Here is a 69,316-nt window from a genome sequence, read left to right as displayed (position 1 = left end):
ACCCCCCACCTGCACTCTCCATTCCAACCATGCCCAGTATTCATACTCACCTCTATTCTCAGTTGCTTCCTCTTGTCCAAGTCCCTTCCTACAAATGTGTTTACTTCGTTTTTTATTCTTTAATCTTCCTACCCCTTCAAGTTTCTTCCTCAATTCTTAAAGAGCTACTATGGCCTGCATGTTTGTGTCCCTCCAAAAGTTGTATGTTGAAGTTCTAACCCCAAAGTGATAGTGTTTGGAGATGGGGCCTTTGGGAAGTAATAAAGTTTAAATGATGTCGTAAGGGTAGGGCCTTAGTCTGACATGGTGCTGTGCTTATAAAAGAGGAAGAGACACCGGGGCTCTCCTTCACTTGCTTCCCACCCATCCGTCCTTTAGTGTGAGCACACAGTGTAAAGCAGCCATGTACAAGCCAGAAAGAGAGCCCTCACCAGAAAACAACCATGCTGGCACCCTGATCTCAGACCTCCAGCCTCCGGAACTGGGACAAAATAAATTCCTACCACTTAGTCCATGGTATTTTGTTATGGCAGCCCTAGCAGACTAATATGAGAGCAATAAACACGCACTCCTTCTACACAATCTATCAGCCCCTTCTTGCTCCTTTACTCTGGCACTCTAGCTTTCACCCTGATTTCATTAGCAGAACTGCTGTGAGAATCAGCAAGAAGTTTTTGTGGCCTCATTTTAATCCCTACTCTCTGACTTTTCCCTCTACATTCAAATCTATTGGATTCCTCCTTCTTCTTCTTCTAAAAATAATAGCTTTATTGATGTATAATTGACATTCAATAAATGACACATATTTAAAGCGTTCAATTGGATTAGCTTTGGTATATGTACTCAACTGTGTAACCATCATCACAATCAAATTATGACCATAGCCACCCTTTCCACCTTACCTCTTCCTTAAGCAACCACTGCTTGGCTTTCTGCAACTATAGATGAGAATGCATTTCCTAGAATTTAATATGCATGCAATCATGCATTATGTGCTCTTTATTGTCTTCATATTATTGTGGATATAAATATTTTATTTCTTTGTATTGCTGAGTAGTACTATTCTGTTGTATGGATATACTACAATTTGTTTATCCATTCACTTGTTGATGGGCATTTGGATTCCTTCCAGTTCTTGGCTATTATGAATAAAACTGCTATAAACATATTGTGTAAAAATCTTTGTATAGATGTGTGCTTCATTTCTCTTGGTTAAATACCTAGGAGAGGAATGGCTGGATCATATGGTAAGTATATGTTCAATTTTTTAAAGAAACTGCCAAACTGTTTTCCAAGGTGGTTGCACCATTTTGCATTTCCACTAGCAGTGTGTGAGAGTACCAGGTCCTCCACAACCTTGCCAACACTCAGATAGTCAGTCTTTTACATTTTAACCATTCTAAAGGGCATGTAGATGTTTCTCAATGGGGTTTTAGTTTGCATTTTGCTAATGACTAACAGTGTTGAACATCTTTTCATACTTATTTGTCATCTGTACATCTTTGGTGACTTTTTCCTTCTTGAAATGTTCTCTTCCTTTGGTTTTGGTGGTAGTGCACAATTTGTTCTCTGTTTCTTTCCTTTCTTACTCCCTTCCCTTTCTTCCCCTGTACTCTTTCATTGTCTCCACCATTTATTCCTCCTTATGTCATCAGGCCTCTTGTTGTTTCACACTTGTAAGAGAAGCAATGTGTGTGTGTGTGTGTGTGTGTGTGTGTGTGTGTGTGTGTATCACAGTATACCATTTTATAATGAAGTAGTCACAAAATGCACTTTAGCCAAGTTAAAAGAGTCATTAACACATCCTAGAAGATACAATGACTGAGTTGAATCTTGGAGGCAAAAGAATAACATGGGAGGGTGGGATGTAGTCAAATAAGGTTAAAATTTTCTGGGAAATATGAGTAGAAGAAGAGAGACATGAAACAGCACAAAATGTTTAGGATACTTCAAATAGAGGGCAGGGGAAGTGGCAGAATAGAGGGCTGGGGTCAGGCAGTGAAGACCTTGCATGCCTAGCTAAGGAGGTTGAGTTTTGCTCTTTGGTCTACAAGAAGCCACTGAAGGGGTTTAATCAAGGAGGTATAGTTTCTCTGGTCACTGTGTGGAGGATAGATATGGTTGAAGGCAGAGGTAGTGGTGCAAGGCATGGACCCAGAGGGATGGAGGCCAGTTAGAAGGTCATTACAGTCACACAAGTGAGATCATGAGAGTTTGAACTAAGGCAGTGGGGATGGAGAAGAGTGGCCATATTCAATAAATATGTAGAGTGTGATATTGGCAAGAGGTAGTGCTTGATTGATCTAAGGTAAGAAAGTCAGAGGAGTTGAGGACAATACCCACATTTTAATCCTGTCTGACGGCTGGGCATGGTGGCTCATGCCTGTAATCCCAGCACTTTGGGAGGCCAAGGCAGGCGGATCACCTGAGGTCAGGGGTTCAAGACCAGCCTGGCTGACATGGTGAAACCCCATCTCTACTAAAAATACAAAAATTAGCCAGACATCGTGGCATGCATCTGTAATTCCAGCTACTTGGGAGGCTGAGGCAGGAGGATCACTTGCACCTGGGAGGCAGAGGTTGCAGTAAGCCGATATTGCACCATTGCACTCCATCCTGGGTGACACAAGTGAAACTCCATCTCAAAAAAAACAAAAAACAAAAAAAACCCTGTCTGACTACTCAGATGGTGCTACCTTAACCAAGAATAGAAATACTAGAGAATTAGATGGGAGAAGAATGAGTTGCCTTGTGATACTGAGTTGAGGTGTTTGTGGGATATCCAAACACTATCTGTGAAGCATTTAGATACTCTAGTTTGGGGCTTGGGAGAGAGGTTCCATGAAGAGACGTAGATTTGAAAGTTGACAGTATATTGGAGGTTTTAAACCTCAAGAGTCGATGAGATCACTAAGGGAGAATATGAAAGGAGAATAGGAGCTCTAAAAAGAGGATTCAGGAAAACACCATCATGTTAGAGATGGGTGGAGAAGAGGTTCACCACTCCAGGAAAATAAGAAGGAAGAATCAAAGACGTGGAAGAGATCCAGGAGAGAATGGAGTCACAGAAGCAGAGGAAGAAGAGTATCGAGGACAAGGGAGTGGTCAACAGCACTAAATGAAGGAAAGTAGTCAAATACAACCTCTGAATAATGTCCCCTGGATTTAACAATTGAGAGGTCACTGCTGACTCTAGTGAGAGCAGTTTCAAGGGTGTGGTGGAAGAGCAAGCTACATTACAATGAAAGGATATAGAGCTAGGGGGTTAAAGAACATCCTTTCGATGAGTTCGTGTCCTTGTAGGGACATGGATGCAGCTGGAAACCATCATTCTGAGCAAGCTATCACAAGAACAGAAAGCCAAACACCGCATGTTCTCACTCATAGGTGGGAATTGAACAATGAGATCACTTGGATACAGGAAGGGGAACATCACACATTAGGGCCTATTGTGGGGAGTGGGGGGGGAGGGATAGCATTAGGAGATATACCTAATGTAAATGACGAGTTAATGGGTGCAGCACACCAACATGGCACATGTATACATATGTAACAAACCTGCACATCATGCACATGTGCCCTAGAACTTAAAGTATAATTAAAAAAAAAAAAAAGAACATCCTTTCAATAAACCTGAATAAAAAAGAAAGGTCATAATTAGGGTACTGGCCAGAGAAGCACATAGGATTCAGTTAAGCTTTCTGGAAAGGATGAAAACAATCTAGCTTGCACATAAGTGGAATGTGGGAAGTACTTGTAAGTGGAAAGAGATAATGGAGGAAAAGCTTGAAAGTGCAGTAGGGAAAGAAGATAACCAATGAGTCAAGGCCTCAGAAAAGGAAATGGATCGAGAATGTTGGTGAGAGGCATTGAACTTGACTGGGAAGAGGAACACTTCACACTCTGAGGCTAGAGGGAAGCATGGTAGCAGGTGGAAGATAAGTGTGAAGGGTGTGCATTTGAGGGTGGCAACCTGGTAGGAATCTTCAATCTTGTCTGGGAGCTCACCCCAAGCCTGTGTGCTGCATGCATTCCAACACTCCTGCTCACACCCATCCCTCCCGCTCATCCCCACGGCTGCACCCATGGCTCAAGACTTCACATCTTCTTGCCTTTTGGTCTCCCTAACTTACCTTTCTCCCCTTCGACCTGCCAAACACAGTGAATATTCCTAATGAGAATCCCAGGTCAGGTCCTTCCTCAGCTCAAAAACTTTTAAGTGTGAATTCAGCAATCATTCAACAAATGGTACTTATTATTTGCCTTTGTGTCTGTCTACAGCATTTTAAATCTCTATTAAGTGTGAATTCAGCAATCATTCAATGAATGGTATTTCCTACTTGTCTTTGTGTCTGTCTACTAGGCAGACACAAAGACAAAAAAAATACACAACGGGTCGTCCTCACAGTCAGTATAATGTGGAAAACATAATTGAAGTACAAATGATTTTATATATAGAAAATAAAGTAACTAGTGATCTGAGAGACTAGGAAAAGGCTCTCTGGGGAGATGACACCCGGGCTGGGTCTTTCAGGGCACCCACATTACAGTCCTAGCCCACCTTCCCAGGCTGTTACCCTAATGCCTCCCTACCCTTCCCCATGCTGCAGGTCTTTCCAGGCTATCACTTTCCCGCCTCCCACCCCTGTCCTGTGCTCCTGTCCAGTATCTTTTAACATGTGCTCCTTGGATTTATCTCAGGAGGTGACTTATAAGCTCTCAACCTTCACTTCAACCAGAACAGCCCCACTTACATCTGTTTTATATACTGGTATTTGTTACAAGATCAAATTGACTGAGTAAAGGATTCTCTATGTCAACTGTGTATGAAAATCATAGGTGGTTATCAAGTTGGGCTTCTCATTTTTTCCTGGTCCCCATTTGCCCTTTCTGTCTCCCATGCCTGGGTATCTGAAGGGTCTTTCCTCTACTCAGAATGATCAGCTGGTCATCTCTGCCTGCCAAAAAACTCATCCTTCAGGGTTTTCCCAAATGCCCCCTCCCTGTGCTGCCCTTCCTGTTTCCCCAGATGTGTATTCTCGTTCCTTTAATCTCCTTCTGTATAGCTTGTTGAACCTCTCTGTGCCTTTGTCTTTGAGCCACTTGTGGGTCTACCCCCCTTAAACACACCAGCCTAGAGGTTCATCCAGGTCAGGAACTGTACCTCAGTATTATCTTTTGAGCCTAACTTACAATAGGCACTGAATTAAGATTTTGGGGGTTGTATTTTTAAAAATCTATGTAACTCACTCTATCCCTATTTTCTACTTCAGTTAATTTCTATGGGGCTGAGTATTTGGCAGTAGAAGTATTTGGCATTCAATATTGTTGCCATACCCTAAATTTGTACTTTCCTATTAATATGAAGAGTACAGGCCAGGTATGGTGGCTCATGCCTATAATCTCACTGCTTTGGGAAGCCAGGGAGGGAGGATTGCTCAAGGCCAGGAGTTTGAGACCAGACTGGGCAATGTAGCGAGATCCCATCTCTAGAAAAAATTTAAAAATTGGCAGGACATGGTGGCACACACCTGTGGTCCCAGCTACTTGAAAGACTGAGGTGGGAAGATCAATGAAGCCCAGGAATACGAGGCTGTAGTGAGCTATGGTCACACCACTACACTCTAGTCTGGGTGCCAGAGTGAGACCCTGTCTCTGAAAAAAAAAAAAAAAAAACAGAGAGAGTAGATATGGGTAAATAGAGGTAGATAAATGTGATAAGGGGTTAATGTGGTGAGCTGAGTAGAATCCACAAGGCTTAAAGAATGTTTAAAACTATCTGGAAAGTTGATTTCTTAAAACCATATTTAATTTTACATGTAAGTTACATTCACTAGTATATACATAAAAGAGAAGTATACAGTTGCAAAAAGGGGAAAATCTCTATGAACTGATTTGGAATGATATCCAAGATATATCGTTAAGTGAAAAAAACAAAATACAAAAAAGTATATATAGATAAAATCCAAAATCCCATTATAATAAAAATATTCAACAAACTTAGAATAGAAGGGAATGTCCTTAACCTGATAAAAGGTACCTATGAAAAACCAATGCTAATATCATACCTAATGGTGAAAGACCGAAGGTTTTCCCCCTCAGAGTAGGAATAATACGATAATATCTACTTTCACTACTTCTACTCAATCTTGTATTGGAGGGTCTAGCCAGAGCAATTAGGCAAGAAAAGAAACAAAAGGCATAAAGATTGAAAAGGAAGAAGCAAAACTATCTCTACTTGTAGATAACATAATCTTGTATATAGAAAATCCTAAGAAATACCACACACACACACACAAATACATACACACAAACATACACCTGTAAATTACTAGAACCAATAAACTGGTTTAGTAAGATTGCAGGATACGAGATCAATATACGAAAGTCAACTTTTGTATATATACTAATAGTGAACTAGTATATATATAAGAGAACACTCTGAAAATGAAGTTAAGAAAAACAACTCAATTTATAATCATGTTAAAAGGAATGAAATATTTTGGAATTAATATATAACAAAAAAGGATAAAAGTTGTATCCCGAAGACTATAAAATATTGTTGAAAGAAGTTGAAGAAGACCGAAATAAAGGCATACCTCATTTTCTTGCACTTAGCTTTATTATGCTTTGCAGATATTGTGTTTTTTACAAGTTGAACGTTTGTGGCAACCCTGCATTGAACAAATTATTGGCACCAATAGCATATGCTTACTTCATGTCTCTGTGTCACATTTTCGTAATTCATACAATATTTCAAACTTTTTCATTATTATGTCTATTTTGGTGATCCGACATCAGCGATCTTTGATGTTACTATTGTAAATGTTTTGGGGTGCCATGAACCACACCATATAAGAAGATGAACTTAATAAACGTGTGTGTTCTCACTGCTTCGCCGACTGGCCTTTCCCCTGTTTCCCTCCCTCTCCTCGGATCTCCCTATTCCCTGAGACATCCTATTGAAATTAGGCCAATTAATAACTCTACAATGGCCTCTAAGTGTTTAAGTGAGAACAAGAGTCACATGACTCTCACTTGCAATCAAAAGCTAAATATGATTAAGCTTAGCAAGGAAGGCATGTCAAAAGCTGGAAAAGGCCAAAAACTACGTCTCTGGTGCAAAACAGCCAAGTTGTGAAAGCAAAGGAAAAGTTTTTGAAGAAAATTAAAAGTGTTACTCTAATGCATACAAGAATGATAAGAAAGGAAAACAGCCTTATTATTGATATGGAGAAAGTTTTAGTGGTCTGGATAGAAGATCAAATCAACCACAAAATTCTCTGAAGCCGAAGACTAATCCAAAGCAAGGTCCTAACTTCTCTCCAGTTCCATGAAGGATGAGAGAAAAGTTTGAAACTAGAAGAGATTGTTTCATGAGGGTTAAGGAAAGAAGGCATCTCCATAACAAAAAAGTGCAAGGTGAAGTGTGATAAATGCTGATATAGAAGTTGCAGCAAGTTATCCAGAATATCTAGCTGAGATAATTGATAGAGGTAGCTACACTAAACAATAGATTTTCAACGTAGACAAACCAGTCTTCCATTGAAAGAAGATGCCATCTGGTATTCTTATAGCCAGAGAGGAGAAGTCAATGCCTGGCTTCAAAGTTTCGAAGGACAGGTTGACTCTTTTGTTAGAGATGAATGCTATTGGTGACTTGAAGTGGAAGCAAATGCTCATTTACCATTCCCCAAATCCTAGGACCCTTGAGAATTATGCTAAATCTATTCCGCTCGTGCTCTACAAATGGAGTAACAAAGCCTGGATGACAGCACCTTTCTTTGCAGCATAGTTTACTGAAGATCTTAAGCCCACTGTTGAGACACCCACTGTTCAGAAGAAGAGATTCCTTTCAAAACATTACTGTGCATTGACAGTGCCCAAGAGCTCTAATGGAAACGTACAAAGAGATTAATGTTGTTGTGCCTGCTAACACAACATCCATTCTACAGGCCATGGATCAAGGAGTATGTCTTGTGTCTCTGTGTCATATTGTGAAGTCATTATTAAGAAATACATTTCAGGCTGGGCATGGTGGCTCACGCCTGTAATTCCAGCACTTTGGGAGGCTGAGTGGGTGGATCATGAAGTCAGAAGATCAAGACCATCCTGACTAACATGGTGAAATCCCATCTCTACTAAAAATACAAAAAGTTAAGTGTGGTGGTGGGCGCCTGTAGTCCCAGCTACTCGGGAGGCTGAGGCAGGAGAATGGCATGAACCTGGGAGGCGGAGCTTGCAGTGAGCTGAGATCACAAAAACTGCACTCCAGCCTGGGTGACAGAGCAAGATTCCGTCTCAAAAAAAAAAAAAAAAAAAAAAAAGAAATACATTTCACAAGACTACAACTGCTATGGATAGTAATTACTCTAATGCAAGTTTGTCCAACCCATGGCCCATGGGCTGCATGAGGCCTAGAATGGCTTTGAATGCAGTCCAACACAAATTTGTAAGCTTTCTTAAAACATTATGAGTTTCTTGTGATTTTTTTTAAAGCTCATCAGCTATCGTTAGTGTTAGTGTATTTTATGTGTGGCCCATGACAATTTTTCTTCTTCCAATGTGGCCCAGAGAGGCCAAAGGCTTGGACACCCCTGCATAATGGATCTGGGTAAAGTAAACTGAAAACCTTCTGGAAGATTTATCATTCTAGATGCCATTAAAAACATTCATGATTCATGAGAGGAGGTCAAAATATCCATGTTAACAGGAGTTTGGAAGAAGTTAATTCCAACACTCATGGAGGACTTTGAGGAGTTCAAGACTTCAGTGGAGGGAGTCACTGCAGATGTGGCAGAAATAACAAGAGAACTAGAATTAGAAGTGGAACCTGAAGATGTAACTGAATTGCTGCATTCTTGTGATAAAACTTAAACAGATGAGGAGGTACTTCTTATGGATGAGCTAAGAAAGAAGGTGGTTTCTTGAGATGGAATCTACTCCTAGTGAAGATGCTGTGAACATTGTTGAAATGACAGCTAAGGATTTAGAATATTACATAAACTCAGTTGATAAAGCACAGTTTGAGAGAATTAAATTCAATTTTGAAAAAAGTTTTACTGTAGGTAAATACCATCCAACAGTATTACATGCCAAAGAGAAAATTTTCATGAAAAGTAGAGTCAATTAATGTGGAAAACTTTATTTTGTCTTATTTTAAGAAATTGCCAGAGACCCCTGACCCCCAACCTTCAGCAACCACCACTCTGATCAGTCAGCAGCCTTCCATATCAAGGTAAGACCCTCTACCAGCAAAAAGATTACAACTCACTGAAGGCTCAAATGATTATTAGCATTTTTTAGCAAAAATATATTTTCTCTTTCTTTTTTTTGTAACTTAATATTCTTTGGTCTGCAAGTGAATAATGTATTTTAAATTGAGGTATATGTACATTGGTTTTTTTAAAGACAAAATGGTGTTGCACACTTAATTGTCTACAGTGTAATATAAAAGTAACTTTTATATGCACTCAGAAACCAAAAAATTGGCATGGAACCATCTGGAATCAAACCTACAATATCTCCAAGGTGTGTCTATAAATAGAAAGACATGCCATGCTCAAGAACTGGAAGACATAATATTGTAAAAATGGCAATCCTACTAAAATAAAATAAAATGGCAATACTACTCAATCTATAGGTTTGATGCAATCCCTGTCAAAATTCTAATGTACTCTTTTTAAAGCCCCCAAAATTGACAAGCTGACACTAAAATTCATGTGAAATTGCAAGGGACTCAAAATAGCTAAAGCAAACTTGAAAAAGAAAAACAAATTTGGAGGGATAATGCTTCATAATTTCAAACTTACTACAAAGCTACAGTAATCAAAACATAGTAGTACTGGCATAAAAACAGGCATTTAGATTAATGGAATAGAATTGAGAGTCCAGTTATAAATTCTTACATTTATGGTCAAGTGTTTTTATGGCAAGGGTTCCAGGACAATTTATTGAGGAAAGATGAGTCTTTTCAACAAGTGGTTCTGAGAAAACTGATTAGCCACATGAAAAGAATAAAGTTGGACCCCTACTTCCCATTATATAGCACAATTAAGTATAAATGGACCCTAGACCTAAATGTAAGAATTAAAACCATAAATCTCTTAGAAGAAAACATATGAGTGTTTTCATAACTTTGGATTAGGCAATGGTTTCTTAAATATGACACCAAAAGAACAAGTAATGAAATAATAGTTAAATGGAGATCATAAGACAATCTGTAGAATATACTTGCAAATCACATACCTTATAAGGGACTTTTACTCAGAATATATAAAGAACTCTTACAACTCATCAATAAAAAACCAAAACATCTAATTTTATAGAAAGGCAAAGGATTTAAATAGACATTTCTCTAAAGAAGACATACAAATGGTCAAGTAAGCAAATGAAAAGATGCTCAAGGTCTTAGTAAATGGGGAAATCCAAGTCAAAACCAAAATGAGATACTACTTTACTCCTACTAGAACAGCTAAAATAAAAAGGCAATAACAAGTGCTGACAAAAATGTGGAGACATTGGAACCCTCACACATTGCTGATGGGAATGTAAAAAGTGCAGTCACTTTGAAAAACAGTTTGGCGGTTCCTCAAAATGTAAAATATAAAGTTACCATATAATCTGAGCAATCCAATTCCTAGGTATATACCCAAGAAAATTAAAAAATATATGTCCTCATAAAAATCTATACCTAGGCCAGGCCTGCTGGCTTACGCCTGTAATCCCAGCACTTTGGGAGGCCGAGGTGGGCGGATCACGAGGTCAGGACATGGAGATCATCCTGGCTAATACGGTGAAACCCTGTCTCTACTGAAAATACAAAAAATTAGCCAGGCGTGATGGTATGCACCTGTAGTCCCAGCTACTCGGGAGGCTAAGACAGGAGAATTGCTTGAACCCGGGAGGCGGAGGTTGCAATGAGCTGAGATCACGTCATTGCACTCCAAGACGGGTGACAGAGCAAGACTCCATCTCAAACAAAACAAAACAAAACAAAACCCTATACATAAATGTTCATAGTGGCACTATTCCTAATGCCAAAAAGTAGAAACAAATGTGATGTATCCATATAATAAAATATTATTTAGCAATGAAATAATGAAGTACTGATACATGCTACAGCACAGCTAAATTTTGAGAATATTATGCTAAGGGAAAAAAGCCAGACACAAAAGGTCACCTGTTGTATGATTCCATTTATATAAAATGTCCAGAATAAGCAAATCTATAGAAACAGAAAGTAGATTAGTGGTTGCCAGGGACTGAGGGGAGGGAGAAAAAGTAAGTAACTGCTAATGGGTACGTTTCTTTTGAGAGTGAGTGATAAAAATGTTTTGGAATTAGATAGTGATGATGGTTGCACAATCTTGTGAATATACTAAAAGCCACTGAATTATATACTATAATCTGGTTTTTGTTTATTTGTTTGTTTGTTTTGAGACAGAGTCTCACTCTGTTGCCAGGCTGGAGTGCAGTGGCATGATCTCAGCTTACTGCAACCTCTGCCTTCAGAGTTCAAGCAATTCCCCTGCCTCAGCCTCCCAAGTAGCTGGGACTGCAGGCACGTGCCACCACACCCGGCTAGTTTTTTGTATTTTAGTAGAGATGGGGTTTCATCATATTGGCCAGGATGGTATTGATCTCCTGACCTTGTGATCCACCCACTTCCGCCTCCCACAGTGCTGTGGTTACAGGTGTGAGCCACCACACCCAGCCTGTGGTATGTTTTATATCACATTAATTATTTCTCAATAACCAAAAAACAAGAAATACAGAAAAAAGTACCGCTGAAAATTAAGAAATCCAGTAAGGGTTTGGTCATACATTGATTCACAAACAGGAAACAAGGAAAGGAGGAAAAACAGAAAGTAAGGAAGATAAAGAGATAGGAAAGAGAAACTAGGGGGCAAGGGAGAAAGAAAGGGAGAAAGGGAGAAGGGAAAAAAGGAAGGAAGAAAGGGGCAGCCTGACATTAGCCGGTGGGAGTGATGACATGCCTCTGGCTTCTCTGTCATGCAGGCTTACCTCGACATTAGCAGGACAGCTCCCTTGCGGGGTGTGATAGAAGTACACCTGCTGGACAGCCACCATCAAAGCATTTTTCTGAGCAGCTTGGCAAGCAAGAGTCACCTGCATATTTTCCACTCCTGAATGCAACAAGAGCTAAAGGAAGAAAATACGAAAAATATTAGGAATTTCTTGCATAAAGAAGTGAGTTGAGGGTTGAGATCACCACTTATTCAACATGTAAATATATGAATCAAACTGCCAAACGAGCTGGGATGCTTGCTACTTAGCCATAAGACTGAATCTGGTCTCTCCCTAAGCAGCATTTCATTCCAAGAAGGCAGCCCCCAGGCTTGATTTGCTCTATAGCTGGACACCATTAGATTTCCCCAATGGTCAGGAAAAGATGAATAGGCTCTGATGAACTAGCAAACATGTGCTCAGTGGCAGGCTCCTGTAAGCCAAGATTAGATCAATGTTTTAAAAATACACATACAGAAGCAAAGAAATCCAAGTAGCAGATAAAAAATAGCACCAGGTTTAGAAAGACCAGATAAAAACTCCAATAACAAATGTATATTTTTAAAACCTTATGCAAAGATTGTTCACTACACGTGAACTTCTTTTTTAGTATCTAACAGAAGTTATTATAAGTGGTGTTGCAGTCTCTATGGTTCAAACCAGGCTGATGTGCACATCAAATAAGGCAAGGCCATCACTATGGTTTGAATGTGTCCCCCAAAAGTTTATGAAGGTGATTGAGCCATGAGATTAGAGCCCTCATGAATGGATTAATGTCATAATCGTGGGAGTGGATTTCTTTCCCAAGAGAGCAGGATGTTATAAAAGCAAGCTTGGCTTGCTCTTGTAGTCTCTTTTGCATGTAATCACTTGCCCTTCTGCTTTTCTGCCATGTTATGATGCAGTGCAAAAGCCCTTGCCAGAAGCTGCCACCATGTCGTTGGACTTTCCAGCCTCCAGAATCATGGACCTTTTCTTTATAAATTACCCAGTCTCAGGCATTTTGTTATAGCAAGAGAAAATGGACTAAAACAACCATTATTATTATTTAAGAAATTGGAAGCTTTTCTTTTTTTTTCTTTTTTTTTTGAGATAGAGTCTCACTCTGTTGCCAGGCTGGAGTGCAGTGGCGCAGTCTTCATTCATTGCAACCTCCACCTCCTGGGTTCAAGCGATTCTCCTGCCTCAGCCTCCCAGGTAGCTGGGATTACAGGCATGCACCACCATGCCCGGCTAATTTATGTATTTGTAGTAGAGATGGGATTTCACCATGTTGGCCAGGCTGGTCTTGAACTCCTGACCTCATGATCTACCCACCTTGGCCTTCCAAAGTACTGGGATTACAGGTGTGAGCCACCACGCCTGGCCCATGGAAGCTTTTCTTACATATGAAAGTTAAATTTATATAGAGTATTATGTCTTCTGAAAGAAATACGTGAGCAAATTGCTTTATTCTACTTTCATTTGTTTTTAAAAAATAAATCGTTTACCTTAAGAATGGCTTCCTTTGTGTAAAAACTAAATTTGCCAATTTGGTTATCATCCACCTCAGAGATGGCTAAGACAAGAGCAGTAGGAGAATATCTGCAACAAAAAATATGAAATTGTTTTGATGTGATATGCAACTAATCAAGAGACACCATTATGATGGAACAGGATGTCATGTGATCAGATCAGAAATGTCAGTAATAATAGCAAATGCAACTTTTATACAAAACTTGATATTTCCACTGAAAGCTATAAGAGATCTGGGATCTTTTCTGTCCTTTTTGAACTTGATCTTTCTGTAGTTTGATTATGGTGACCACCCCATAGTGTTGGAAATTATTTTCTCTTGATCACCATTACACTACTCTCTCCCGTTTTTCTTTCTTTTTTTTTTTTTTTTAAGCAAAATGTTTTTATTTATTTGAAGTACATATGTAGTTAACTGGGCATCAAAGGTGTACCAAGTGATTTTTTTTTTTTTTTTGGAGTCAAAATCTTACTCTGTCACCCAGACTGAATGGCAGTGGTACGATTATAGCTCACTGCAGCTTTGAACACCTCAGCTCAAGCAACTGTCCCACCTCAGCCTACTGAGTAGCTGGGACTACAGACATGCACCACCACACGTGGCTCTTCTCACCTTCTTGACCATACTTGTTTAGGATTCTTCACTGACTCACTCCTTTGAGCACCCCCTAAATGTTGTCCAATTCTCTCTCTTTCCTGTGGTTCCAATAGCTATCTAAATATTCTTTGTAACCATGTTTCCACCTTGAGACTCAGTACTTTGTCCATAACTATGAGACTTTGTCAAGTAACTTAATATCTATCAATCTTTCTTTCTTCGTCTGTAAAGGGGGTATCACCTATCTCATAGGGTTATGGCGAATATTAAGAGGGATAATATGCATGAATGTGCTTTTTAAAATGTAAGTCATTATACTCATATTTGATCCAGTTGACCTTCCATATCTATGGGTTCTGCATCCATGGATTCAACCAATTACAGATAAAAAATATTTGAAAACATAAAACCATAAAAAGTAACAATACAAAAATAAAAATGATGCAAATAAAAACAATGTAGTATAATGACTATTTACATAGCATTTAAATTGTATTAGATATAATTGTAAGTAATCTAAAGATGATTTAAAGCATAAGGGAGGGAGTGCATAGGTTTTATGCAAATACTATGTCATTTTATATAAGGAACTTGTGCATCCTTGGATTTTGGTACCTGAGGGGATTTTGGAACTGATCCCCCACAGACACTAAGGGATGACTATATATGTTGTTGTTATAATGGCTCTCCAAAGTGGCAACTTTAAGGAATTAACATACATAAAATAAATACGAATTCAGTACACAAGTTCTTTGGATATATAAGCTTTCCCCTGGTAATGAAAAAGGCTCCCTTATCTTGCAGCATCTCTAGGTCATCACCTGGAGGACCAATCACAGACCAGAGCATCGGCCAGACCACAGGGCATTTGGGCAGTTTATGCTGATTGGTGCATTCTGACTGAACAAAAATGTGGTGCCCTATTTTCACAGCAATATAAAACACCAACCAAGGAGGCCCTTGAAGGACCAGAAAACAGCTTGGCTCCAGACAGGTTTTTTTTTTTTTTTTTTGCCAGTTGGAGACCTAGTGTCGCCTAAGGCCTGATCATACTTCCTGCCTTGGCTTCTGTGAATATCTCTGTATCCTTACAATAAATTCAGTTTTTGGCTTAGCTAGTGTGACAGGATAGAGCAGGGGCAGGTTTTGCCCCCAGGAGATATTTGGCAATGTCTGGGGACGTCTTTGATTATAGAAGAGTGTGTATGGGGTGGGGTACTGGGATACTACTGGCATCTGGTGGGTAGAAGTCAGAAATGTTGCTAATCAATCTAAGACACACAGGACAGTCCCCCACAACAAAGATGTCTTCAGTCCCAAAGTTTAGTAGTGCTAAAATTGAGAAATCCTGGGATATTGTATTCTATCATCCTAACCCCCTCATTCTACCCCTGCTCTGTGGAGTCATTTAGGATATTAACACTCAGAGTTCTATTTTGAGCAGAGATCTGCATTAGCAAAACAAAGGTGCTGGTTGCCTCCTTGGAGTCACCTTTTTCCTTCCTTGGCATGGAGCCAGTACCAGGAATCTCCAGGGATAGAGGTGGGACCCTGTGGGGAAAAGCAGATAGCAGAGAAAGAAAGAAGAGGGAGACAGCAGTTTCTCCTCCCCACACATCAAAGGTTAATTGTGTGAGGACAAAAGAAAGATTCCTTCCCCTGACTGAGCAGACTCACCATCTATTACTAGTAAGGGTATCTTCTTTCAAGCAATGGGTTGAACCTATGGGGCATGAGAGAGAAGTTTCACTGGTTTGCATTGGCTTCCGTCACTAGCTAACAAAGGAGGCTGCCTGAGATATTGCCTGCATGTTATATTTGTACCTTGTGTTATCCTTTCAAGGAAACAGCTGCTCTGAAAACTTAAGTGACATCTTCCTGGTCTGAAGGAAAGTGAGAGATGAGACCTGGACTTCTGATCCATGGCTCTCACCCCATTAGACCCATGCTGACTCCCTTTTCTACCTGGAAGCCACATATTCTACTTGGGAAGCAGCTGAGCCTGTGATTTCATCTCACCTGAGTTCTCTGGTTCTTTCATTTCTCAGTTACTTGGTGTTTTTAAATGCAATTGTCCCCCTTAAATGAGATCTTACTTTCTCCCTCTTATTAAAAAAAGAAGGAAGAAAAAAACTGGCATCATGGCAGATAGAATATAAGAGAGAACTTAGAAATGTGATTGTTCTTGCATGTCAAATGGTGACAAAAATTATTTTTCACAGGTTATTCACTCAGCCATCATGTTATTTTTACCTCAACACTCTCAAGGCTCACCTGTCTACCCGACCACTGTCCTCCAGCAGAGAGGTTATAAAGACAGGAGGTGGCTGGTCTGCCCTGTCCCTGTGTGATGCAAATTCAAAGTGAACAGGCCTCAGATACAAATGGAACTCTTCAAAACCCATCTCCCATGCCAATTCTTTATAGAGCCTAAAAGAAAAAAAGAGCCAAGGATGTATGTTAGTGTTTTCTCCTAAAAACAAAGCGAGTAATAAGAAAACGAAGACACGTGAACAAAAACCAAAGTAAAAGTCCAATAAAAGCCCAGGTCTGTGTGAAGTGAGTAAGTCACAGAGGTCTTCTGCTCTGCACTTGCTGTGACAGTTACAGATGGTAGAAAGCAGTTCAAGTAGGAGATGTGCTTGGGTGTTTACTCAACTCTCATTTTCCACAAGCTGACTTCTGTCCCCAGAGCCCTCATGAGGTCACCGTTGCTGAAATGCGACATTCACCATCTTCTCTCAGAGTTCATCACAGTTGGCCTCTCTGTACCCTCCTCGAGGATCATCTTTCTCCATGTTCCTGCCTCATGACCGCTCTCTCTCAGTCTTCACTGGCTTCTCCTCTTGCTTATCTTCAAATGTTGGTGTCTCCTGAGGTTCCGAACCTGGTTCACAAACCTTAGGGGTTTGTGGGGGAGTCTGTTCAGCTCCATACCCTAAGACTACTGCTTCATGTAACAATCTGTGACCCTTGTCTGTGTCCTGACTTAACTCTGAGCTCCAGTCCCAAGTCTGTCGAAGCATGGCTCCAGTTAGATGTTCCTCTGGCATCTCAGCCTTACATGTTTACAATTCTTTCCTCCTTCCTTAACACTCTCCTCCTCCTCCCCCCCACTTCTCCTCCTCCTCCCCCTTTCTCCTCCTCCTCCCCCTTCCTCCCCTCCTCCTTCTCCTTCTTCTTCTTCTCTTCCTTCTTCTTTTCTACTTCTTTTCTTCTTCCTTCTTTCTTCTTCTTCTTCTTCTTCCTCTTCCTCCTCCTCCTTTCCTCCTCCTTCTTTGTCTTTTATTTTTAGAGATAGAGGTCTTGCTTTATTGCCCAGGCTGGAGTGCAGTGGTGCAGTCATAGCTCACTGCAGTCTGAAACTCCTGGGCTCAAGCAATACTCCCACCTCAGCTTCCCAAGTAGCTGGAACAGGCATGAACCACCAGGCTCAACTAATGTTTAAAAAATTTTTGTAGAAATGAGGTCTTGCTGTGTTGCCCATGCTGGTCTCAAACGCCTGGCCTCTGGTGATTCTCCTATCCTGGCTTCCCAAAGTACTGTGATTTCAGGCGTGAGCCATAGTGCATGTTCCCCAACATCCCACTTCTAATGCATCTCTCCATCTTGAGAAGTTGGCATTGAAGGCTGAGTTCTTGGCACCTGTATTAGTTTGCTAGGGCTGCTGTAACAAAGTATCCCGGCAACAGACAAAATACTAAACAACAGAAATTTATTGTCTCACAGTTCTAGAGGACAGAAGTCTGAAATCAAGGTATCAACAACTGGTTCCTCCTGAGGGCCGTAAGGGAAGGATCTGGTCCTGGTCTTTCTCCTGGGCTCGTTGATGACCATGTTCTCCCTGTGCCTTCACATGATCTCCCTCTGTGTCTGCGTCTGAACTTCCTCTTCTTATAAGGACACCAGTCATATTGGATTAAGGCCCACTCTAATAACTTCCATTTAACTCGATTACCTCTGTAAAGACCTATCTCCAAATAAGGCCACATTCGGAGGTACTGGGGATTAGGCCTTGAACATATGAATTTTGGAGGGACATAATTCAACCCGTAGCAGCCCCTCTTCCATGAAGCTTCCCTGACCACTTAGGAAGAATGAAATACTCTCTTTTCTGTACTCCCCTAGTATTTTGTACATATCAGTAGAATATCATTGTTACCATGTGTCATGGGTAATTTTTACATTATGGGCTTCCTGCCACCAAGGATCATAAATTATGAAGCAATGTTAATAATATCTTGACTGATAATTTAAATTCTGCCTTCACTACTTTCTAGTTATATGCTCTTAGGCAAATTAACTTTTCTGAGCCTCTACTTCCTTGCTGATAAAATGTTTGTAACCCTCCTCATAAGGATATTCTGAGAATTAAATGAAATAATATACATAAAATCCCCAGTAAAGACCCTGGCCACAGCACCCTTGATAATGGTTGTGGTAGGTGACTGGACTCTCTATATCTACAGGGCCTTTTGTGGGGACCAGAACATAACAGCACTCATACATATTTACAACAAACCCTTTAGCTCCATATTATTACTGCTTGTAGGACATGTCCACTTGATGTCTTACCATCATCTCACCCTCATACCTAAAACATAACTCATTAATTTCTCTCTCCTGCCCTCTAAGCCCACCATACCTCTGTCTGACCTGGATGCTGTCACTGACTCATCTCTCTCTCATCTCTAGGCTCTTTCTATTCAACTTCATTACATTCAGGAGCAAATTCAACCAGTATTCCCTGAGTGCCTGGTGTGGTTCAGGCCCCATACCAGGTGATGGGATGTCACAGTAAAGAATGTGGATAGGGCTTTTGCATTTAGGGAGCTTATGCTAGCAGAAAAGTCAATAAACCAATATTAAGCAATGAATTAAAAGGAAATGTGCTGAATGGAGGGGAAACCCAGGTGCCAGTAGAAGGGCTTAGCCTAGTTGAGTGATCAGAGAGGCATTTGGGAAGGCTTGGAAGAGAGAAGGAACAAGGGAGCTGTTGCAGGAAGTCAGGGACCCTGAACGGAGGGACTGGCTGAAGACACGGCAGAAGAACATAAATTGTGAAGATTTCATGGAAGTTCCCCAAATTAATACTTTTATAATTTCTTACGCCTGTCTTTACTGCAATCTCTGAACACAAATTGTGAAGATTTCGTGGACACTTATCACTTCCTCAACCAATACTCTTGTGATTTCCTATGCCTATCTTTGCTTTAATCTCTTAATCCCTTCATCTTCATAAGCTGGACCTTGTGATAATTGCATTAACTGCACAAATTGTTTAAACAATATGAAATCTGGGCATCTTGAAAAAAGAACAGGATAACAGCAATGGAGATAACCTTAAAGTCTGGCTGCCTGTGGGCCAGGCGGAACAGAGCCATATTTCTGTTCATTCAAAAGCAAATAGGAGAAATATTGTGGAATTCTTTTTCTTAGCAAGGAACATCCCTGAGAAAGAGAATGCATTCCTAAGGGGAGGCCTCTGAAATGGCCGCTTTGGGAACGTCTGTCTTTTACAGTTGTAGATAAGGGATGAAATAAACCCCGGTCTCCTGTAGTGCTCCCAGGCTTATTAGGATGAGGAAATTCCCGCCTAATAAATTTTGGTCAGGTTGGTTGTCTGCTCTCAAACCCTGTCTCCTGATTAAATGTTATCAATGACAAAGTGTGCCCGAAACTTCATTAGCAATTTTAATTTTGCCCTGGTCCTGTGATCTCACCCTGCCTCTATTTGCCTTGTGATCTTTTATTACCTGGTGAAGCATGTGATCTCTGTGACCCACACCCTATTCGTGCACTCCCTCCCTTTTTGAAAATCACTAATAAAAACTTGCTGGTTTTGCAGCTTCGGGGACATCACGGAACCTGCCGACATGTGATGTCTCCCCTGGACACCCAGCTTTAAAATTTCTCTTTTTTGTACTCTTTCCCTTTATTTCTCAAACCAGCCAACACTTAAGGAAAATAGAAAAGGACCCACGTTGAATATTGGGGGTGGGTTTCCCCCGATAGGGAGCAAGGTGATCATGTTAGCCATTTAGAAAACTGTCTGGCTGCTCTGGGAGCAGAGAGGGGGTAGGCTTGTAGCAGGGAGTCTCATGGCCTGTTTTCCCCCATGTTTTGCTGCAAACCGTATATTCCACCTGGGCCTCCGACCTCCACTGACCGAGCTAAGTGTGCACTCTCCAGGCTCATTTCTATCAGCCGGTGGCGGAGGGTCAAGAGTTCCAGAAGTTTGGAAAACATCTCCAAGAGTAGCACATGAGAGTCTTGGCCTTGTTTCCGTCCTTCGTCTGCTGCAGACTTGAATGCCAGCAGGCCTATCTCCCCCACGAGAAAGGGATCTCCCATAACTTTAGCTGAAAACAGCTGAAAGAAAACAAAATATCCTTTAAAACATAGAAGAATTTTCACATTAAAAAAATACACTGTCTGTCAGTGGCACAAACTCTGGATCCAGATTTCCTAGGCTCAAGTCCTAACTTTGCCATTGAGAAGCTGTGAGATTTTGGCAATGTACTCAATTTTGCTGTCTCTCAATTTTCTCATCTATAAAGTGGTGATAAGGATAATAACAGTCCTTACTGCATGCAAATAGATACTAACTTCCTAATAGGGCTCTTGAGAGGGTTAAATGGATTAACATATGGAAAAGTATCTGCTGTTATCATTATTATAAATGTTATGAGTCTAAATAAACAAATCTCTAGATATTCACTGTGGGGATACTTGTCTATGCCAAAGACAAACTAAATAGAAATAGAAGTCCCTGATTTTTGAAAGTATTTTGGTCGCCAATAACAATTTTTTTTTTTTGAGACGGAGTCTTGCTCGGTCACCCAGGCTGGAGTGCAATGGAGCGGTCTTGGCTCACTGCAACCTCCGCCTCCCAAGTTTAAGCAATTCTCCTGCCTCAGCCTCCTGAGTAGCTGGGACTACAGGCGTGTGCCACCACGTCCGGCTAATTTTTTGTATTTTTAGTAGAGATGGGGTTTCACCATGTTAGCCAGGATGGTCTCGATCTCATGACCTTGTGATCCACCCGCCTTGGCCTCCCAAAGTGCTGGGATTACAGGCATGAGCCAGCGTGCCCCACCAACAATTTTTTTTTTTTTTTTCGTATACCTCTCTAATTACAGTTTCAAAATTTCAAAGTATTTTTACATATATTAACTCGTTTTTATTTTCACAAGATCCCCATGAAATAGGAGTCACAGGTATCATTATTCCCCTTTGTCAGTGAGGGATCTGAAGCAACATGAAACTTTCCAAGGTCACACAGCAGTACCAAGAGTAAACTTGGGCTTCCTAATTCCAAGTTCAGCTGTTTTACAGTACACCAAACTGCCTTTCCAGCATTCCCGCACTCAGAGCTGGCCCTGGGTGATTTGTGAAGTAACCACACTGTCCTTTAACACCCTGCTGCCTTGGTGGGTACCTCTGCTGTAACATCTTTGCTGTCTTCGAATATACCACTCCCAGCAACCACCCAGTCTGGAGACCCCCTGCCTCTCTGGTTTGGCTCCCCAGGATACATAAGCTCCTTTGTCTATCCACTTATCTACCAAAAGACTGGGCTACTCAAGGATGCAATTTCTAGGCTCTTAAAGTTTTCCAAAGTGGTAACAAAGAGACCTATTAAATAAATTCCTGCATGCCTTCTGAGGGCATTTTCTGACCTAATATAAAATATTAATCTGAATACTTATAGGTATAAATTTGGACAGATTTCAAAAATAATAAAACTGTGTGGCAGCAATGGGAGATGACAGGTATCCCAGATATTCACTATAATTTATAAAATAATTTCAAATACATCTTTTTTTTTTTTTTTTTTTTTTTGAGATGGAGTCTCGCTGTGTCACCCAGGCTGGAGTGCAGTGGCATGATCTCGGCTCACTGCAAGCTCCGCCTCCTGGGTTCACGCCATTCTCCTGCCTCAGCCTCCTGAGTAGCTAGGACTACACCACCCACCACCATGCCTGGCTAATCTCTTTTTGTATTTTTAGTAGAGACGGGGTTTCACTGTGTTAGCCAGGATGGTCTCGATCTCCTGACCTCGTGATCTGCCTGCCTCAGCCTCCCAAAGTGCTGGGATTACAGGCATGAGCCACCATGCCCGGCCTCAAATACATCTTTTAAATGTGGTATCATAAGGCAATGTGAAAGGAATCTTCAATTAATGGTAGTAGAATAAATGGCTGGTAATTTGAGGAAAAATTCGGTTTTGACTCTTACCTCACATACCACACAGATGCATGCACACACATACACTCTCTCTTTTCTCTCTCTCTGGTGAAATATTAAAAGAGTTAAATATTTTTATTATTTTGTTTATTTTTATTTATTCATTTATTTTGAGATGGAGTCTTGCTCTGTCACCCAGCCTGGAGCGCAGTGGCACAATCTCGGCTCACTGCAACTTCCGCCTCCCAGATTCAAGTGATTCTCCTGCCTCAGCCACCCAAGTAGCTGGAATTATAGGTGCCTGCCACCATGCCCAGCTAATTTTGTATTTTTGGTAGAGATGGGGTTTCACCATGTTGGCCAGGCTGGTCTTGAACTCCTGGCCTCAAGTGACCTGCCCACCTTGGCCTCCCAAAGTGCTGGAATTATACTCGCGAGTCACTGCACCCAGCCAGAGTTAAATATTTTAAAAATAAAACCAACCACTTAAAAATTAGAATAAGACAAATATGAAAGATCTGGAGTAAGATTTTTTCTGAATTTAGGACAGAAGAAATAATAAAGAAAATGATTAATAGATTTGACTACATGAAAACAAGTTTATGTTAAAAAAAAATGGAAAGACAAATGGAGAGGCTGGGCACAGTGGCTTGTGCCTATAATCTTAGCAATTTGGGAGGCCAAAGTCGGGGGATCGCTTGAGCCCAGGAGTTGGAGACCTGCCTGGACAACATGGTGAAACCTCCTCTCTAATAAAAATACAAAAATTTAGCTGGGCATGATGGTGTGCACCTAGAGTCCCAGCTACTCGGGAGGCTGAGGTAGGAGGATGGCTTGAGCTGGGGAGACTGAGGTTGCAGTGAGCTGTGATTGTGGCACTGCAGTACATCCTGGGCAACAGAGTGAGTCCCTACCTCAAAACAAAACAAAACAAAACAAAACAAAAGGTGCAGGGGGGGATGAATGGGGAAATATTTGCATAAAATTATAGACAAAAAGAAGATTAAAATTCTTATTTAAGAGAAGCTCATGTAAGTAGATAGGACTAATGTTAGGATTCCAACAGACACATAAAGGGAAAGAACAAAATTCACAAAAAATATAATTAGTAACAAAACATTTGAAAGACTAAGCTCAATAAATAGCAAGAAAATGCAAATTAACAGCATAATACCACTTTTCATGTATATGTGTATATTCGCACATACATCACATGCTTTTGCCTAATACTACACAGTATAGCAGAACTGGTACTCTTAAAATACATGAGTGTCATTATAAATTGGCACAACTCTTTGGAAAGCAATCTGCTAATATGTATCCAAATATTTAAATTTTATTTTAGTAATTCTGTTTCCAAGAACCTATCAAAAGGAATCAATTCAAAATATGGAAAAATCTTTATGTAAAAATATATATCTTATAGCATTTTTCATGATAATGAAAAATTGGAAACCACTTGAATGTCCATCAATAGAGAAATGATTAGAGAAGTTTTTATTCATCAGATATGGGAATTATATGTGGTCATAAAGGTAAGTCTAAGACGAGTTAGCATTATGGAAAAATATGTAGTATAATGTTAACTGAGAAGAGGAGGAAATAACAATGGACAAAAACTATGATTATGGCTATGTACAACACACATATTAACAATACTTAAATTCAGAAAAATAATGATATGAATGCATTAGATTGGTAATGTTTAAATTCAATTTTGTTCTTTCTGCTTTTGCTAGAATTCTCTGTGATTTTATGTTATTTTGGTCACTGTAAAATAAAATCAATTTTTACTTTAGTCAAGAGGGGATAGGAGGCCAAGGCAGACCTATGGAGCAGACAGTTTGGGCAGTGGGGGGCCTATGAAAGTTTCTTTGTCATATAGCAAGTATGCACACAGAATGAGGTCAAATTGGAAACCCAGGGGTAACCTTGACAGCCTTAACAGAAAAAGAAAAGGATTAAAATCCAACTACAAACACCATGTAAATCATTAACCCACAATTTGAACCATGGAGCAGTAGAGCTGAGAGGGGCTTCAGAGGTCATCAAGCTCACCTCCGCCTACCTCCCCTACCAAGTACACAAACATACTTTTACAGAAACAGTAAAGTGAGGTCAGAGAGGCTAAGAGACATGCTCAGAGTCACACAGCAAGTGAATGGCAGGACTGAACTTGAATTCTGATCAATGCTTTCTGTCTTCTGCCGGATCTTGACAAAAAGAACACATTTAGGAAGTGTCTTAGTGGAAAGAAAATATAACAGTTTTAATTAAAATGTATTTGTTAAAATATAAATAATAAACCAGAAAACATTTCCCACATACCCACATATATCACCTTTTAAATTTTAATTGTAGCAGTATCTTTACAAATGAGAAACTTTGACCCCATCCCCCAAAAAATCACATAAAACTATTGGCAAGGCTTATGACTGAGCTCTGTCTCTAGCCAAATAATGGGGGAATAGAGCCAAACAGAAAAACAAAGCTAAACAGTAACATCTGGAAAAAAAAAATTCTCCCTGCCAAGGACCCAACTATCCCCTTCAAAAAGAACGTACATCTTTCTGGAGCTGTGCACTGTAGCAGGCCTCAGGCGTGGCTGGGGTGAGCCACAGGCCCAGGTCAGCTGCAGGACATGTCACTCCAGGGAGGCGAGGCCAATGGCTGATGTGGGTCTGTAGGCATGGCAGGCCTCTTGGAAGAGATGCTCTAGGGCTTTGGGGATAAGCGCTACCAGGCTGAGGGAAGGGTGGAACTCCAGCAGATAAACATTTTTTGAAGCCGGGCTTGAAGAAAAGAACAACAAATGACAATTTTACACAACAAACTTAAAATTCAAAAGATATTTCAATTTTATATTTTTAAGGACCAATAAAACAGCTCCTGTATGTCCAGTGCATTATGAAAAACTGAGAGCTCAGAGGGACCTCAGAGTCTGAGAAACTGCTGGGTTGCATGACATGTTCTTTGCTTTAATGTGAACCTTTAAAAACGGAAAGACACAGATGTGTATTCTAGAAGCTCAATAAGAATAAGACTATACAGGCCGCGCACAGTGGCTCATGCCTGTAATCCCAGCACTTTAGGAAGCCCAGGCAGGTGGATCACGAGGTCAGGAGATCAAGACCATCATGGCTAACACAGTGAAACCCCGTCTCTACTAAAATTACAAAAGAAATTAGCCAGGCATGATGGCAGTCACCTGTACTGTAGTCCCAGCTACTCGGGAGGCTGAGGCAGGAGAATGGCGTGAACCCGGGAGGCGGAGCTTGCAGTGAGCTGAGATTGTGCCACTGCACTCCAGCCTGTGCGACAGAGCAAGACTCCGTCTCAAAAAAAAAAAAAAAAAAAAGGACTATACAGCAAAACTGTCAAATTTCAGTAATCAGTATTTACTCAAATATATAACAAAATAGTTCAAAAGTGACTACATAAAAAACAAATAATTTCCATGGTTATTAGTTTCTATATTTCATCTGAATCTTTATCCCTTCTTTCCCAAAATGTTAACAGACAAAGACAATTTTTAAATTCTGTACATAACTGCTGGAATCATTCAAATTGACTGTAATCATTCATAAATGAATGAGGCCAGAAGCAAAAAAAAAAAAAAAAAAAAAAAAAGTTCATCTGTGGGTTATTTCTTTAGCTATAAAGGGTTCAGCACAAGTCGAGAGTCCTTCTATACCTACACAGAACTGAAGAACATTGTAACTCCCTTTACATTGATGCAAATGGTATCTTTCTTAGTCCTGAATCTACAAAATAAAAACAGCCTAAAGTCTGGAAAGGAATCTCACCAAGCAAATAATACTTGCTTTCGAGACTATTCTGGCAGGTTTTAGTATCCATATAACCCTAGCCTACTCTGCCAGAAACCATTTCCTGGACAGTAAATGTTTGCCATAGCAAGCTGCACACACACAGCTGGTGTCTCAAGTTTATTACAGAGAAGAAATCAGTCCTGTGGAAGATCTATGGAGAAAATGCAGAGTTTTGAGCCTGGGGCTCTTTCTCAAAAAATGAGAATCTCAGATATTTGCTCCCATGATGCCCTGCCTGTCCCCAAGATAATACCATAACCCATTATGGCAATTTCTTACATAAAGTCTGCCTTTACTGCTGGACTGTATACCTCACAGGAACATAGAACCATGCCTGTGTTGTTCACATCTGTGTGCCAAACAAATATTTGTTGGATGTTGAAATTTTCTCCACCCATTTGGAGGCAATTGAGAGATTGTGATCTAGAGCCATGCAGATCAACTTGCGGCTTGTCACCTGCTTCCCAGTTTCCTCTACCCTCAAAGGTTAAAAGGGAATGAGGGAGATGGTTATGCTGCCTATCTAGGGGGTGACAAAGTGTGTACCATCTCTGAGTGGTCACAGGAAATTTAACTCTGTTCCTTAAATTTAACTCTGTTGTGACCCTCCAAGGCAAATCTGCAGAAACCTCTTTAGTGACACTTAAATTCCTTTTTAAGAAGCTTTTAAGCACCTTCAAGCTTTATACATGTAGGCTCGTGTGGTGCATCTGGTTAAATCCTGACAGCATCTCAAGAGCAACTGCTTTTTCCCCAGGCCTTTTCAAGAGAATGATGATTCTGTACCCAGCGGCATATGTTTAAATTCTAGCCTCCTATTCTTTATTATTCACAAAACAAAAAGATACTCAATATACAAGGGAATCCCTCCTTTGTGGCCTTTGTACCTATTTCTTTCATCTCCCCCAAGCACTTGAGAAGTGCTTTATAGAGTAGTACTGAGATTTAACACTCTATCCTTAATTAATCTAGAAGATCACACATAAAATGTATAAAGACAACATCAACTTACCAGCTATTGTTGATGGAAATAAGTTGTTTGCAAACTATATTAAGGGGAAGTCCAAATGTATTGCTATTGTCCAGATGATCCTCTCGCCAAATCCTCTGGACATACTCCTGCTGACATTCTATCTAAAAATGCAGCGTAAACATTAAAATTAGAAAAGTTAAACTTTCCCACAGCCATGAGTTATAAGCCTTGACATGAGAAGGATTTCGTCCCTTTGTGTCTCTTCATCATTTGACTAATTTTCACCCTGACATTGTTTTGAAGACTCTTTTGCAATGGGCTGGTTTCTCAGTCTGAGCCAGATAGCCAAGGGAAGCAAAGACAACTGACTTCAGACAAGTTTAAGAAGCAAAAGAGAAATCTTTCTGTTAAATAATTGACTACATGGAAAAAATTTCAACCAGGTGGCAACAATTCTTTGTCTCTTGCTTGCTTCATGTCATTAGCGTTTCCCTAGAGGACATACAATATGATGGTTTCTTTCAGTGTCCTAAAAATAATCACACTTTAAAAAAAATAAACAAAATTTTATACATTAATGTCAAAAAGATGTATCATTAGTTCTTCTTTCACTACAAATAAACTTTGCAATCTAATGAAAACTAAGGTCATCAATTCCTTGTGGACTATTAACTCTAATTAGGGGTGGAAATCTCTCTTTAAGACCATAGTTACACTGGGATTTCAACAACGCAAATGAGCTTACAAATAAGTCAGCTGTACATGCTGGCCTAGAAAACACAGATTTCAGATCTGCAATGGAAGGAAAACACTATTTTCATTTCTGGCCTGTGTTTTCCATCCTCTTCTCACACGTAGTATTTTAAAACCCAACTACACTCACCTGCTGGGTGATGATGCCCCTCACTAACTGCAGGTGAAGCCTCAGGCAGGTGCATTCCTCTCGGTAGGCCTTAACGAAATAGGGGTGGCTGAGATCAAACCTCGGGCGCCGGTGCACGATGTCCGTCATCACTTGTGCTAAGGCGAACCTCTCCTCAGGGTCCAACGTGTGCTGGTAGGCTTCAAAGTAACTGTCAAGAAGCTGCAAATAAGGTTGGTAGTCAGGGATCAGCAGAGGCAGCCTTGGGGCCCAGCAAAGAGATGGGAGGCCCCACCATACTGTGGGGATGCAGTACCAATACAGTGCCATGCAGCTAGTAAACCTACAGACAGAGTTAGACAGGGAAAGGGAAAGAACAGACTTTGGAGCCAGAAGAACTAGGCTTGAGTTTGAGTTCCTGCTTCCATCCCCTCTTCCTCTGGTATCCACAAATAAAAAGGGGGTGAGGTAATTATATAATAATTATGAGCTCCAATCAGACAACACATTAAGACACTTAATGTATTTATCTCCAACACCTTTCTCCAAGGACTCATTCTCCTTCTTCCATTTTATTCCATCACCAAAGCTGAGTAGGTGCCCGCCTGACTTCTACAGTCTCAGCCCCGCTTCTGACTCCTCCTCTTTAATAGTTTGTTCACATTTCACCTATGCAAAAACGATACAGGAGTAGAACGGAAGGCTGAGGGTAAATGTGCTTCCTATATTTAAAGTGATTTATCCCAGACTGAAGTCCTCTAGATTGGGCCTTACAAACAGAATTCTCCAACACATCAAGTGTCCAAAACCCCAGTGGAGATCTGTTTTAGTGGAGTTCGCAAGTCTTTTCTAAAAACCCAGAAAAGCTTCCAGACACTAACTGCTGAAGAGTGTTCTTAGTGTGGGAATTCAGAAAGAGATGTCTCTTGATTTTGCTTTTACATTTGTCTGTGAGCTTAAGGAATTTCTGTTGTGTGTAAATTCTATTTGTGTGTGATTAGTCATGATGGTAATCGGAAAAAGCTCTTCAGAGATCACTGGGTTGGAATTCCCAACTGGGACCCTAGGGCAAGATAAGTAGCTCTGATGTGTACAGTGCATAATAAATCCCTTCTCCTGTTAATCTGTCTTTTGTCAGTTTCATTTTCAGAGCCCAGGCACTGAATCTAAGAAAGCAGAGGAAAAAGTTTTTCCTCCTCTACACAAAAGAATTGAACCCTTGAGGATGAATAGCACACTAGGAATCAAATACTGCTTTACTAAGAGATACTTTATTTTGGAGACCCAGTGCTAAGGCTCAAGGAGGAAGAGCCTGAAGCACTTTATTTAGCACCTGGTTTTGTAGGATGTCCTTTGGGTATAAGGGACCTTGGATCAACCTTAGTATGAAAAGGAAGACACCAAAGGAAACTAAAAGCTCAGGTCACAGAGATGCTCCACAAGTCAGAAACTCACACATCAAGAGTGCAAAGTGAGGGAAGGTGGAGACCACCCTTGCCTTTAAATGAGCCCCAGGGAAAATCATGCCAGCTGGGTGATCTCGGTTACCTTGTTCCATCCGCCAACCTCTGCTCTATAATAACACTCAATTATGACACAGCAGAAGACAACACAGAAATGAAGGAAGAATGGCTGGATCGGGGTAAGAAAGGTGTCCCTCAGTAGACCCAGGTGAAGGTAGGAAAGAAACAATTACTTCCCTAACTCATTCTGGACTCACTTGAACATTTTTAGCTGGGCCAGGGCAATCCCAGAAGCTGGTTTATCGTATTTATACTTCCTTGACCTGTTTTTGCACAGAGTCCAATTGTTTGGTTATTTAGCAGGGGGAGTTTGTGGGGAGCTGGGGGTGGGGGAAGGGTTCTAGATGGTGATTCCAACCGGATACCAGACTGCAGAGGCTCATGCTAAATTGCCATTTTATCACTGTCGATAGGGCTGTCAGATTTAGCAAGTAAAAATATAGAACATTTAGTCAAACTTGAATTTTAAATAAATAAATACTTTTTTAGTATAAGTATGTCCCAAGTATTGCACTATATTATCTGGTAAACTTAGCTGTGGGGAAGGAAACTGTGGCTCTCTTTTTAAATTGATGAAGCTTCTTTCAGCTTTGTGCTCAACCTCGAGAGGCTCTCAGATCATTGCATAATTTTATTATGAATTCTTTCCCAACAGGGATGGGGCCAAGATCTTTCTGCCTCATGGGTTCTATTTATTATCTGTTTGCTAAGTGGCCCATTTCCATTTCAACTCTGGGCTGGTATTTGTCTAAGAAGTCTTCCCAGTCTGTCAAATGTCACCTGTGTGTGTCAAGAGCCAACTCTCAGGCAAGATAATATGTGGTGCGTGCTGATGGTAAGCACAAAATATTGGAGAAAATGGGAAAATAGACAAAATAAATAATCTCAAACCTTACTGTGTTTATATTCTTTTTACTTCATTTTTTTTTTCTGGGATTTAAAAAAACTTCTAAAATAGTATTTTAGGTCAAATGAAAGTGCAAAACAGAAAATCTTTGCTAGACCCAACTTAGCACAGGACATTTTCTTTCTGGCTTTTCTAAGGAATGATCTTTTTATCCAGTACATTTGTCCTTCGGTAGCTGTAGAAAGACTTAGCAGATGGTACAGTGTCACTTAGGAGCTGCTACAGCTGATACCTGACTTTTCTAAGAATCCCTTGATCTACCTAAGTTTCTACCAGCTCTAATTTTATGAGCTTCATAAGGATTTAAAAGAACCCAATATGTTCAAGCAATTCTTAACCCTAGTGATACCAATAGATTTAACAATCAAAAACAGCTGAGGAAACTTGGCTGTAGGAAATAGTACTGGGGGAAATAAACTACTTTAGATAGAAATCTGGCTTATCCATTAAAAATAGGCTCTTTTGACAAAATTTCTGACTTGGCCATTTTACACTTTTCGCACCGATAGCTCAGTTTCTAAAGGGAATTTATTCTCAGGATAGAAAAGAGGGAGATATTTTCACCAAATGTTTTTAAGTCAAAATAGTTTCATTTACCACAGAAGGAACTAGTAGACTGTCCTGACACCTTACCACACAATGAATCCTAGGCTGAAGTGTGGAGAAATTGGTTCGTTTTTCAGTATTTTCTGCCTTCCTCCTCTTCTATTGCCATTGAGTCTTGCCGGGGGCCTCCAAAGGAGGCCCAGAGGCATTGAAAGGGAAGGTAGGGAGAGAGAGTACAGAAAGGGGTGGGGGGTGCTGTTTAAAATTCATGCCTGGGCTGGGTGGGGTCGCTCACGCCCTGTAATGCCAGCACTTTGGGAGGCCGAGGCGGGTGGATCATGAGGTCAGGAGATCGAGACCATCCTGGCTAACACGGTGAAATCCCATCTCTACTAAAAAGTAAAAAAAAAAAAAAAATTTAGCCAGGTGTGGTGGTGGGCTCCTGTAGTCCCAGCTACTCAGGAGGCTGAGGCAGGAGAAAGGGGCGAACCCAGGAAGCACAGTTTGCAGTGAGTTGAGATTGCACCACTGAACTCCAGCTTGGGTGACAGAGTAAGACTCCATCTCAAAAAAAAAAAAAAAAAAAAAAAATTCATGCCTGGACCCATAAACTTGTTGAGTTTAAGGATCCTGTCTTATTTATATTTCATACAGCCATTCCAGTTACTACACTGTGCATCTAAATCTCTCACTCCGTTGATTAAGGTTCCAATGGGCAGATTAAGACTCCAGACTAATGCTGTAGGGGCCAGTTATCATTGAAAAGAGGAACATTTTTTTCAAAGTCCAAGGCTTGCACTATTGAAGCCTGGCCAATTGTTTGCCAAAGGCTGGGTGACCTATATCTCTAGGAGTAACAGACCAACCAGAGAGCAGATGAAATGGTGAACCATCTATTCTACTAGCAAAACAATTCAAAGAAAACATTGCCATTTCCCCATCTTCTGACCATATCATAGTGCACTATAACCTGGTTTCCACCCCCACCATGCTTCTGAGAGTCCTGCAATGCTGCCAGTGACCATCTGACCAAGCTGCTTGGTTTTTAGGAGTTCCTTTCTTGACGTTTCATGGAACTCCACAAGTAACCATCCCCTCCTAATTAAAACTCATTTCTTCCTTGTTTCTCTGGTCTATTTAGTTTTACTGCTTCTTGTTTCATGACCTGCCCCTTAAATGTAGGTATATTACTCAGGGGCTGGGCGCGGTGGCTCATGCCCATAATCCCAGCACTTTGGGAGGCCAAGGCAGATGGATCACTTGAAGTCAGGAGTTTGAGACCAGCCTGGCCAAAATGGCGAAACCCTGTCTCTACTAAAAATACAAAACATTAGCTGGGCATGGTGGTGTGCACCTGTAATCCCAGTTACTCAGGAGGCTGAGGCATGAGAATCGCCCGAACCTGGGAGGCAGAGGTTCAGTGAGCTGAGATCGTGCCACTGCACTCCAGCCTGGGTGACAGAGCGAGATTCTATCTCAAAAAGAAAAAAAAAATGTAGGTGTATTACTTAGGGCTACATTTCAGATATCTCTAGTTTCTCCCAGTTGTTTTGATTCATCACTGTGGTTCAACCTCCATATTCATACCTCAGCTCATACCTGTTCCTGAGCTTCAGACCTATTGCTGCCCACAAAACATTCACACCTGAGTTTCAGCAAACCCCCTCAAATGCCTTGTTGTCCTAGGGCCTATGTCATTTTCCCCTCTAAAGACACTCTTCCTCCTCCTGGGTTCAGTTTCAGTTAATAACCTCCTCCCTAACCCTCAGGAAGTTGTTTTAATTCCTTCTTTACTTTCTTGCCCCAACTTCCAGATCCAGTCTTCCAATCCTGCCATTTCCACTTCTACAAAGTATTCTCAGGTCTGTTCCTCCTTCCAAGTCTCACCGCCTCTCTGCCTTTCTATTCTTCTATTGTCATTGTATGCTTCCTCCTAATTTTTCAGGTCACTGTTGCAATAACTGCACTTCTTCTCTCAGGGGCGCTCTATTCCAATCCATTCTCTCACATACGCCCAAGGTAGCTGTTAAAAACACAGCTCTGATCATATTTCTCTCTATGGAAACTCACTAATGGCTCTTCTTTGTTTATAAGATGGACTCTAAAATAATATAATTAGCAGGTCCTTTATAGGCTGCACCCAAAACACATGTGTGGCTTGTTGCCACCCATCATGCCTTTACATCCCAGCCATAACAGTCTCCTACCATCCTCCAAGAAGGTAGGATTTTATTTCTCAAAATAAAATCCCCCAAGCTGGTCCTTCCCATTTACATTCCCCAGACATTCTAATGCTGTTTCGTCTGCTTAAGAATCTTTTCTTCCCTGCCAGACAACATCTTACTCACGTTTTAGTATCAAGATGAAATATCGATTCCTCTGGAAAGGCTTTCTAGCATTTCTTACACCGGACAGTGCTCCCCTCCCCCAGGACAAATCTCTCTGCAGAGTCCCCATGACTCATGAATGTACTCAATTATAAACTGTTAGGAACTAGGTTATAATTTTTGCTTGGAGATTGAATCTTTTGTAGATGATAAATTCCTTAAAGATAAAGATCATTTTCACTTAGTTATCTATATGTCCCTGAATGCCTGGAACAGTCCCTGGCGGAGTAAATACTTCATATTTGATAAGTAAATGCCTAACAATTGGTGATTATTAGAAGGGCTGATAATCCATGCTAAGGGCACAAATGAAGAACAGTAAACTTGCAGTGTTTCATTCATTATTGGGATATGAACCATTTGTGACACAGTGATGATTTAGTAACCTGCTGTTTCATTGCTTTAAACTCACCCCCGTAACATTGCACTCAGCACCCTGTCCAATGCTTTCACCTACCCACATGTGGCATATGCTTCTACAGGCCATGATCAGGTCAACTTGTCTGTAATTAGCAAAGTGAGCATTGTCCCTATGACTGCACAATGAGCATGAATGAAATCATCATTCATTCTCACTAAAAGCATACATATTATAAGAAGGAATTATACAGTCCTCTAACAAATAATACCTGTAAGATAAAGAAGTATCTTTCACATTTTGTTGTTTGTGATGAACCTCAGTAAAGAAAATAAAATTTATTACATCCTTATAACTAGCCAAGATTATTTAAATAAAATAATTATTCTCCTGATTGAGAACTTTTCTAAAAGTCTAACTGGGTTTTATTTACAAAAACAAAAACAGAAAAAAGACTGGATTTTGTAAGAATGGTTTTTTAGCAGACATTTTGTCTCCTAGGCAAGAATACCTGGCGCTTGTTTTCCAGAAGAGCTGCTTCCCAAGTCCATATGTCAGAGAGCACAGCAAATCTGTCCACACCTGCATGGGCCCATCCCCAGTCCTGGCCACTCTTTGGCTGGCTGCCCACTTTGTGACCTGGGAGAAAAGAGGGTGAGAATGTTTAGAGACAGGTCTTCCAAGGAACCTGTTCCAATTAGAAATGTGCCCCTTGGATTATCAGCTCCATCTCAGAAACAGAAATGCTGAACCAGTCCCTGGGACGAAGCCTGAGTTCATACTTGTTACTTCTAAGTCAACAGGAGCTTTTGTTTTTATTTTTTAAATTCAGTTTTAAAGACTAATCTTAGAAATAAAATAAAAAGTTTAGTTAACAAGAAATCTATGCTAAAATGTCTTCAAACCCACAATTTAAAGGCAAGGTATATATTTCTCCTTCTCTAAAAACAAATCCCTGGGGTTTAACAACAAACTCAGTTTGACTTGCTATTTCCATCATTGGGAAATGTTTCCAAGATATTCTTTAATTATGTTAATTACTAACTTAAATCAATGAAGGTAATTTTCATTATTCAGCTGATTTTTTTAACTTTGTTAATGCTACTTTTCACTACTGGCATTACTGTTGCTTTAAATTTTTAACTATTGTATATCAGAATTAAATATTCAAAGATAAGATACTTTCATGTGCTGAAATTTGAGTTCAATAATTATCACATATCTGATGGGTACTAAACAAGAGAAAGATGATCAAGAACTTTCATAGCAACAGTTGGGAAATCATTTCACAATAGATGACTATACATTTACCAGCTCAATTGAAAGAAAGATGCCCATGTGGTTAAAGTGTCAGTGTAGACACTACTGACTAAGTGTCTCAGTCCAATTAAATTCTTAGCAGCTAGAAATAGTTCATGCTATTATAAATTAATATGGACCAAATGGTGCATTAGTATGTAGGATAACCAGTAAAGATAAAAGCTAAGAGCTGAAATTAAATACCCTGGAATGTTGGATGCCATCACTGCATCCTATGATTCAGATACCAATGGCAAAGACAGGACAATTAATTCAATCCTACTTCAAATTAATTCTGTCTGGGATCTGAAAAGTTAGTTGTCAAACTTTCTTTGGGCAGCATTTTGTAACAATATGAATGTGAATTCTCTTTAATTACAGTCTACACATATTACAAAATAGCACAAACCCTGATTAAGTTTCCCTTTAGGTATTGCAATGTGTCTAGAAATTCTAAGCTCTTTGCAGATGTAATTCCAATGCTGTCATAGTGTCCCAAAAGAATATTCTTACATCATCTATTTCTAAAATTGAATCAATTTGAGTGATGCCAAAAGGAAGAGAAAATACAGGTTATGGGTTACTTGATTACCCTGAGTAACGATTTCTTCCTCTGGGGCTTGTCTGGCATTTTCCTAGCCAGATGTTCCTGCATCCTGATGGTTTCCTGTTAGGAACCCAGGGCTGTCTCTGCTGCTAAATGCAGTTTCCTCAAGGTCTACCACTTAGAAAAGTCATTTGTTTCACTTGCTTATTTTCCTTTCTTCAGGGTCCTGCACCACATCCCCTCCACCCAGTGGGTGACCCAGAAATGCTCCTGGGAGTAAAATCCCAAATCTTGGCTTAAGCCTGTTTTAGTCAGAGACCACCCAATGTAGCGTGCAGGTCATCAGAGTGGGTAGAGGGTCAGAGGTCAGGTCTTCGGCCCTGAGAAGTGAAAATGCAGGGGCCGTGCTGTCCCTTGTACCTCAGGAGAGCAAGGAAGAAACTGGGTCTTCCCTTGCAGGGCTTCCTGCTCCTTGATGCTTCTGTCTCCCCTGGGCTTTCCCAGAAGGCTGCGCCCTGCTACTCAATCGGAGCACCTGCCTCCCACCCCTCCTGCCCCCTCAAGCTCACGATCTGACTCTGAGTGTTACACTAGGATTTTTATTGCTTAAAGTGTCTTAATTCTTTGTCCCCTGACACACAAGCCCTCTAGCTATCGAAGGGGAGATCATGAGAAAACTTCCGGGGAACCAGAGCACAGAATAACTGTTAGTTGTTTTTTTAAGTCTATGTAAACATTTCAACAGATCATAAAGAAAACATTTATCTCTTCGGTCCTTGCAAGAGAAGTCAAAGGAACTTTTGTTTCGTATCAAGAGCCTGGACATCTCTGTCTGTTGTGACTGGAAAGAGCCTGTTGTACTGAAATCCTGTCATCATGGTAGATTTGATCTTCAGTGGCCAAACATGAAGAATTAAAAGCATAATTCTTGACTGAACTGGTGGGTGGGTTGAACTTTAGGAGTACATGGGTGGCCATTCCTGGCGCGTGTGTCAGTGTGACATGAGCCCTGGAGTGGGTCGTCCCTCTCAGCCCTGCTGCTTACTGCCTCCTGGGGCCCAGTGACTGAGGCTCTATGCTAGAACTGTGTATCACCAAATTCGCCATTATAAAGGAAACTTCCTGCTGCAACAACAACAACAAAAAAAAAAAAAAAAAAGAAAGAAAGAAAGAAAAGGAAAGAAATGCCCCTGCTCAACAAGCAGAGTCTGAACCACAGCAAGAATTACAACCCAGCCCTGAAACAGTAGTCACCATCTCTATCAGAAGCGGGGCTTGAGCTGGAAACAACTGTTTCTCTTCTAAAGTGAATGCATTTTAGGGGTGGGGGTAGTGTGTGCTTCTTGTAGGTTCAGATACTATTGGATATGTATTTATATTTTGGGGTGGAGAGCATAAAAAGAAGCCCTTAGTGTCTTTTGTTTATTTGGGCAGTTGATTTTTTTTTTTTAAATCTGACTTCTCACCCCTTTCTTTCTCAATGTAATGGCTAGCCACAAGCAGCAACTCTGCCTCTAGTTCCTTGAGATCACTCAAGGCTTCCTCATACATGACATGCACCCCTTGCTGGTCCTGGGTGTGGATACAGCCAGCTTCCGTGCTGTAGTAGTCATCCTGGTTCTCCACTTCCGAGAACTCCATGAATTGGATGCCGTGGACCTGGAGAAAGAAAGCCAAGCCCAGATGTTACTGGAAAAGGGAGAGCTATATTTTGCCATCCCACATGGACAAGCAGCAGGTTTCTGCTCCCACACAGTGGGCTGCCAGTATGAAGCTGTAAATATTCTGAATGTATAAAAAGCTGTATGTAGAAAACATATATTAACAAAGAATGTTGGCAGGAAGAGGTAGTTCCTGAGGTGGATAACTAGCTGACTAGTTTGTTTTTCTGATAAATTCAGTAGCAACTGGAGAAAGGTAGGGAATAGAGCCCAGAGTGGTCTCTGGAGTCAGAATGCCCGGGTTCAGGTTCCGGCTCTGCCAGGATCTCATCCTGGGCAGGTCATTCAGCTATTCCCAGCCTCCGTTTCCTCATCCGTAACATGGAGACTGTGGAGACACTACAGACTACGTTAGCTGTCAGGAGTATGTGACTCTATGAGCGTAAGGCACTTGGAATCCTTAAACGTTAGGTTAAAAATATTTTTGTTTTAATTCTATAAGTACTTCTAAAATGTATTAGCACAGTTTCGTGGCTTAGTAATGAACTAAGTCGAATAGTGTCCCCCAAAATTCATGTCTACCTGAAACCTGTGAATGAGAACTTACTTGAAAATAGGGTCTTTGCAGATGTAATCAAGTTAAGATGAGGTCATACTGGATTAGGGTGGGCCCTAATTCAATGACTGGGATCCTTATGAAATTTGGAGACAGACACGTGGGGGAGAAGGTCATGTGAAGATGGAGGTAGAGACTAGGGTGAGTCAAGGAATGCTGAGGATTGCCAAGGGTTGCCAGCAACTACCAGGAGCTGAAAGAGGCAAGGAAGTATTGCCTCTAGAACCTTCAGAGAAAGCACGGTCCTGCTGATACCTGGATTTTAGATTTGTGGCTCCAGACTGTGAGAGAATAAATTTCTGTCATTGTGAGCCATGCAGTTTATGGTACTTTGTTTTGACAATCCTAGGAATCTAACACAAGTAAGAAGTGTTTCCATCATAATGTTATTTTTCTTAGAAAACTGAGTATCTGCTGCTCCCTGAGAATCATTATTTTCATAATAATTTTCACAATTTCAAACTTTTCCACTCTCCTCAAGCCTTGGAACTCCCTCCCTCACAGGCGTAGTCTCCTCTTACTCCCAACAAGAGCTTCTCCGGGCACCACTCCCCGCCGCCCCCACCAGGGCTCACACCTCTCCCCTCCTGCTTCCTCTGTACAGTGGAGGACAGTGGTGCCCCCTTCTCCAGGACCACTGCCTCCCACCTCAGCAGCATCCCTGCTCCTTCGTGGATATCCCACTCCTCTCCTCTGGACTCTCGACACTGAAATGTGCACACGTCCCTCTCATTGTGAAACTTCCTCACACCCTTCCCAGGTTCCACTGTGTGGCTCTCCTCCCCCTCACTGTCCAGTCTCCCAAGATGTTATCTACACTCTCCATTTCCATTTCTTCACCTCCCACTCTTCAACCCATTGCCATCTGGCCCTTGGCTCCACTAAGCCACCCAAACCACCTTCGCTAAGACCAACAATGACCATTGCTCTACATGCAACAAACTTTCTTTCATCATCTTATGTAATCTCTCAGGAGCATCTGATACAATTTAGTGCTTCCTGACTCTTGACTCACTCTCTTCTCTGGGCATCTGGGACTCCACGTTTTCCCTGATTTTGCCTAGTTTCCGGTCATTCTGTCTGACACTGTGAAGTGTATTTATTTTTCTCTACCAAGTCATTAAATGACGGCCACTTTCAAGCCACCTCCTGGGACTTCCTCTTTTCCTCCTCTGTTCCTTCCCTACGAGGTGGCAGACACTTTCATAGCTGAGATTACCACCTTTAGACCATTTGCTCCCCCAGTTTATGCCTCCAATCCCGACCCCCTAGAGCTCCAGACCTGCACATCCAATTACCTATTTGGCAACTGCTCCTGAGCATCTCAAAGCCCACTTAATTTTAACAATGATCAAATCATTAAATCTTCCCCCTACAAACCCAGGCTATCTGCAGCTGATTTTACTAAATAGCACTACCACCCATCCACTTCCTCTAGCATGAATCATTCATGACCTCTCTTTCTGCTTCACCCTACTTGTCCAATCTATCACCAAGTTCTGTTAGTTTTACTTCCTGTCTCTCAAATTCATCCACTTCTGATATAGGAGGTGGGGCAGGGAAGTGCTGAGTAGAGAAGGGTGAGGGCTCCACCCTTGGGCCTATGCCCTCAGACCTAAGTGAGAACAGGTACTCCTGTTTTTGTGCCTGAATGTTGCATTTTCCAAGACCACTCTGGCCCGCCATCCTTTGCCCATATAAACCTGAGACCTTAGCGGGCAAACACACACAAGAAGCTGAATGTTGAGAGAAGCAGAGAACAGAGCAGTAGAGAGAGGCAGAGAGCAATGCAGAGCAGCAGAGAGCAGCCGGGCAGCATGACGGAGAAGGAGGGAAGAGGCCTCTGAATGTCCAGAGGAGTTCTGCTGAAAACAGCTGAACTACAGGAGAAGATTATCTCCTCCACCCCTCCACCTTCTGGCTCCCCATCCATGTCACTGAGAGCCACCTCCACTACTCAGTAAAACCTTGCACCCATCCTTGGAGGCCGCGTGTGATCCGATTCTTCTGGGACACTGGGCAAGAGCTTGGGATACAGAGGGCTGTCACACTGGCCCTCTGCCCTTGTGAAAAGGCAGAGGGTTCATTGAGCTGATTAGCACTCAAGCCATCTGCAGACAGCAAAGCTGAAAGGGCTTTGTAACACTGGGGTTGCAGGCACCCACTGCTAGACACTAAGTGGGGCTGAGAGCACAAAGCACTTGCCCTGGCCTCTGCACCTGCCCATCTGCATGCTACTCCTTGGCGTTTAAGCTGCAGGGCCATTGAACAGGTGAGCCACATCCCTGTTGCACATTCTAAGAGGGGAAATCAGGGAACTTTCCCGTTTCACTTCTTCCCATCTCCACTACGCACTACTCTAGTCCAAGCTATTATATGTCATGAGGACTAGTCTAGGAGCTTCTAAACTGGCCTAGCCTCTTAAATGGTCTATGCATGACTCCTCTGGCCTGGGCTTTCCCTCCTCTCCATTTTACTCACTGCTGGCTGGGGAACTTTTACAAATGCAATTCTGATTGTGTCATTCCTCCTTCCCCCTTTTATATCCCTAAGAGGCTTCCCATGGGCCACAGAATAGAGCAAAACTCCTTAACAGGGCCATACAATCTGGCCCATGCGCATCTCTCTAGTCCAGTGTTTTTCAGCTGAGAGTGATTTTGCCCCCCAGAGGACATTTGGCCATGTCTGGAGATACTTCTGGTTGTCATGACTTAGCGGGAGGTACTGCTGGCATCTGGGTAGAGGCCAGGGATGCTGCTAAATATCCTATAATGGACAGGAGAGCCTCTCACAACAAAGAATTATCAGGCCCCAAATATCAATAGTGCCAAGACTGAGAAACTCAGAGCTAAGTTCCATTGTGCATCACCTTCCACCTCGTGTCTGTGCCCCAACTACTCCTGTCTTTTGGTTTCTTATGGGTGCCATGTTCCTTCTGGCCACAGGTCCTTTGCACAGGCTGTCCCCACTCTGTGGAAAGGTCTCCCTCTCCTTTTTACCTAATTAAAGACTTTTCATTTTCCAACCTCAGCTCAATCATCACTTCCTTAGAAACCCTCCTGCCCAGCCTCCCTATAGTACCAAGGAGCTCTCAGTCTCTCTTTTGAGGAAATTGATGGCCCTGTTTTACATTATTTGTGTGATTTTTGACCAATATTTGTCTCACCCACTGGATTGCAAAGTACTGTAAGGGTAAGGAACATGTCTATTTTTGTTCACCACCTATCACAGGGCCTAATACATAGTAGGTGCCTATCTGTTAAATAAAAGAATGTACGAATGGCTTTTATATTTGTGCATATAGGTTTCTTTGACTCTATGATTTGTAATCTCTGCTTGTGCTTTTAACATATGCCCGTCAAAAATCCTGTGTTTTGCCTTCATAGATTCTGATCTCATGTCACCACAGCCTAATACATACATTCTATATGGGGGGATAATGCTCAGGTGGAAAGTGGCTCTTGGAGGACAAAAAAACATCCTATTATTTTTATATATAAAGCACAGATACACACATTGCACATAAGCAAATCTATGGCATATCTCTGGTGTTAGCATTTCTTCGTAGGAGGAGAGTAGGGAAAAAAGTTGAAAAAGGATATTTGTTGGGGAAGCCATAATGGAAAAGAGGTTAAAAAACACTGGCCTAGATATCTATCATCTCTCTCTCTCTCTCTCTCTCTCTTACTATCTATAGATCTATCTATCTATTCTTATTATTGTAAAATACACATAACATAAAATTTACCATCTTAGTTTTTCATGTACAATTTAGTGACATTAAGTACATTCACATTGTTGTGCAACCATCACCACCCATCTCCAGAATTATTTTCATCTTGCAAAACTAAAAATCTGTACCCACCAGACAAGAATTCCCCATTTTCGCATCCTCTGAGCCCCTGGCAACCACCGTTCTACTTTCTGTCTCTATGAATTTGACTACTCTAGGTATCTCATGTAATGTCCTTTTGTGACTGGCCTATTTTACTTAGCATAATCCCATCAAGATTCATACATATTACAGCATGTGTCAGAATTTCCTTCTGGTTTCAGGCTGAATTATATTCCATAATAACTATGGAACTACCACACCTTATTTCATCTGTTGATAGACACTTGAGTTGCTTCCACATTTTGGCTATTATGGATAATGCTGCTATAAATATAGGTGTACAAATATCTTTTTGAACCCCTGCTTCCAATTGTTTTGAGTATATAGCCAGAAGTAAAATTTCTGGATAATACAGTAATTCTATTTTAAATGTTTGAGGAATCTGCATACTGTTTTTCATAGTAGTTACACCACTTAACATTTCTACCAACAGTGCACAAGGGTTCCAGTTTTTCCACATCCTCACCAACATTTGTTATTTTCTGGGGTCTTTTTTGTTGTTGTTGTTAGATGAGTCTTGCTCTGTCACCAGGCTGGAGTGCAGTGGCGCGATCTCGGCTACCGCAACCTCTAACTCCCTGGTTCAAGCGATTCTCCTGCCTCAGCCTTTAGAGTAGCTGGGATCACAGGCACATGCCACCATGCCTAGCTAATTTTTGTCTTTTTTGTAGAGATGGGGTTTCACCATGTTGGCCAGGCTGGTCTCAAACTCCTGACCTCAGGTGATCTGCCCGCCTCAGCCTCCCAAAGTGCTGGGATTACAGGTGTAAGCCACAGTGCCCAGCCTATTTTCTGTTTTTAAATATATATATATATAGTATATTTTTGTATTTTAAGAAAAACAATCTGATTTTCTTAGTTGTTACTCATGAGTCATTTAAGCTTTGAAATCACTGGCTCCTAATCTTTCATCTTACATCTATTAACTCTTATAAAAACTTTGCTAAGTAATCAGTTGTATAGAATCCATTTAGCTATAAATTTTAAACAATCATATCCTGGCTCTCCAAAGACCTATCAATTGTTTTGTGTATGTGGCATTGCCTATAGTACAACTACAGGAACACTCCTGGAATCTTAACAAACAGGACAGATTATCGTCTGCTTACATGGTTAATTGCCAATATTAGAAAGGTGGATGGGGCTGCTCTTTGGGTCCCCCTTCACTTCTGTGACTGTATAATTAGTTTTTATGTGCTGTTTCTTAACCATTCAAGCAGAAACATAGAAACCTTCTAATAAGTAAATGTGAACATTTCTAAATAGTAGTTATAGTTCATAATATTTCATCAAAAGAATACTTAATAGTTCATCATTCCTCTAGCAGCATTTTTCGTTTTGCTTTGATTTTTCTATGCTTTAAACATATAACTTTGGTTTTTTTGTTGTTGTTTGTTTGTTTTTGAGGCGGAGTCTCGCTCTGTCACCAGGCTGGAGGGCTGTGGCACAATCTCGACTCACAACAACCTCCGCCTCCTGGGTTCAAGCAATTCTCCTGCCTCAGCCTCCCGAGTAGCTGGGATTACAGGCACGCGCCACCAGCATGCCCAGCTAATTTTTGTATTTTTAGTAGAGGCGGGGTTTCACCATGTTGGCCAGGATGGTCTCGATCTCCTGACCTGATGATCCGCCCACCTCGGCCTTCCAAAGTGCTGGGATTACAGGCGTGAGCCACCGCGCCTGGCACAACTTTTTAATAATTAATAGCTTCCTTTGACTAGAATTCCAAAAATGAAATTATCTTCTTCTTTTTTTTTTTTTTTAAACGGAGTCTCACTCTGTTACCCAGGCTGGAGTGCAGAGGTGCAACTTTGGCTCACTGCAAACTCCGCCTCCTGGATTCAAGCTATTCTGCCTTAGACTTCTGAATGTGCCACCATGCCTGGCTAATTTTTTGTAGTTTTGGTAGAGACAGGGTTTCACCATGTTGGTTAGGCTGGTCATGAACTCCTGACCTCAAGTGATCCACCTGCCTCAGTCTCCCAGAGTGCTGAGATTACAGGCGTAAGCCACTGCGTCCAACCTGAAATTATGATTTCTTACAAAATGATTGGTACCAGTGGAAAACAGAAAACGTGCTGAGAAAATGACATGTTCCGTTAAAAAAACAGCTAGGATATATAAATTACCATGTTGGCTTCTATTAGCATTTAGCTTCTGTCTCTTGTTATGTAAAATGAGCTTGCTTTTGAGGAAAAAAGAAACAACTTAACGTGTTATACTTCATTCACTTTGTTGGAAAAGACCTTTCCCAAAGTTCTTGTACAGAAGAATTTTATAAGACTTTCAGGCAATGGCAATTGGATTAAGTTCTGAAGCTGATGAAAAGCAATAATATTGTCAAGATGCCAACTCTAATGCCATCATCTATATTAGCGGTCATTTTTCCACTCTTCTCATCCACATCCCATTGTCCAAACCCTTTATATAGGCATACATATTCTTTCTCTTTCTGCCATAATTCACTCTCTTCCTCCCTTAGTCCTGTGTCTCTGAAATACATACTTGTGCCACAGGAGATACACTTTAAAGACCAGATGACTAAATTGCCTCATGCAGGGTTATGGCTCAGTTACTATAATGTTTCTTTATTTCCTGTTTATTTTCATTTTTTCCACAGTCATGTGGAAGACCCTCCCTCTAATGGTTTTGTGGTCTAGAGAGTTGATGCTTCAATATTATGTTTGAAGGAGTGGCAGAAGGAAGAGGGCAATAATTATCTGTCTGCGTAAGAAATATGACCTTTGCAATGATTCATATGTTTTTAGTTTGAAAATTAACTGATGCCAAGATAACTACTTGCTGAATATAGTAACTATAGAAAAATTGGTGGTCCATCATTCATTCCTTTCACCCTAGTGGCTTCTGCCATCACTTGTTAATGTGAATTTTAGAACTTTTGGCAATATAGACAATACTTCTCTGGCTAGTTTACCTTTTTCTAAATCATCTTGCATTAATTTTGGATAATAATAGTTCAGCCTAAGAATCCCATCAAAATTTGTTGGGTGAATGACTCAATCTATTGGCTATAATCTTTTAAAAAGAAAATCAAATATATTTTCTACTCTACCTTTCTTTCTAGTCTGTAGAGTATATTATTATTATCACAGCTAATTGTTCTGCGTTTCAACATGATAACTTTGCAAAGCACTTTCATGTACATGGTCTTTTTGTAAGCATGCTACCATTCTGTTACGGGCAGAACTTTTCTTTTATCAAATAAACATTTGATACCTGCAATGTGAAAGATATATATCCAGCTCTCTACTACCTTTTGCCACCTGAACATCTTGTTAAGCATCTCAAACTTTCCATGTACTGTACTGAGATCCAGATCTTCCCAACAAATCTGCTTCAACCAAATCTCAGTTGATGGCAACTCTAAACTTCCAAATGGAAAGGCCAAAGCTTTGGAGTCAAATTTGACTTCTCTATCTGGAAATCATGCTAGCTGCACCTTTAAAATACATCCAGATTTGTTCTGGAAGTCTGTGGAAGCTTTGGTGCTAAATCATTGAATGTTCTATATACGTTACTTATTTATTTAATGTCTGTATTTCTTCATGAAATAAGTCCCATGATGGCAGGATTTGTGCCCATGTTGTTCACTGCTAAATCCCCAGTGCCTGGAACAGTGCCTAGTATATTTATTGGTCAGAATATTTGTGGAATGAATGGATGAGTGATAGGCTCACAGCCTGTGGGAACAAACAGGCCAACAGTCAAGCACAGCAATGTGCTCAGTGCTATAATGGAAGTAGACAAAGTCATGGTGAGAAGCACTTAGCTCTGCATTGAGATGTCAAGGAAGGCCCAGAGAGGTGATACTTGAGCAGACTCTGGATAAGAGTACACATTTACCAAGGAAAGAGGAGGTGAGGGACAGAGGAGCCCAGAGGTAAGGATAGCTCTGCCCATTCAGGTGAGGTCTAGGCCCAGCTCCCTAAGGGCAGACACATAGAGACAGTGAAGAGAAATGAGGTCTGAGAGGTTAGCAGCAGCCAGATTGTGCCCAACATTGTCAGCTTTACCAAGGAGCCTGGACTTTGTCTTGTGACAAACAGGAAACTCACGAAGGACTACAAGCAAGGGAATAAATGTGATTACATATGCGCAAAGATCCTCTGGAAATTTACAAGCCAATGAAAAGAGCCATTCTCCCGTTTAAAAGAATTCTCTGGGCTGGGCATGGTGGCTCATGCCTGCAATCGCAGCACTTTGGGAGGCCAAGGTGGGCGGATCACTTCAGGTCAGGAATTCTAGACCAGCTTGGCCAAGATGGTAAAACTCCATCTCTACTGAAAGTACAAAAATTAGCCAGGCATGGTGGTGTAGTCTCAGCTACTTGGCAGGCTGAGGCATGAGAATCGCTTGAACCCAGGAAGTGGAGGTTGCAGTGAGCTGAGATCATACCACTGCACTCCAGCCTGTGTGGCAGAGTGAGACTCTGTCTCAAGAAAAAAAAAAAAATTCTCTGTTCCCCCACCAACCTTGGAATTAGTCCCCCATCCTAACTAGAGCCTAACCCTTCATGATCGGGCCCACTTTTCTGCCGCCTCATCTCCCACCACTTCCTCACAACAGCCTCTGCTACCAGCATGTCAAGTCCGGGCAGATCCTGAAGGTGCCACAGGGTATCAGGCCTCCATGCCTGAGAAGACATAATCAAGGTCCACAGCCAGGTAAAGGCTGCTGGCTCTCATTCTGGGGCTCTTTCTGCTCTGCCACATGCCTTTAAGTAGGCTCACAGAATGGCAAAGTGTCCAAGACAGACGGCAGGTGCCTTTTTTTTCTGGCATTGTTGTTGAGTGAACATTTGTTAATACTAGCCCAAGACTTTCAGCATGGGATCAAACTCACCGGGCCCAAGAAAAGGGGTCTCCATTTTAGGAGTCTTCCTGAGGTCTGGTAAGCCCAGTGATTTGCTCCCAGCAGCCTCAACCCTGGGCCTGGTGAGTTCAACCCAACATGTTAACATCTGTGCCTCCCATCGCCTCTGTGGGAAAGAATCACACTGTCCAGAGCTGGATATCCTGGTGTAAATACTGACAAGGCCACACCCATGGGGTGTAGCTAAACCACATGGTCCCATTAAAGACAGACAGAAGGCCACTTCCTTGAGTGTCTCATACGGAAGTAATAGCAGCTGGGAGCTGTTAAGAACAAAAATAGGCACTGTTTTTCTTATCATTTATGAGAGCATAGGAAAGAAATATTGCATCAAGGCCAGGCGCAGCGGCTCACACCTGTAATCCCAGCACTTTGGGAGACCGAGGTAGGCGGATCACCCGAGGTTGGGTGTTCAAGAACAGCCTGTCAACATGGTGAAACCCTGTCTCTACTAAAAATACAAAAATTAGCTGGGTGTGGGGGTGGGCACCTGTAATCCCAGCTACTCAGGAGGCTGAAGCAGGAGAATCGCTGGAACACAGGAGTCAGAGGTTGCAGTGAGCTGAGACTGCGCCACTGCACTCCAGCCTGGGCAACAAGAGCGAAATTCCATCTAAAAAAATATATATAAATAAAATGCATTACCCCGAGAAGTTCCTCCTATAATGACTACGGCAGGACAGTATTTGCCTATCCTCTCCTCCTTTATTTCTATCTCCTACCCAAACCCAGAACAGAGAGACTGAGAGAGGGCTCTTTGGTAAGAACATTTTCAAAAATATCCATTAGCATAATAACATACCACAGCTGTGGTTGGATCAATATTAGTAAGAGAAAGATGTGTTTGTTTTGTAGCATGTTGGTATTAAAAGTATCTTAACTCACCTTTCTAGTTCCACTGAGGACCAAACTAATTGGGCTTGATGAGTTAGAACCCAAGCAGGAGGGCAGAGGGGTAAGGGAAGACCTGAGAGGAAGTCTGTGTGTCGTGAGGGAGTAGGAGTTGGTGGGTGCTTGTTAGGGCAGGAGACCCAAAAGAGAAGGGTGTCGTGAAGGTAGGACTCTAGAAGCCACTGGGTCAGGAAAATTTAAAAAAATTCCCAATATCTGAAGCTGAATTGTTCAGTACATGTGGCCTCTAGCCACTGGCTGTTAAGCCCTTGAAATGTGGCTTATCTGAGTTAAAATGTGCTATCTGTATATAAAATACACACCAGATTTTAAAGACTTAGTACAAAAAAATGTATGATCACTCAATGATTTATTAATATTGATTATATGTAGAAATAATATAGACATTGGGCTAAACAGATTATATTATTTAAAATTTCATGTTTCTTTGTACTTTTTAAAATGTAGCTACTAGAACATTTTAAATAATGTATGTGGCTTGCATTATATTTCTGCTGGCCAGTGCTGCTCTAGACTGTGTGCATATGAACAACACTTAACAGTAATATTTCACACTTACAGACACAACAGGCGTAAGTCAGAGTTCACACTAGCTTAGAAAATGGCTTGTTTTGGAGCTAAGTAGATTTTATTTTTCACCTTTGTCAATCTAGCATTTTTAAGAAGATAAAAATTCATATTAAACTCTATCTTCAGAAATAAACTCTCTAGAAATTGAGATTAAAATATTACAAGAGTGTCTACAATAGTCCAATAAAATGTAAGCATTCTCAACTTTATTCCCAAAGAAAGGGAGTTAATATGAATTTTGTCTTATTGGCCTTTTGTTAGGCAGGATTGAAATTTTATAGACTTTGTAGAAAAAACTGTTCTAGAAACACCAAAAGCACTAAGGGTCAAGCAGGTGTTTAGAGGGATAAAATATTTCTTTATTGTTCAGCTCTGTCCAATGTTTTTCTACCTCTGTTTTGAGTCTTTTTTTTTTTTTTTTTTTTGAGGCTTGGAAAACAGAAAAGAGGCAAAAAAGGTATATATAGCAATGTCAAGGGGGGGGTCTTCTAAGAGCGTCTCTGTAAGGATGTAAGTTCTCAGGCCAGGGTAACAGAAGGGCCTCTCACACTCTATTTCTTCCTTCCCAGTGTGGCCTCCAGGGCTGCTTTAGGGCACTCTCTGCCTGTGAATTGCTCTTAAGCAGACCTTGTGTTTTATTATGATTAAAAGGCCTCTTCCCTAAGAACCCCCCATCTGTTACTGCATCATGTTAACTGATTCCAGGTCTTATCTAGAGGGTGGCTTTGGGAGGCAGGATAATCAAGGAAGAAAAAACGTCAGCACAACACCTCACCTTGTGCTCAGCAGGCGTCTCATGGACATAGTGGTGAGCGCCCAGGCCCTGCGAGGTGCCCAGACCTCCTTTTGCCATATTTACCCAGGAACCATCTTCCATGGTGGGGACCAAGGTAAGGCCCGAAGTGTTGATTGTCAGGGTTCGCTCAACAGATCTGAAATAATTCAGAATTCCTAAGCAGATGCGCTGAAACAAAGAAAGAACAGAGTCAGGTCCCTGCCCTTCGCCTAGTTCACCCTACAGAATACAACTTGATGGCAGATCAACCCTACTGTGGAGAAAGGAACACACCACCCTGGCAAGGGGCTGCTGATTCCATGTTAAAAAAAAAAAAATGGAACAAAGGGCAAAAGCATAAAATGGCATTTGCTATTGGAATAGCAGAAAATCCTCTTTTCTAGACAAGCAGACATTTCTGATGCCTGCCATCCACATACCTGCAGTTCTCTGATTCGAAGATGGCGCAGATACAGAAAAGACAAGTAGGCCCCTCTCATCAGGACAGGATTCCTATCACTGGGCTCAGTGCCGTCATCCAAGCCCAGCAGTTGTAGGGTCATTGCATAGTTGTACCTTTAGCAGGCAGGAGAGATATCATAAATCCATTTCACCTCGAAGTGATGCCAAAAATGCACATGCCCAAAACTAAAGTCATTTTATTTAATTTAGGGGTGTTTCATGATAGCTTCATCTTATAAATGTACTGAGGGGAAATAATTACTCCATACATACATGTAAAGACAAGTTTCTCTTAGAAATTACTCTCATTAAAAACACAGTCGTAGGGTGAAGCATTAGTTTAGTTGTCTGACCTGTTTTAAAAGTCTTGCTTTCATTCTGACTTCATATTTCCTTCTGACTTTTTGAGTTAACATGTAAACTACATATTAATCAGTCACTCTGTTTCCCGCACAGTGTTTTAATCCACTTTTTTGAGTCACTAATAATATAATTTACTTTACCCCGTCTCTTGTATCTGCTCGAGAGGCCCATTAGCATGTTGGCTGAGATTTATTTGTGATAGATCATTTCCATTTTGTTTCATGGAGAGGTCATCATCCTTCATATTTTTATTCTATCAAAAAATTAGCATTAATCAAATTACATAAACATTTGCATTATTATTAACAAAATCACAGTCAGGTCATTGCAAAAGTAAACCTCATAATCCAAAGCATATTTAGATAAGTAAGTAGAAGAGCGGCTTGATCTACTTCAAGCTGACATATTCAGTCTACAATATATTAGGGAGGTAATTGTTTTTACTAAACTAATCTTTGTTTCATGAAAGTAGTCACAGCTTTTAAATAATAGCCATCTACCTCCCTGTCTTTTATGTAATTCACTTTATAAAAAATTGATACAAGCACGTATATGTTTGGCACCTCTGAACCTCTCTAATCTAGTCTTATTCTGTACTGAGAGAGTTCAATGGATAAAGCCTCTTTCTACGTATTAGCTATATGGTTCAGTCATTTACAGTCAAGAGCCTGTTTCCACATTTGTACAATGGCATGATAATGGAAAATGATAAGGTGTTGTGAGAGTTAAATGACAGAATGTACATAAAACCTCCAGCTTAGTGCCCAGCACCTAATAGGTGCTCAAGATGCCAGTTCTCTCCTGTTATGAACTTCAGTAGTCCTGTAGGATCTCTCACAGTATTCAAGGTTTACACTTATTTCCACAGTCATCTTCCTTGATGCTGAGAGGGATGTGGTCATGCACCCCAGCCCCAAGTAACACTGTGAGGAAGGTAACGCTGGTCTAAGGTCCTGCCCTTCACCCTCTGGGCAGCCTCTTCTTAGCTGCCATCTCTGCCTGTCCCTGGGCATACACCCCAATCTCATAAGGTGTGCACTTTCATAGTGGCACCAATCCCCACAAAAGTACTGAGTGGCAATGACTGAGCTTGGAAACCCCCTTTCAGGGTTATATTCTAATAGTTGGTTCTTGGAATTCCAACGGACCCTTATCACAGAAACTGCTAGTTGTTCCCCAAGAGCCATTTTCCTCTTTTTCTACAGTTATTGAATATTTATCTTGCCACCTGACCACCCAGATAAAGACAACATTTCCAAGCCTCTCTTGCAGCTAGGTGTAGCTACGTGACAACAGACTGGGAGTAAAGGGCCATGTTTTAGCTTCCAAGAATTTCTAGTAGAGGCAGCTTCTTCATCCCTTCTCCATCCTGCTACTTAGAGCATGAATGTGACAGCTGGAGTTCTGTCTCAGGCTGGGTGTTGATCTCGAATGTAGAGCCATATTTGTTAGAACTCCAAGACAGACAGGGCTGAGAGCCCCGAGGGTTCCATGGTGCAAATCTATCACACCAGCTCTGTACATCCTACCCTGAAATGTTCATATGAGGGACAGAGAGCAAAATTTCCACCTCCTTTAATCCTCTGTCATATCATTTTACCATCACCAACAGCCAAACCTAATTTTAACTAATACAGTCCCCAAGACGCTAAAGATAGACTACCAGGCTTTTGACAGGGAGTGGGGAAGGCAAATGTTGACAGGAATATTAGGAAAAGTGGGTGAGAGAGAAAGTTGTCCAGCTGAGTAGCGTTAAGTGATTGTCCATTCCGCCTGTAGGCAGACTTGGCTTCCAGCTCAGTGTACACATCTGTGTATTTCTATGTAAACATCCCACAACCCTAGGACTGGAAAAGACCCTGTGAGGTGACATGGTGCATTCCTGTTCGTTAAAACGGAAAGATCGTCATTCCAAAGTAAAGAACATCTCTGTTATGTTTTTAAAAATCTATAGGAAAGCATATACTCTGAGGGTAGCTGAATTTTGACAATTCCTATGACTTTGGGGTTCAGTGGAGCCTTTTGCCTCCTGGCCTGTAGTGTTCTCGGGTTGCCATTCAGCACTACTTGATGTGGTCCCGGAAGGAAGGCTACGAGCCACATCCTTTCTCTGATGGGATTGTGATCCTTTCAGCTGCTTCTAAAATTACCCAGAATTACATAGGACAGGACAGAAAGTGACATCAAGTTACAGTGGAAGATGTTTGAAGAACCGACTGAACAAACCACAAAAGTACTGCTGGACCTGCAGGTGGCCTGGAAAAAAGGAAGGGAGCACAGATCAGCTGGAGCAGGAAAAGGAGAGCACCCAGCATCCTCCAGGAAAAGGGACCAACAACATCCCACAAAAGGAAACTGCTTAAGAAATACCAAGTCCAGAAGCATAGACCCTAAGCGTGCTGGAGACAGTACATGCAGGTAAGCAGCAGGGCAACCCCGTCTGCATTCATTCTCCTGGCCTGGGTGTGAAAATCTGCTGACCTTTACTGCCTGTGGCTCTTTGTCAGCATGACCAAGTTCATGTGCTTAGACAGTTCTGAGATTTCCGCTGATTGCAAATCCCATTTTCTTCTGGGAAGTTGGCAGGGGAAATGGAGTGGAAGGTAGGTAGGAAAAGTAAGTCTGTTCAGTATTCCCCACACCCAGAACATCTCTGCTGCTTACATGGGTTTCTCCACGGAAACAAAGACTAGAAGGATATATACCAAATATTAATAATACTGTTGTTATTCTGGATGGTACAATAAGGGGTGATTTTAGTTTTCTTTCTTGTATTTTTCTATGTTTCCCAAGTTGTCCATGTTAAACACATGCCACTATTGTCATCAGAAATTTTTTTAAGTAAATGTTTTATTGAATTTGATGAGAAGAACCAGGAAAAGGGTGTTTTGTGTTTCGCTGAATGTGTTGCACATTGGAGCTACTGTCTACACCACCATTTCTGTGCGAGCACACCTTCTTCTCACTACATCACATTACCTCTGGAACTGCAGGGGAGCAGGAACGGACAGAAAAGCATGATGGCTCTCTGCTTCCCTCCTTGGTGTGGTCAGTGGGAAGAGGCAAAGGAAGGGCTCTGACACTGCCCCCTGACACTGCAACCTGGACGTGGTGTTTTCTGCTGCTTTACTACTCCATGAGGTTAAAAAAACAGTGACCAATTTAAACTGTATCTTTGAAAATACAATTGTCAATAGTAGTGTGTAATGTCTATACACAGCCATTTTAATAAACGTGCTTTTTTTGTGAACATGAGTAACTTGATCTAACAATTACAGGTTCCAGAGGATCTACACAGGCCTAGCTGGGGTGTAATCTGTAGGATACAATAAAATACAACTCAGCCATTGAAAAGAACAGCAGATCGCCAAGACATATTGTTGGGTGAAAAAAGCAAGTTGCAGAAAGATATTCATGTAGTATGATATATCATTTATATAAAAACCTCAAGTGCAAACTTATCCTATATATATTTTATAGGGACATATGTATGGATGTAAATGCGTTGAAAAGGCTCAAAGCAGTAACAGTGCTTGCCTCTAAGGAGGTGGAATGGGGAGCAGGATGGGCAGCAGGGATTAGTTGAAAGAGAATTTAAATTTTCAGTAATGTTTCAACTTTTTACAAGGAGAAGACTTTTTTAATTATTTCTATGATTTAAACTTATTTTTTAAAAACTCCTTAAAGAAAAAAATGGTAACTTCAGTGGAGAAACCTGGCAATCACCACTAGCTTAACCAAGTGAGCTAGCTTAACATCAGCTGTGATGTCATGTTGATACCATGTTCCCTGAATAGGATGTGGTGAGGACAGTTAGCCTCTGTGATATTCTTCTTCCTCTAAACCCATAACCTCAGTGTAACCATGAGAAAATATCAGAAAAACTCAAATCAGGCAAAGGTCTACAGATTGCGGGGCTAGTAATCCTAAAGACTGTCAATGTCATGATAAACAAGGAAAGACTGAGGAACTGTCACAGGGCGGAGGAGGCGGGGGAGGTGCGATGATTAAATGTAATGTGGTACCCTGGATAGGATCCTGGGGCAGAAAGAGAACATTAATGGAAAAGCTGGTGAAATCTAGGGGAAGCCTAATTAACAGTAATGTACCAATGCTGGTTCCTTGTTATGATAAATGTATCACTACAATGTAAGATGTCAATAATGTAAGAAACTGAGTGGGGGTATATGGGAACTCCTTGTACTGTGTTTGCAGCTTTTCTATACATCTCAAACTATTTCAAAATAAATTAAAAAGAAAAAAACTCCCTAAAGGAAAGTGGGGCCAGGCATAACGGCTCATGCCTGTAATCCCAGCACTTTGAGAGGCTGAAGCAGGTGGATTGCTTCGAGACCAGCCTGGGCAACATGGTGAAACCCTGTCTCTACAGAAAAAAATAATATAGCTGGTAGTGATGGTGTGTGCCCACCCACCCGCAGTCCTAGCTATTCTGGGGATTGAGTCAGGAGGAGCGCTTGAACCCAGGAGGCAAATGCTGCAATGAGCTGAAATCACACCACTGCACTTCAGCCTGGTCAACAGAGTAAGACCCTGTCAAAAACAAAAAAACAAAACAAAACAAAACAAAATGGAAAAGTTACTGGTGAATGGCATTCCATGTTGATCAGAAACTGTTCTGAAGTTGTGCTACAATTAGTGATTATATTCATTCTCTCAGAGATGCCAAAATGGACAGACAGTCATCCTATGAAGTTTGTTTTTCTTTATGCAGAAGGCCCTTAAGAAACTTATCTGTCACAAGGTATTGGTTGTCACTTGCCAGATTCAGAATCAAGATGCTGACCAGCATACAGATGCTAAAATCCACACTTGACTGCTACATGTTTGCAAAACAGTTACACAGCTTTAAAATTCATACTCACATTCCCATAACTCCTCCTAGCTGCCACATTTTTACTTAATTCTAATCTGATTTGATTAGCATTTAACATCCAGAATGACTATGTGCTACCAGTGGGGCCCTGATACAGTATAAAGTGGCTCTTGACCAAAGCAGAAATACTCGAGGAGGTCACAAAGTTACATCCATGGGAAAATGTGAAGAAAACTAGGAAATATTGGCCATTGCCTTGGAATTTCTATTCTTAAACCCAGTGCTATTTTCTGTTCTCTGCTTTGGAATAGAAAATAGCACTGGTTTTAAGAAAGGGAAAAAAGGGAAGGGAAGGGAAGGGAAGGAAAGGGGAGGGAAGGGGAGGGAAGGGAAAGAGAAGGGGAGGGGAGAGGAGGGGAGGGAAGGGGAGGGAAGGGAAAGAGAAGGGGAGGGGAGGGGAGGGGAGGGGAGGGAAAGAAAGGGAATTCTTCTCTTCTCCAGGCTCTTCGCATGGCTGCCTCCTTCTCATTCATTAAATTCAACTCAATCCTCCCACCCGAAGATTTGGCTGGCCTCTGTCAGAGGGTGCTCCTCTCCACTTATTGTTCTCTGCCCACTGTTTTCTTCATGGCACTCACAAGTTAGAGATGTAGGTTTACTTGTTTGTTCACTTGTTTATTATATGTTGCTATCAGGGCAGGGACTGGGTCTATTTCATCCCCTAACCCAAGTACAGTTCCTGACACAAAGGCAATATCCATATAATAATCATGGAATGAATGAATGAATGAATGAGAAAATGGAAAACTTCATGATCCTAATTTGTAGAGTGATTTGTGTGTGTGTTGTATGTCTCCCCTCGTGTCCCATCTGTGGAATCTGAAGATCTACAGGTATTATTAGTCTCTTTATGGTCTATTTACCATAAGTCAACTTGAAAACACAGTGCTGATAGTTTTCTCCCTTTGGGGAATTCCAAGATTCCAAGAACAACATTTGTATGTCAGTAAATAGCTGGAGGAAGTGGTTTTCTTTTCTTTTCTTTTTATTATTTGGGCAATTGCATTCAAAACAGACTTTGGTGAAAGCACAGACTGCATCCTATCAGTACCTGAATTTCCATCGCCTCTGCAAGTGGAAGAAAGTAGTAAGAGCAAAAAGTGTTAGTTGTCCCCTCCACCGCATGGCTGGGAGAAGAGAAGCAGGAGTTACCCTACTTCTGTTTCCACCAGTTTCTTACACTGTTGCCCTAGCTTGGTGTTTTCTACTACTCAACACTTACCTGAGCCACTATCTCCTGCTCTCACTGTTAACCTTCTGCTTTTCACTGGCACAGTGGTCCTACAGAAGTAACCCCCCTTTGTCCCCTAAGTGCCTGTGGGCAGTGCTACAACTCAGCTTCCCAGTGGTCAGGCCACCCCCTAGACCTTACTGTTTCTCCATAATTTCAGACGTGAAGCTCTTTATCTCTGACTCCCTTCTCCTTTGATTTCAACCTCTCCTCATTCTTTTTTTTTTTTAAGACGGAGTCTCACTCTGTCGCGTAGGCTGGAGTGCAATAGCACGGTCTCGGCTCACTTCAACCTCCGACTCCTGGGTTCAAGCAATTCTCCTGCCTCAGCTTCCCGAGTAGCTGGGACTACAGGCGCCCACCACCACGTCCAGCTAATTTTTTTTATTTTTAGTAGAGATGGGGTTTTACCGTGTTAGCCAGGATGGTCTCCATCTCCTGACCTCGTGATCTGCCCGTCTTGGCCTCCCAAAGTGCTGGGATTACAGGTGTGAGCCACTGCGCCCGGCCCTCTCCTCACTCTTATTCATCTCCTCTCACCTCTTTATGGACCCCCAGAATCTAATTCCCCTTATTCTCTCACTCAAGGAGGAAAACAGATGTGTGTTGATGGCCCTCAGATGTTAATATCATAACTCCCTGGGTAAAGGATGATTATAACATCTGCATCAAGAGGTAAACTGTCCAAGGCTGGGCATGATGGCTCATGCCTGTTATACCAGCACTTTGGGAGGCTGAAACAGGTGGATCACTTGAGGTCAGGAGTTCGAGACCAGCCTGGCCAACATGGAGAAAATCCATCTCTACTGAGAATATGAAAATTAGCCAGAGGTGGTGGTGCACGCCTGTGGTCCCATCTACTCAGGTGGCTGAGGCATGAGAATTGCTTGAACCTGGGAGGCAGAGGTTGCAGTGAGCCGAGATCGCACCACTGCACTCCAGTCTGGGTGACAAAGTGAGACTCTGTCTCAGGAAAAAAAAAAAAAAAAAAGAGTAAAATAAAAATAAAAAGAGGTAAACTGTCCAGGATCTTAGGAGCAAAGACATGGTTCTGAGACACTGGGATAGACTCTGCCTTCTCACTCCTTTCTCCCCTACCCTATAGTCTCTATGTTTGGTTTGGGAATAGGAACCAAACATAAATGTTTTTTTAATGTCTCCTTGTTCGTGTAAGATCTTCCTGAATGGTGATACAAACTTCAGTTGTAAAATGGCAATAGGATACGAAAACTGTGGCTATTTTTTCAACTCTGGCAGGATGCTAGCCAAGGAGTGTGTCACTGGTAGTTGCATACTCTGTCAGGAAATTCAAGGGCCAGGGAGATTCATGCTGATATGTTGCCTCTGCTCCTGATCTGTGTGGCCAACTCATTTCTCACTTGATCTCTAGATCCTTGCTCAAACAAATTGAACAGTTATAAAAGGGGTGTGTGTGTGTGTGTGTATGTGTGTGTATGTGTGTGTGTGTGCATGCTCCCAACTAATCCATAACTCACTGGATACCTTGAGGTCTCACTTTCCCCCATATCCCATATCACGGGATAATGAACTGTGACAGTGCTTCTTTCTCCAGCATTCTACCCAACTTCCCCACAACTTTGACTTTATGCAATTTTCAGGTACTCTACAATCATTTTAGGGGTGAAAGTAATAGAATTTATACAAAAGGGGCTCACTACAAATTCATAGCATTGTGTTTTACCAGGGGCCTCTTGACTATGCAGTCATTCGTGTATTTTCCTCTCACTGATGGTCCTGTGGTCTTTATCATAGCCACGCACCCCCTCACATGTAGCTCTTGCAGTTCGCTTCACTAATGCAGATGACCTCTGCCTCCTCCCTCTCTATGAGACAGCCAGGGCCAGTCAGGAGCACCCACATCTTACCTTTCTGCACCTAAAAATTCTGTGTATTCCGTTCACCTCAAGGGAAGTGATGTCATCCTTGATTTCTCAAAATTACTCTTCCATCTGGTTTCCCCATCTCATCCCCTCCTCTTCCCCAGGGTCATCTGTTTCTCACATTTCCCTTTTCATATCTTCTGTCTCCTCTTCTCTACTGCTTCCTCACCTTAGACTACAAACATATTTGGGTCTTCCCAACTTAAATAGACAAATGACATGAAACTCTTCTTTTAGAGTGAAAAATAATAGCAGATGAAAGCTTCAAAAATGTTATGGTATCATTGTAAAGACAAGTATACACTAGCTTTGTGAACTTCTTTTCACTTCCAAACCTCATGCCTATCCTGTGCAGCAGCTACCTAACTGACTTCCTTGCCTCCAAACTCTCCCTCTTCCAGTCCAACTAACATTTTGCTACCACATTAATTTTCCTTAAAAATATGCCTTTGTATGAAATATTTTCCTTATAGGAAAAAGCACAGATTCCTTTGTCTGGAATGCATGAGCATTCACAACTAGCACCTCCCCTGACAAACAAACAAACAAATAGCCTTTCTTTTCACTATATTTCCACATGAATCTTCCACTCAGCTAAGCTGGCTCTGACTATATCACATCCAGTATCTCCTCAGCATGTTCTTCATGCTGTACCTCCTAGAATGCACTCGCTACTTTCTTCCCCATCACTTCCCTAAGCCCTATGCCTCCTTCAAATCCAGCCCAATTTCCTCTCCTTCAAGAGGCTTTCCTCAATAGAATCTACCCTTTGGGGACCACTTTCTAAATACGGTATTTAATAACTGTCCAGCTCATTGGGTGCTTAGCCCTTGGATGTACAGCCTTGCATTGGTATTTATTGATTTAAGTATCTGTCCTCACAGGAACAACATCTTATGTTATACCTCTTTATATCTTTCTTTTTAATTAGCACTTAATCTTTCTTATAATGAAAATAAGCCTGGCTAGATTATAGAGATTTTGGTGGGGAGGGTTTCAGAAAAACTACCAAAGTAAATGTCTAAGGGCTACACACAGGTAGCAAGTTGAGTAAAAAGGCATTTTGGTTATTTCTTCCTGTAGTACCTGACAGAGGTTGATGTTGCTGTAAATATTCTCCCAGACTTGGTCATAGTCACACTGATGCAAACCCTGGGAAGCCACAAAGGATGGATGATGTGGAGCCAGCATGACTATCTTTGCAGCATGATCTTGGAGCACTTGCATTACTCGCTCAGGGTTGGAAATCTCAGGTAGAATAGAGAAGAGAAGGAATGGTTATGAGAAGTATGTTCCCTTTTTCTCAGCAAGACTTTGGTCACATACACGTGAACAAGGAAGAAAGTCTAGGTGGGACTTTATTCAATTAAAAAAATAAAATTAAAGTCCAGCATCATGATTCCCCAAATATGTTTGTCCATTCAGCACTATAAGTATTCAAATATACCATAGTAGCTCATTTAAAAATTCTGTGACAATCCCCTAAAGACAATAGCAGGTGGCGTTCCCACAAGTGTTGTGGCATCAGTGAAAAGATAAACACCCATCAGCATTGGGTGCAAACTCTGTCAACTGTTAAGAAGCTTCTGGGCAATGGAGGAGGGGGCAGAAGTGTAGCACAAGAAGAGCACAAGCTTTATAAAGATACAGACCTAGGCTCGTATCTCAGCAGGAATCCTGGCTTTTCCATGCAGAGCAGGGCAAGTCAACCTAACAAAAATGCTAATGATGTCTCTACCCAGAGTGCTGCAATAACGCCTACCATGTAGGAGGACCTGAATAAATGTCCCTTCTTCTCATCTGGAGGTAAAGAATTGAATAATAATCCCAGAATTGAATTGCTACTTAAGTGATACATATATACTATATCACTTTAATATCACAAAGAACCTCAAAGATCATTTATTTCAATCTCTATCAAAATCCCAAAGACATTTCTTGCAGATATAGAAAAATTCATCCTACAATTTATATGAAATCTCAAGGGACCCCAAATAGCTAAACAACTTTCCAAAAGAACAAAGTTGAAGAACTTACACTCCCTGAATTCAAAAACTATTACAAAGATATAGTAATCAAAACAGTATGGTACTGGCATAAAGAGAGACATTTAGACCAGTGGAATAGAGTAGACAGCCTAGAAATAAACCCTCACATATATGGTTAAGGGTGCCAAGACCACTCAATGGGGAAAGGACAACATCTCCAATATATGGTGTTGGGAAAACTGAATATCCACATGCAAAATAATAAAGTTTTATCCTTACATTATACCAGATACAAAAATTACTCAAAATGGATTAAAGATCTAAATGTAAGACCTAAAATTATGAAACTCTTAGAAGGAAACACAGGGGAAATGCTTCATGATATTAAATTTGGCAACCATTTCTTGAATATAACACCAAAAGTCCAAGCAACAAAAGCAAAAATAGACAAATAGGATGGCACCAAACTTAACAACTTTAGTGCAGCAAAGGATGCAAATCAATTGAAATGAAGAGTCAACCTACATAACGAGAGAAAAGATTTGCAAATTATATATCCAATATGTGACTAATAGCGAGAATACATAAAGAACTCCAGGCTGGGTGCAATGGTTCACACCTGTAATCCCAGCACTTTGGGAAGCCAAAGCAGGTGGATTGCTTGAGCCCAGGAGTTCAAGACCAGCCTGGGAAACATGGCAAAACCCCATCTCTACAAAAAAATCCAAAAAATTAGCCTGGTATAGTGGTGTGCCCCTGTAATCCCAGCTACTTGAGAGGTTAACATGGGAGGATCGCTTGAGCCCAGGAGGAGGAGGTTGCAGTGAGCCAAGGTCACACCACTGCACTTCATCCTGGGTGACAGAGTGAGACCCTGTCTCAAAAAGAGCTACAACTCAACAAGAAAAAATCAAATAAACTGATTTTAAAATAGGTAATCAATTACAAAAAAAAAAAAGACAGACGAAAGAAAAAATAAGCAAAGGATTTGAATAGATATTTATCTAAAGATGATATACAAATGGCTAAGAAGCATATAAAAGATGCTCAACATCACTAATCATCAGAGAAACTCAAATCAAAACCACAGTAAGATTTCACCTCACACCCATTAGAATGGCTGCTATTAAAAATCATAAAATAACCAGTGTTGGTGAAGATGTGGCAAAATTGGAACCTTTGTGCACTGTTGGTGGGACTGTAAAATGGTGCAAATCTATAGAAAACAGTATGGTGTTTCCTAATAAAATAAAATAAAATAAAATAAAATTACCATGTGATCCAGCAATTATACTTCTGGATATATATCCAAAAGAACTGAAAGCAAGACCTTGAAGAGGTATTTGCACATCCATGTTTATAGCAACATCATTGACAATATCCAAAAGGTGGAAGCAACCCAAATCCTCATATCAGATGAATAGATTTTTTTAAATGTGGTATACACTTACAAGGGAATGTTATTCAGCCTTAAAAAAAAGGAAGGAAATTCTGACACACACTACAACATGAATGAACCTTGAGGACATTATACTAAGTAAAATAAACCAAAAAGACAACTATTGCATGATTCCGCTTATATGAGGTATCCAAAGTAGCCAAACATATAGAAAAAGAAAGTAGAATGGTGGTTGCCAGGAGCTGGGAGGAAGGAAAAATGAGAGTTGTTGTTTGATGGGTATAGAGTTCTAGTTTTGCAAGATGAAAACATCCTGGAGATATATTGTGAAACACTATGAATGTATTCAGTGCCACAATTACCATGTTCTTTTGGAGGTGTCATGTTTCCTTGCTTTTTTGCTTCTTGTATTCTTTTTTTTTTTTTTGAGATGGAATTTCTGTCTTGTTGCCCAGGCTGGAGTGCAATGGCACGATCTCAACTCACCACAACCTCCGCTTCCCAGGTTCAAGCGATTCTCCTGCCTTAGTCTCCCAAGTAGCTGGGATTACAGGCATGCACCACCTTGCCTGGCTAATTTTGTATTTTTAGTAGAGACACGGTTTCTCTATGTTGGTCAGGCTGGCCTTGAACTCCCAACCTCAGGTGATCCACCTATCTCGGCCTCCCAAAGTGTTGGGATTACAGGCATGAGCCACTGCGCCCGGACGCTTCTTGTATTCTTACACTGATATCTGTGTATCTGGTGGAATGGGTGCCTCTTCCAATTTTATGGGGTAGCTTTTATAGGGATACATTTTCTGTATCCCTGAATTATATACAGTAAATATTCATTTAATGTCATCAATAGGTTCTTGGAAACCACAACTTTAAGCAAAACAATATAGAGCAGGCCCTCAAATAACATCATTTTATTCAATATCATTTTATTGTAATGTTGATGAGAAAAAATGCTGATTTTTCTTATACGTTGTTTGGTTTAAAGTTGCAGTTTCCAAGAATCTATCGATGGTGTTCAGTGAGGACATACTGTACTTAAAGATGGTTATGGTAAATTTTATGTTACTTTTTTTTTTTTAACCAAAATAAAAGTATCATTTAGGTGCAGGCTCCCCAGGGACCAATGACCAGCCCACCTGGTGCCTACAGCTGCCAGCAAACCCATCTCCTCCAGTGGCAGAGCCACCATGTACTACACCAGTATCCCAGGAACCAACATCCAGCCTGACTGGTGCCTGCAACACCAACCCTGCAACCAGCAGAGATGACATGCCCAGTGTGTGCCCTCCAGAACCTGAGAACTGGCCCTCTTGGTGGCCCTTATCCCAAGCAAAGCCATACCACTACTGCCTTCACAAATATCCAGAGCCTAGGCCAGTAACATACTTGCAGACACCACTGACACTGAATACAGCCAAAGATATCACACAGAGACTACACTACTGTACCTGTCCAGAACCAAAACTAAAGCATCCTTACGTAACCAATACTATAGGACACATCTACGGGGAAAATGTAGCCCTATAAAAGCTACCCCATAAAATTGGAAGAGGCACCCATTCCACTGATATGCAGATATCAGTATAATAATACAAGAAGCAAAAAAGCAAGGAAACATGACCCCTCCAAAGGAAAATGGTAATTATCTAGCAACAGACCCCAAAGAAAAGGCAATCTATAAAATGCCTGGATAGGAATTCAAAATAATGATTTTAAGAAAACTCAGTGAGATACAAGAGAAAACAGACAGACAACTCAATAAAATCAGAAAAATAATTCATGATCTAAATGAAAAATCTGGCCAGGCATGGTGGCTTTTACCTGTAATCCCAGCACTTTGGGAGGCTGAGGTGGAAGGATTGCTTGAGCCAGGTGTTCAAGACCAGCCTGGGCAACATAGCGAGATCTTGTCTCTACTAAAAATTTTTAAAAATTAGCTAGGTGTGGTAGTGCATGCCTGTAGTCCTAGCTACTTGGGAGCTGAGGTGGGAGGATCATTTGAGCCCAGAAGTTCAAGGCTGTAGTAAGAGTTCTAATTGTGTCACTACACTCTAGCATAAGTGACGAAGCAAGACTCTCTCTCAAAAACAAACAACTAATAAATAAATAAATAAGATATTCAATAGAGATCAATATAAAAAAGACCCAAACAGAAATCTTGGAGTTAAAGAATTCAGTGAATAACATAAGAAATACAACTGAGAAATTCAACAATAGACTAGATCAAGCAGAAGAAAAGTTTTCTGAATTTGAAGGTCTTTTGAAATAATCCAGCCAACCAAAAAAGAAAAAATGAAGAAAGCTTAAAGGATTTATATAACACCATTAAGTAAACAAATATTCATTTTATGGGAATTCCAGAAGGAGAAGAGCAGGAACAAGGCATAGGAAATCTATATAATAAAATAATCGCTGAAATCTTCCCAAGTCTTAGGAGAAATATGTATATTCACATCTAGTAAGCTCAAAGGTTCCCAAATTCAACCCAAAAAGCCCTCTCTGAGGCACATTATAGTTAAACTGTCAAAAGTTAAAGACAAAGGAGAAAATTCTAAAAACAGCAAGAGAAAAGTGTCAAGTTACATATCATGGAATCTCCGTCAGACTAACAGAGATTTCTCAGCAAAACCTTATGGGCCAGAAGAGAATAGGATGATATATTTAAAGTGCTGAAAGAATAGAAAAACTGCCAGTCAAGAGTACTATTCCTAGCAAACTTAACCTTCAGAAATGAAGGCAAAATAAAGTTTTTCCCAGACAAGGAGAAAATGGGGAATTTATCACCACTAGACTGGCTTAACAAGAAATATAGAAGTCCTGCATCTGGAAGTGAAAGGACAATAACTACTCTCATGAAAACAGACAAAAGTATAAAAATCACTGATAGAGCAGATACACATAAGAAAGAGAAAGAAATCAAATCTTTTTGCTACAGAAAACCACCAAACTGAAAATATAAACAAAAAGAAAGAAGAAAGGAACAAAGGCTATATGAAACAACCAGGAAACAACGAACAAAATGACAGGAGTAAGCCTTCACCTATCAAAAATAACCTTGAATGTAAACAGTTTAAATTCCCTAATTAAAACACATAGATTATCTGAATTGATTTTTTTAAATGATCCAACTATATGCTGCCTACAAGAAACTCACTTCATCTGTAAAGATATATAAACTAAAAAATAAAAATAAAAAAAAAAAGGGGATGGAAAAAAATATTCCATGCAAATGGAAGCCAGATGTGAGCAGGTGTAGCTATACTTACATCAGATAAAATAGATTTTAAGTCAAAAACGGTAAAAAGAGGTAAAGGTCATTACATAATGATAAAGGGATCAATGAAAAGCAAGAGTATATAGTAATTATAAATATATATACACCCAACACCAGAGCACCCAGATATTTAAGCAAATATTATTGGATCTAAAGAGAGAGATAGACTCCAATACCATAATAGTTGATGCCTTCAACACCCCACACTCAGCATCGGAGAGATCATTTAGATGGAAATTCAACAAAGAAATACCAATCTTAAATTGCACTACAAACAAATGGACCTAATAGATATTTACAGAACATTTTAACCAACAGTCACAAAATATACATTATTCTCATCTGCACCTGGAACATTCTCTAGGATAGACCATATGTTAGGCCACAAAACAAGACTCAAAAAATTTTTTAAAATCAAAACTATATTAAGTATCTTTTCAGACCTCAATGGGATAAAACTAGAAATCAATAACAAGGGAAACTTTGGGAACGGCATAAACTCACGGAAATTAAACAACATACTCCTGAATGACCAATGGGTCAATAAAGAAATTAAAAAGCAAATTTTTAAAAATTTATTGAAACTAATGAAAATAGAAACACAACATGCTGGCCAGGTGTGGTGGCTCACACCTGTGATCTCAACTCTTTGGGAGGCCGAGGCCAGTGGATCACCTGAGGTCAGGAGTTCAAGACCAGCCTGGCCAACATGCTGAAACCTCGTCTCTACTAAAAATAAAAATTTAGCCGGGCGTGGAGGCAGGCACCTGTAACCCCAGTAACTCAGGAGGCTGAGGCAGGAGAATTGCTTGAATCTGGGAGGTGGAGATTGCAGTGAGCCAGGATCATGCCACTGCCCTCCAGCCTGGGCAACAGAGTGAGACTCTGTCTGAAAAAAAGAAAAGAAAAGAAACATAACATACCAAAACCTATAGGATACAGCAAAAGCAGTATAAGAGGGAAGTTTGTAGCAATAAACACCTATGCCAAAAAGTAGTAAATTTTGAAATTAACAACCTACTGATGCAACTCAAGGAACTAAAGAAGCAAGAACAAACCAAATCCAATATAACTAGAAGGGAATACATAATAAAAATCAGGGCAGAAATAAATTAAAAACTAAAAACAATACAAAAGATCAATGAAACAAAAAGCTGACTTTTTAAAAAGATAAAATTGAAAAACCATTAGTTAGACTACCTAACAAACAAAGATCTGAATAAATCAAATTAAAAATGAAAGAGGAGACATTAAAACTGATACCACAGAAATACAAGAATCAGGCTGGGTGCGGTAGCTCACACCTGTAATCCCAGCACTTTGGGAGGCTGAGGCGGGTGGATCAACTGAGGTCGAGAATTCGAGGGCAGCCTGACCAACATGGAGAAACTCCATCTCCACTAAAAATAGAAAATTAGCTGGGCACAGTGGCGGGTGCCTGTAATCCCGGCTACTTGGGAGGCTGAGATAGGAGAATCACTTGAACCCGGGAGGCAGAGGTTGTGGAGAACCGAGATTGTGCCATTGCACTCCAACCTGGGCAACAAGAGGGAAACTCCGTCTCAAAAAAAAAAAACAAAAACAAAAAAAAACAAGGACCATTAAAGACTATTATAAACAACTCTACGCCAACAAATTGGAAAACCTAGAGGAAATGGGTAAACTCCTGGACACATGCAACCTATCAAGATTGAACCAGGAAGAAGGAGAAAACCTCAATAGACCAATAACAAGGAACACAACTGCATCAGTAACAAAAAGTCTCTCAACAAAGAGAAACCAAGAACTGGATGACTTCATCGCCAAATCTACCAAACTTTTACAGAATTGATGTGGATTCTTCTCATACTATTCCAAAAACATGAAAAGGAGGGAATTCTTCCAAATTCATTCTACAAGGCCAATATTACCCTAATAAAAAACCCAGACAAGGACAGAACAAAAAGAAAAAAAAGAAAACTACAGGCTAATATTCCTGATGAACATAGATGCAAAAATCTTCAACAAAACAGTAGTAAACCAAATCCAACAGCATACCAAAAAGATTAATACACCATGATCAAGTGAGATTTATCCCAGCAATCCAAGGATGATTCAATATACATAAATCAATAAACATGACACATCACACAAAGAGAATGAAAAACAAAAATACATGATCATTTCAATAAGCACAGAAAAAGCATTTGATAAAATTCAACATCCCTTCATGATAAAAACTCTCAACAAATTAGGCATAGAATAAATTTACCTCAGCACTATAAAGTCTACATATGACAAACCTACAGCTAACATTATGAGGAAAAGTTGAAAGCTTTTCCTCTAATAGTTGGAATGATACAAAGGTGTCTACTTTCCCCACTACAATTTGACACTGTACTAGAAGTCCTAGCCAGAGCAACTAGGCAAAATTAAAAACAAAGGGCATTCAAATTGGAAAAAAAGGAAGTCAAATTGTCTTTTTGAAGACAATGTGATCTTATCTGTGGAAAAACCTAAAGACTCTGCCAAAAACTCTTAGAACTGACAGACAAATTCAGTAAAATTTCAGGATACGAAATCAACATACAAAAATTATTAGCATTTCTATACACCAATAACAAACTAGCTGAAAAAGAAACCAAGAAAGCAATTACATTTTCAATAGCTATAAAAAATATTATGTAGGAATAAAACTAACCAAGAAGGTGAAAGATCTCCACAATAAAAACTATGAAGTACCAATGAAAGAAATGGAAGAAGACACAAAAAAAAGGAAAGAAATATCATGTTCATGGATTGAAAAGATTAACATAGTTAAAAATGACCATACCCAAATTGATCCACAGATTCAAAGCAATCCCTATCAAAACACCACTGACGTTCTTCACAGAAATAGAAAAAATAATCCTAAAATGTGTGTGGAACCACAAAAGACCCAAACAAACAAAGTAATCCTGACTAAAAAGGACAAAGCTGGTGGCATCACATTATCTGACTTCAAAATACACTGTAAATATACTGTAACTAAAGCAGCATGGTACTGGCATAAAAATAGGTACATGGATCAATGAAACAGAATAGAGAACCCAGAAATAAATCCACATATTTACAGCCAACCGATTTTTAACAAAGGCACCAAAAACAAACACTGGGGAAAGAACAGTCTCTTCAATAAATGGTGCTGGATAAACTGGATATCTGGATGTGCAGAAAAATGAAACAAGACCCTTATCTCTCACCATATACAAAATTCAACTCAAAATGGACTAAAGATTTAAATATAAGACTCTGAACTATAAAACTATTAGAAGAAACTAAAAGGAGAAATACTTCAGGACATTGGTCTGGGGAAAGATTTTAAGGATATAATCTCCAAAGCATAGACAACAAAAGCAAAAATAGACAAGTGGGATTATATCAAACTAAATACACAAACACACACACACACACACAAATAATCTGATTTAAAAATGAGAAAATGATCCTGAATGGATATTTCTCAAAAGAAAGCATTCAAATGACCAAGAAGTATATGAAAAAATGCTCAACATTACTAATCATCAAATGCAAATCAAAAACCACAGTATGATATAATATCATTCCAGTTAGAATGGCTATTAACAAAAAGACAAAAAAAAAAAAATCAAATGCTGGCAAAGATGCAGAGAAAAGACAACTCTTATACACTGTTGGACTTATAAATTACTATAGCCATTATTGAAAAAAGTATGGAGGGCCCCCTAAAACCTATAACTAGAACTACAACATGATCCAGCAATCTCACTATGGGGTATAAATTTTTAAAAAAGGAAATCAGTATGTTGAACAGATATCTGTATTCCCATGTTTATTGCAGCCCTATTCACAATAACCAAGATAAAAGTATCCATTAACAGATGAATGGATAAAGAAAATGTGTTATATATACCCAATGGAATACTATTTGACCATAAAAAGAATGAGATCTTGTCATTTGCAACAACACTGATGAGCTTGGAGGACTTTATGTTAAGTGAAATAAGCCAGGCACTGAAAGGTAAATACATGTTCTTACTCATCTTCTCCACATGTTCTTACTCATTTTCAGAAGCTAAAAAAGTTGATCTCATAGAAGTAGAAAGTAGAATAGCGATTATTAAGGCTCGGGGGTGGGGGGGGGTGGGATAGGGAGAGATTGTTTAAAGGATACAAAATTATCAGTAGACAGGGAAAATAAGTTATTGTGTTCCATAGCACTGTAAGGTGACTATAGTTAACAATAATTTATTGTATATTTTCAAATAGCTAGAAAAGGGGATTTTGAATGTTCCCAGGGCAAATAAATAATAGATGTTTGAGAAGATGGATATACTAGTTACCTTGACTTGATAATTATACATTGTATGTATCAAAATATCACTCTGTACCCCATAATTATGTACAATTTTTGTCAATTAAAATATTTTAAAAGATAATTTAGTTTAATATTTTGTTTCACAAATAAAGAAGCTAAGGCTAAAGGAGGTTACATGACTAGACAAATACCGCACAGAGAGTTGGTGTTAAAACTGGACTAAAATCCAGTTTTTTGGGTTTTGCTTTTGTTGTTGTTGTTGTTTTGTTGTTGTTGTTGTTGTTTAAGACAGAGTCCCATGCTCTCACCCAGGCTGGAGTGCAGTGATGCAATCATAGCTCATTGCAACCTTGACCTCCTGAGCTCAAGCAATCCTCCACCTCAGCCTCCCGAGTAGCTGGGACTACAGGTGTATTTCACCACTTCTGGCTAATTTTTTAAAAAAAGAATTTGTAGAGACAGAGTCTCTTTTTGTTGCCTACGCTGGTCTTGAACTCCTGGGCTCAAACAATCCTCCTGCCTTTGCCTCCCAAAGTGCTGGGATTACAGACATGAGTCACTGTGCCTGGCCCTAAAGTCCAGCTTTTTGACAATTTTTTATT

General features: G+C 40.6%; 1 protein-coding gene across 1 annotated transcript; it reads right to left on the bottom strand.

Annotated features, from left to right (window-relative positions):
• Positions 1-11,689: 11,689 nt before the first annotated feature.
• CCDC162P lies at positions 11,690-41,545 on the bottom strand. Its single transcript, XM_017958424.3, is given in 11 exon segments — positions 11,690-12,165; positions 13,521-13,614; positions 16,418-16,573; positions 20,313-20,515; positions 24,898-24,962; positions 24,965-25,125; positions 27,176-27,297; positions 28,020-28,220; positions 34,231-34,358; positions 37,032-37,224; positions 39,810-41,545. Coding segments are annotated over 11 exon segments (1,776 nt in total). The 5' UTR covers positions 39,930-41,545; the 3' UTR covers positions 11,690-11,832.
• Between the last annotated feature and the right edge of the window lie 27,771 nt (positions 41,546-69,316).

This window comes from Papio anubis, chromosome 6 (assembly GCF_008728515.1).
Source record: "Papio anubis isolate 15944 chromosome 6, Panubis1.0, whole genome shotgun sequence".
Classification (NCBI taxonomy): Eukaryota; Metazoa; Chordata; class Mammalia; order Primates; family Cercopithecidae; genus Papio; species Papio anubis.
The sequence above is the reverse complement of the archived record's forward strand: the minus strand, read 5'-3'. Positions and strand labels throughout refer to the sequence as shown.